Source organism: Neopsephotus bourkii, unplaced genomic scaffold (assembly GCF_033783945.1).
Source record: "Neopsephotus bourkii isolate Nb327-2 ecotype Australia unplaced genomic scaffold, CSIRO-AGI_Nbou_v1 NB_919, whole genome shotgun sequence".
Classification (NCBI taxonomy): Eukaryota; Metazoa; Chordata; class Aves; order Psittaciformes; family Psittacidae; genus Neopsephotus; species Neopsephotus bourkii.
Window position 1 is genome coordinate 321,140 of NW_026901413.1, and position 72,089 is coordinate 393,228.

The following is a 72,089-nucleotide window of genomic DNA, read 5'->3' on the forward strand; positions in this document are numbered from 1 at the left end:
TTGTTTGAGGAGCAAGAAGGTGTTAGGAAGCCCAGTTTAAGATATTGGAGAAGACAGAAGAACAAGACTTGTTCTGAGAGGGAAGTGTCTTTGTCCTCAGCCATAGCACAGCAATAGTTAGAGAGCAGGATAAAAGGTGAAATACTAAAGTACTACCCATGTTAAAAATCAGAAATCCATCTGCCTCATTTTTTTTCCTTGTAATAACTCTGCTATGACCTTGAGAAGGAAGTTAACTTTTATAGAATGGAGGCCTTAGTGCTAAGGTAAGTTTTCTCGCTGAAGGGCTGGTGACTTTGTCCAGGCCCTAATGCTATTTCTTTAGCCAAACCTTATCATTATGACTTGAACAGACTCTTAACAACTACAGCTGCAGCTGGAGCTGTGGAAGATATGTTGAGATGGCTTCCACTAATCCTCCTACTGAGACCAGGTTAAGAGAGGAAAGTAAGATACCTTTTACAAGATGAGGAATTGCTTCTATGTGGTCCTCTTTCTTTGAGACATGAAAAGTACTGATAAACATGTAAGAAAGTCTTGGATAGATTGTGTATTTCATTTTCAACCCACAGACCTGTCATCAGTTTATCTTGGAGTCATGAACACCTTCCCACCTCTTATGCTATGGGACATACATTCTATTTTGCATGAACACGTAGTGCTTTATATCTTGGGCAATCATATGAAAACCTGGTCTCTTTTTTAGAGAAGAGTCCATAGAACAAAGAATAAACAATTTTCTTACAGCTGAGGCCAAGAGTGACATGTTTTGCAGAAACCATAGACTCAAGTACTTGGTAAGTTTTGTGTTGAATGTGAGTCAAATACTATGCAGTAGTGCTTATTACTTGTTCTAATTATTACTGAGATAAATACTTCCAACAAGCATCAGGTAAGATAACTTTGAGAGAATGTACAAAAAAGGCTTGTGAGGTGAGACTGAGATAATTGTCCTGTTTGATTTTATTAAAAATTGCTGTCTAGATACTTATTCTGCTGCCACAGTGCTTGATTTTCTTTATCCTGTGCATTATGCCCAAGAGTAAATGAACGTCAAAGTCCTCTGTGAGTGATTATCCCCATAACAGTTATTTTTGGATCTCACTTCTTGACCTTAGTGATTTTCTCACCTGCATTTAACCTTCCCACTTTCTGAATATGAGAGGGAAATCCAGATTGGTTAAGTCAAGTGCATGTGACAGTACAGAGTTTCGCCTGTCTCAGCTTGGGGATGACAAAGGCATTTTTCCATGGTTGTATTGTCTGCTTAGTTTTTCTGTCTTGCACTGAAGTGCGGAGAGGTTGGGAGGAATACTATCTGTGAGAAAAAGAGATATTCCAAATGTGAAAAAAGTGTCTATTATAAACGGACAATAAGCAGTGATGCAATTTTGAGTTTAAAGATCAGAGATAGTAAGGATCTCACAATAACTTGCATTGGACTAATAATTTTTGCTCCATTCACCAATCCATGTGGTCACAGTTCAGCCAACAATTTAAGGAGTTGCTTAATTTCAAGTTTCTGAAAGGTTTCTCAGATTCTTCGCTTTAAATTATTTTTTATCCCGCAAGCATCGTAGGCTGGAAGTTTCACTAGAAAAGCTAAGTGATATTTTTCACTTTCTTACAGGTGCAAATTATTGGCTGACAACTGAAAGACTGTTTTATTTTTCCCTTCCCCATTGTTCCAGTTAGGTAACTGGGATGAAAAGTTGCACACGAAGGAAGTGAATGGGTACTAGGCCTGAACCAGTGTCCCTTGGATACTGGCAGGGGAAAGATCTACAAAATAGTACACTTCTCTGGGGGAAAAAATCCTAATAATCTCACATTCTGTAAGTAACTGTCTGTGAAACTGTATACCACAGGCCTGGTCTGTTCATGTCTTAAGAGTATGTAGTGCCTTAGCTGTTTCTCTGCATAAGGCAGCTCCATCCTGCCTTTAAAGGTAACAGCAGAGAGAGAGGCTTCATACTATGTCCTATGGGTGCTACCAGTAAAGGGCTAAAATTGCTGGCTCTTCAAACTCTTTATCAAATGCACTAATGGCTCACATATGCCCTATTCCAGTCTCCAGTCACAAGTGACTTAAAAGTCTTAAAAATGCTTCATAAGTTAATGGTGGTTGGAATGATCCCATGCTGCTGAAAAGTCATGAGATAATACTTTAACCTACAGGACATTGATTTCTAGCAGACACACCCATTATGAAGTTAGGCTGCAGAAAAACCTGTTGTTATCTCTCTTGTGTTAGTGTTCTTGACAGCGATGAAGCACGAGAAAGGTCATTTCAAGAGTATAGGAAAGTTTAGAGCACTTGCTGTTGAATTTTGGAAGACATGATCATCCAGCTTTGCTCCTGTGCAGCTGTAATCCTCTCTGTTGATAGTGGTATCAGCAGAGTACTAATAAGTGAGGCTGCTGGATCCTGTAGCACAGCATATAAATGTTTGCATGCTGTCTGGATGGGAGAGGACTCTTTACCTATCAGAAATTAAATCCTTGGAGATGTGGTGTGTTTTCCATGCTGTAGGTATCAGTATGTTTGAGCTGGTTTAGCAGTCAGAAGGAGAAAAGTCTACAGAAAAGTCTTTGTAATTTGTATCAGCAATATCCTAGAGTTAAAAGCTTTCAGATCTGTCATTTGATTCCTCATCAGGGTAACATTCCTGGAATTTGAAAATGTGACATGCTGGCTAATTGCAGACTCAAAAGGCTGAAGTCAAATCAGATGAATTTTTTTTTTCTTCATAAAAGACCTCAGTGGAAGCTGTATTTAATTGAAACTGCTTATTCTGTTGCTTAGGGACAGTAGGGGAATTTGTAGCAAGTGCATAACCAGAATTTAGAATGAACTTTGGTCTATAAAACATTTATATGATTTTCTAGGAAAAGGATTTGATTTTAAGCTAACTTTCTCTAAATGCATTAAATATTGAATCTCCTATAAGGAGCAGCTAAGTTATCTGAGTTTGCCTAGTTTGGAGAAAAGGAGGCTGAAAGGTGACCTTACTGCTTTCTACAGCTTCCCGAGGAGGGGAAATGGAAAGCAAGGTGCTGGGAACTTTTCCCTGTTACCCAGTAACAAGACACGTAGGAATGGTTCAAAACTGTGCCAAGGGAGGTTAAGACTGGACATAAGGAAGCATTTTTCTACAGAGAGGGTGGTCAAACACTGGAACAGGCTTTCTAGGCAGGTGGTCAATGTCTCAATCCTGTCAAGGTTCAAGAGGCATTTGGAAAATACCCTTAATAACATGTTTTAACTTTTGGTCAGCCCTGAGTTGATCAGGCGTTTGGACTCAATGGTAGTTCCAGCTGGAACTATTTTGTCCTGTTCTGTCTTGTTCTGTTCTAGTATTTTCCTAAAAATAATGTAATTGCTTTTTTATATATATCTATTGCTTGCTTTTTGATGCAGTGTTACCTTCAGGGTTTCTTATCCCTTGGGGATGATGGTCAATTTACTAGAGATTAACTGTAGAATAATAACACTTGTAGTCTGGTTTGTGTACTACAGTAAACAGTTCTCAGAAATTATCAATATGAAGCCTGTCAAGGCTCAAGAGGCATTTAGAAGACATTGTCAATAACATGTTTTGGTCAGCCCTGAGGTGATAAGGCATTTGGACTGGATGATAGTTCCAACTGCAATGATTCTGTTTGGTTCTATTCTTTTCTAGCATTTTGCTTAAAATAACGTAATTGCTTTTTTTGTATATCTATCACTTGCTTTTTGATATGGTGTGACTTTTAGAGTTTCTTATCCCTTGAGGGTGATGATCAATATCCTAGTGATTCACTGTGGAATAATAACATCTGTACTCTAACCTAACTATACCCTAACCATAGGGTACTGCAGTAAACAATTCTCAGAAATTATCAATATGAAAAGGAAAACCAGATTTTTTTTTATGTTTTTTTTTTAATGGAGTTACTTTCTCTCCAATAAGTTCGTTGTGATCATTGTAGTGATTTGCTTATTTCCAGAAGCTGGCATTTCCAAAGTCCTCTTCATTTTATGTAATTATTGCATATGCATTATTAGAATTCTGAATTTTCTCCCTAGTGTAAATATTCTAATACTTTTTGAAAGTTAGGCTTGCAAAGCTTCAGACTGATCCTTTTGGAGTTCTCAGTGGCTGCTAGCTTAAAATTGTTTTGGTTGTTGTGGAAGTATAATCCAATTAATAAGAGGTTTTTTTCAAGTCTACTCTGGATAATGGAATACAGTGATTTTTGTATTGAACTTTTTGCTGTCACTCCAACAAAGATCCTCTTTGAGAGCAAATGCTTAAAAATACCAGCAAACACTGCTGTCCTTGTCTTACTCAATTTTAAATGGATTATACAATGAGATCTTACTCAATTTTAAATGGATTTTTTTCCCTTGTGTGGAAGGAAACACCAATTTTGCTGTTTACGGAAAAATTAATTTTTAGTTAAGGGTTAAACATGAAGAACAGGCACATTCTACTGAAACTTGGCTCTAATAAAATGGATAAAACTCTCGTTGGCTTAGTATGACCAAGGTTTTCTTCTTAGCGAAGATATTCTGAGAAGGAGGCATGTTTTCTCACCTGATGGAGTAATTCTTAATCAGAGGCAACTGAAGACTTTTCAGCCTTGTCAACAAAGCTTTGCTAGACAAAGATGAGAAACAGAACTGGTTTTGTTGCCTTAGGGAGAAAACAGGAGGATGCAAAAAATCAGGACATAAACATAAAGAAGGGTAAATGTCTGGAGGGTACAGCTTACCACTTTTTTAGGGTTTAAGGGCTGCAATAGATGTCAGAAAACAAAAATGATCCATAAGCTCTATTGTCTTACAAAGCCATGACCTCTTTGAATATTCCAGCAGTCTTAACCTGAACTGTGTTTAAAACTACCATTGTTTGGATCAGTTCAATGGAAAAGAGCAATGGGAATAAATCAACATTGATGAAAAGTGGGGATAACTTTTTAACTGCTGAAAATCATGTTCACTTGGTAATTAGCTTTATTTCCACTTCCTTTAAAATTGTTCATTCTATACAAGAATGACGTAAAAAGCTTTATAATCCAGAAAGCAGAGAAGGATAATACAATCCTTATTAAGTACGTGACTTACTTAATGCTGACTTCAAGCTACAAAACCAGACCACCACCACCCCCAAAATCCTGGCAATCCAAAATGAGAGGACAGTGTAGCCAGTAACCTGTAGGATTGAAAGCACGCAGGTGAAAACGATTGTTCCTATTCTTCATTTCGTGTTCAAGTACTTACCTACATGCAGCTTTAAGTGAATATTCTGTTGCTGTTAAGTTTCCTAGATTAATTATGAAGATCCAAGATTACACTTTCTAGTGTATCAGACAAAGTATGTCATCTGGGACAAAGAAACATCGGCGCAGTATAGAATGTCATGGAATTCTGATCCTTCAAGTAACTTGATCACGAAAGTCCATTAAAGACATTAAACTCTGTTTTGCTTTGTTATTTAATCTTACTGCTTTAATCATGTGCTCTTGATTAATCAGTGCTTATTGCCATTCAGGAGGATATTTGCCTCTAGAAATATCATTCCAATGTTGAGGAAAACCCAATTTTGTTGTGTTTTCATGCTGCAGTATTTGGGAGACACTATGTACTCTTAAAAATCCAATTTCTCTACCATAACTTGGTTCCCGTGTACATACCAACGTTCTCTGTTCCATCCAAGGGCTGTGGCTATTTTAACTATTTCCCTGGACATGGTTAGAAAGACCTGATGTCAAGTGATGTAAAACAAAATCACTTTACCACATTATTCAGAGAGTGGATCCACAGTGTTTCAAATCCTTTTCTTTTCCCTCATTTCCAGGAACAGACTTTCTTTGCTCTTTGCAAGTGTCTTTACTATTGTGTGTGAGCATTTTGCTTACACTACTCTCAGTTGCATAGGTGTCCAGTACAGCTAGCTCATGTACAAGGCAACATCTTGCCAAACTGTAAGTCCTGTGAGCCTTTATAACCATTTATTTATTGAAATCAGCTTTGAGACAAGCTTCCAAGAGAAGAATGATACTGAGGAGAGAGTCGGTCAGTTTCTTGATCAGACAGACACTCCTCCCAAATGCTGATTTACAAGGAATAAAAAAAACCAGGGTCTTTATTTCTCTGTTTTCTTTGTTTCACTGTTTAGCAAGTCAATTTTCTTGTGATGTTTGTAGATTTTTAACCTTTTCAGACAAAATATGACATGGTGTTTGCACGGCAGTTATGGTTTGGAAAAACCTGGTTTTCATTTGGAAATTACATGAGAACCTCTGATTCTGTGTCTAATTTCAAATTAAATCAGTGTGGCAGTAATGCAGAGCAGCACTGTGCTGGGCCCTGGTTAGAGTATGCACCTCTAATTGAACTGACGAAAACACTCCCTTTTCTTCCCTTCCCCTTCACCTCCCCCAGGTTCGAAGTAATAATATGAATAAAGAGTTGGCATGAAATTAGGGCAAAACACCCTTCCAAATGGCATGTTCCAGAGCTCCTGGGACCTTATACCTTTAACTGATGCTATGATACAGGTCAAGCAGCAATCGATTTCACTGCAGAGGAAAAAAAAAGGCAAAAAAGTGGGGAGATGGCACTAGAAAGAACAGAAAAGGGAATGTCAATGTAAAATAAAGCGATCATCAGCTGCTGAAGCAATCACAGAATCACAGAGTGGTTTGTGTTGGAAGAGACCTTAAAGATAATCCAGTTCCAACTCGCCTGCCATAGGCAGGTACAACTTCCACTAGACCAGATTGCTTAAAGCCGTGTCCAGCCTGGCCTTGAACACTGCCAGGGATGGGGCAGACACAGCTTCTCTGGGCAACTGTCTCTTCATTTTGAAGATACTGCAGGCTCTGGATATTGCCCTTGAGATTCCTTCCAAACACATGGAAAACTGCCTTTTCTCTAGGTGCTACTCTCAGGCAGAGTTAGCCAGCTTCTTGCGGATTTAGGGTAAAGCCAAGCTGTCTCTGATGGGAACTTGGCCATCTAGAAGTAGGTAAAATCATCTAAATTCTGACTTCTCTAGTATCTTTCCACAGTTTCCCATTACTGGCAATATGGCAGCCATGTTGTTCCTGGGAAGGAATAGTAATACAGCTTACTTTTTGCAAGTGAGTATTCACAGTATACACTCCCAGAAGCAACTCAGTGGGAACCTCTTGAAGCTGTTGAGTGAGTTCTGGCCCATGTGAGACATCTGTAATGTGGTCTTGTTGAAGTTGCCAAACTTGTTTCTACTGACAAAAGCAATGCTGTCATTGTCCTTTCCTTAGACATGACTGAAAGAAAAGCTGAGAGAAATTCTGTTGTGTCCAACCCCTTAGACAAAGTCCGGACAAAAGCATTCCCTGAAACTCTTGGTGTTAAATCTCTCAGATACAAAAGCATTAGCTGCATGTTGACCTATCCCGCACTATTTCACACTACATAAGGTGACCTCCAAGTGAGCTCCACCTTTGGGTCTTTTTTCAGCATAGGCCTTATGTCCTAAGGTCAGCCACAGCCCTTGTACTGCTGGTTGGCAAAGCTGTGCACTGTGCAGATAATAAAACAATTCTCCAATGCCAACACTCATCTGATGACAGTTTTCTTCTAACTTGTCTGCATGCTTGGCATTGTGCTGCACAGCAGCTATGTAACTGTTGGTGTTATATCTATGTATTCTGATGTGACTCACAGAACAATCCCATTGTCTGGTCATCTAAAACTGGATTGGGCACAGCTCTAAAAATATACTGTCAGGATGAGCTCTGGTCTTGCTGAGATAGCCTAGATGGTCTCTTCCATCTTTCAACTTCTGTGATTTATTAAAAGTCCTTTCGCTTTAATAATTAACCTCTCACTTTGCTTAAGTTGTCTTTATTAGTGGCTTTTAGACAGTGGATGGAAGTATCAAATACTTCTAATGTGAAACTTAACCAAAGCAATAGTGAACAACTGTGTAGCCATCCAAACTTCAAGTCTTTTACCCTTGCAGTTTTGATCAGTGGGAAATGACAGTTCCCCCTCCTGAGATTTTCTCTTTCTTTCTGGTTCCCCAAATCTATTCATCTCCGTGTGAGTACAGTGAGCACTGCTGTTTAGCACATAAAACAATTTCAGGCAAGGCTGCCCTCTTGTAACTTTCCCTGAGGTTACAGGAGATGCTTAGAAAGCAAATTAGTCTGGAAGTGAGCTCAACAGAAAACTCTTGTCTATGTTGCCTTTCTTGTTACTCTTTTACTTTCTTATGTCAGGGAACAGGCCATTTGCATTCAAGCGCTCCTGACTTTTTGCCATAAAAAAAAATAACGAAATTGATAGACCTTTAGTCACTATAACTAAAAATAAGTATATTTGTACTTAAATGCCTGCTTTACTGGCTTTAAATGATCTGCTTTTGGGGGGGCAGGAAGTAAAATTTTAGTATTTGAGACAGTATTTTATTAGCTGGATATAGAAATTCCCTGTCTAATTAATCTGTCAGAAGAAAGTGGCTTCAATATTTTAGATGTAATTTGTTTCTGTAATGTAACCAAGCTGTTAAAGTTGTTAGCAATCACATGGCAGATGGATCGGTGTCTTGTGAATTTAAGCAAATGTTATCTGCTTAGAAGGCATAAAAAATAATTGCAAATTCTAGCTCCTAGCTTCATAGGCAAGCAAGAATTTTAGTATATAGAAATACTGTAAAGCTTCCTGTGCACACATAAACCCTCCCTTTTAGCACTGGGGCTGGGTGTCAGAGGCCTTCTGAGGAAAACCAGATTTCATAAAGGCAAGAGGTGAGCAAAAATGTGGTTTTATAGACATTCCCAAATCATATAATAAGAAGTGGTTTGTTTTTCTGGAAGTAGCCCCGTTATTTTCGTTTTGTGCTAAGAAGTTCCAGTTATATGCAACGAGATGACTTTTTCCTTCCCCTAGCCTCCATTTCTAATTGTATATGAAACGTACTCTAAACTCTTCAGAGCTGAAATAGATTTAGCCCCAGTTTCAAGCCTTTTACTTTGACACCAGACAACCTGATCAGCCCTCCAGCCTAAGGCTGAATACAGCAATGACTGATGCATGGGTAGAGCCAAAAAGTATTCCGCAGACTCCCTGAATATGTACTAGACCACCCAGAAGGAGATTACTGCAGGAGCAAGGCTTCAGATTGCAAGAGAGCTCCTTGTAGGACTTTCCAGTGCTGCTACACAAAGACATGCAAACATCTGAAGGGCAAAACAGATGGCTTGCACCCCACAAGACACACAGATGCACACACTGAAACAGCTGCACATGAAACCCCCTCCTCAATAGCTTCAGCTATTGACACAAGTACATGTGACAAAGGGTTGTCTGGTGGATGTCCGTGCAGAATGGCCACAAACCATGCATGCAAATACAGCATGCAGTGGGGGTCACTTAAGCAGGGATGAGCTGTCAGATTACAGGCCCTATCCATGCGTACATGTTGATAATTTTTAAAATAGTCTAGTTTGGAGGGGATGTCTTCCTTTTGCTTCATATCTTTTCTGATTTTCTTTTTTCTTGTTTAATTTTAACTAATGCCTGTTCCAAATAGACAGCTGGGCATGAGCTTCACTGGAAAAGGTTTGATCCAATGGTGGTTCTGTGCATAAATTGGGTAATGTTCTGTGCTGGTTCTTTTAACCCCTAGCACCATTTGCTTCCTAACCTACCTCAACTGACTCTCTCCAGGCTGCTCCAGCTCCCTCTTTGTACATGCCTACGGTTCCCGACAGCTTGGTCTGACTGAAAGAGGGACAAAGGTCTCTAAAACGTAAAAGTATTGTGCCAGTGCTGACAGGGTACAGGTTGGGAAATTCTAAATACTATAAAAATGACAGCAGAAGGTTGGTGCTCTCATTTTTAAGTTCTCATTTATGTTTTAATCAGGTTCTCTAATAAGCATTACATCAAAAACGTAATGCAAAGTCCATCAGTTACCTTCAAGTGCACTTCAAGTCCTGGAAAACGTGAAGGTGTCTGTAGCATTCATTAGCTATTGCTGGAGTGTAACCTGGAGATACACATGAAGTCTGTGTCCTGGCCCAGTCCCATCTCCCTTTAAGCTGGCAACATTGCCATATCAGAGACACTAAGTCTTTGTAGCATTACTTTTGATGTAGCTCTGCTTTCCATCATTGACCCAGGTGTTTCCGTAATGCATCCGAAGATGCTTCAAATATCCAATTTCCCATCGTTTGAAGGATGTCATCATGCCATTAATCTGATGTTGGAAGCATTGTGTATGTGTTTGTGACTCCAGCTGAACCTACAGCCTTAAAGGAGAAATCAGCAAGAGTCAAGTAGGTTTAGTATGTGAAATAACAGTATAAAGGCCTGTCCTTTTGCCTTGGCGACAGACAGGAGAAACATTCCATCCTCTGCTTGCCAATGTACTTACTAGGGTTAGTCAAAGAAGGCGTATAAGCAACCTTGTATCTAAATGCAACTTCTTGGAAGTCAGAGCAATCTGGGCAAGTCTGGCTGCGCTGCACTAGGGAATACACAATGCAGCCAGTGTATTTTTCCAGGAATGCTGGAAACTAGCTCTCAATGCCCTGCTGTTTTGTCTCCATTTCTTTTGGTGACCCTGTGCTAATACTTGCAGCACTGCATGGCCTTGAGCTTGGCATTGCTGTGTGTTTCAGGTGCGATGCTTCAGGAAATCTGGAAGGCATGGAGAAGGAAGAAAGGATATTAATAGTTGCCTGCTCAGTTTACCCAAATCATGGTGAGGATGGGAATTTTAACTGTAGGTATAATGAGGTGCATCCTGACTCCTCCACATTATGGTGTCTTGTTAACATCAGTTACCTTCAAGTGCAGTTAACATTTTTGTTGTTTTCATAGCTATTTTTTAGTCATAAATAAATGCTGGGACAGGCAGATGAGGTGCTTTGAGTTTAGACTTCTTTCTCCCTCAAGAGGCTGACCCTGAGCAAGCTGTGTAACCTGAACACCCAGAATCACAGAGGTTTGCATGGCATCTGGCTCCTGTTGGTCTCAGAATGCCAGCAGCAGCTCAGTGTCTCCCCTCTAAAAATGTACAGTCCTATACTTTGGGCTGTGTTTTGAATGCTTTCTGGATTCTTTCTGAAGATTGAGCTGAGTAGGAGAAAAGAATCTTCCTGAGTTCCTGTAAAGATGTTTTTGGTTTTGAGCTAATTCCAATAAATATTAAACCAGACAGTCCTCATGGATGGGGTTTAAAATTAAGTAATATAAACAGTGTGTGATGGGATTTTCTTTTTGGACAGATGATCCTTCAGAAAACCCAATTATCCTTTGGTTCATATCAAACTAATATATACCATTAGTATTAATGTGCAATGCTACCTAAGAAAAGAATTGAATGAAAGTCTCATTTAGTCTCTAGACCAGAGAAATACTTACATATGTGCTTAGTTATCAGTGATTATGGTGCTTGAAACATTTCTTTCAAAAATGTCTTGCCAGAAAATGATAGCTTTGATAAATGGAAGTCATGACTGTTGTATGAGGAAAGCTCTCTCTTTCAGTATTTCATTTTACAAATGCTGTTGTGCTTCACCAACACTGTTTCGGAACCACACTATTCCCAGCCAGCTTGCAGTTGCTATTGCTCACACCTAGATATCCCTTATTCTCTTTTTGTGCTATGACCCATACTTTCCTCCCACTTCTCCAGTCCTTGATATAGATGGTTCTGGTGTTATAATTATTTTGGTGATATAATTTATTTGTTAAATCGGTCTTTACTCTTAGTAACTCATGCATAAAATCAAGATTTGATACTAAATAATTCAAAACCAGAGGTCAAGCCTCACTCCAGTGAAAGAATAGTAATAACTGTGTATCAAAGAAATCTGGAATATGAAAAGAGAAGAGATCTAGATATCTTTCTGCAGGTGTTTAGAGGACTGTTCTATACCAGATGGGTGTGTTTCCTCCCCATCTGCCTTTCTCTATTTCTTTTGATGTATGTTACCAAAAATCTCCTGTACCGATTATAATGATAAACTTGTGGAAAGGAACAAAAAAAAATAAAAAATAATAAAAAGAATAGAAAGGGAGACAGAATGAGTTCTAGGTGTCTGAAACACATAAAATATTAAGTGACTTTTTAGCTTGCCTGTATATAGACTTAGAAGCTTGAAGTGATGGTCACTTGAAATATATTTAGCATCATATTTAGCTCACAAGTTGAGAGTACCACAGATTAATTACTCCTTAACAAAATTCATTCCTCTACAAAGAGGATTGTGAGGGGACATCAGGAAGAGCCTGTTGCTCAGAATTTAATTTTATGATTGAATCACAGTTTATCAGCCTGTTGCTGGTCAGAGGCAGTCTCTCTTCCATTGGTGTTGCCACACAGGTGGTGCAGTGGGTCCTAAAGCTAATAGGAGAGCTTTTGTCTGGTTAATGCAAGATAAAGAGAATCTTATGAGGATCTGGAACTGTCAGATGACCTCTCCGTGCAACCAGTGTAGGGGTCTGGGTGAAGTAAATAGGCTATTGTGTGTATTACTGACCTATCCCAAGAAAGTGAGACTAGAAAAGTGCTCGGCCACCCTTCTGCACTTCTTTGGCCAAGGCTCATAAAAGCCCTCTTGACTTTAATCAAAATAAGGAAGAAAAACAATGTCACATGAAAAGATCGGCTTCCTTCTCCTCATCTCTGAGATTATGTGAAAATAAATGAGCAAGGAAGAGAAAAGCAGAAATGCCCAGTCCCAGATTTTTCAGCCAAACTACAAGAGGAAAAAGCCTTTTTTCCAAAATCCTGTTGTGCCCAGGCTCATCGCTGGGAGAGCTGATCTCATATTGGGAAGCAAACCAGGTTATAATGTCTGGCACCAGCCGTATGTACCCAGGCTCTTAATTCTGCATGCAAAACAGAATAGTAGCACAACTTGACAATAGTCTGTCCTTCAGGACAGAAAAGACATGACATCTCTGCTGCCTAGACATCTTCACTGGAAGACACTGAACAAGATCTATCTAGCAAAATTTTGTATTTGTTTCCTCTCTTGGAGGCTGCCATGAGTTTTCACACATTCATCTGCAAAAAAAGCTGTCATGGAGTTTATAATGTGTTCTATTTTGCATATGTACTATGTTAGTCATGTTGTATATTTTGTCTAGATGCACACATGTATATTATGTCTAAATGCATACATTTGTCTAGAGTCTGTCACTTAAGTTGTGTCAGCTTTTAATTTTTTAGCACTGTAAAGCACAGGTTATGGTAAAGTGGTTTTGTTTGATGAGTCAATGGTTGAAGGCAGAAGTTGCCAGTCCCTGCAGTGCTTGGTAGCCCCTATGAAAGACACCCAGTTTTTCATTCTGGGAGGAAGCTACATCAGTCAGTAAAGGGCTGCAACTGTTTGTCATCTTTAGACCATTTGACTGTTTTGTGCAGTAGTACACTGTGCTGGATCAGATGCCTGACAGAGACATTGACACAATATGCATTTATACCTCATGGGACACTGGTACCTTGTAAGGTGTGCTACTGCTTCTGCTGATCCTAAGTTGCTCAGGCAGATGAATAGTCTAATTCCATATGGCTTTACTCCATTTGTCAGGTTTAATCAGAAAAGAATATTACTCAAAGTCAAATAGAATCATAGAATAACTAGGGTTGGAAAGGACCTTAACGTAATTTTCTTCCAACCCCACTGCCTTGGGCAAGGACACCTCCTACTAAACCATGTCACCCAATGAGCTGTCCAACCTGGCCTTGAACACCACCAGGGATGGAGCATTCATGGCTTCCCTGGGCAGCCCATTCCAGTGCCTCACCACCCTTACAGTAAAGAACTTCTTCCTTATATCCAATCTAAACTACCCATGTTTAAGTTTTAATGCATTACCCCTTGTCCTACCACTAAAGTCCCTATCTAAGAGTCCCTCTCCAGCATCCTTACAGGCCCCCTTCAGATAGTGGAAGGCTGCTATGAGGTCTCCACGCAGCCTTCTCTTCTCCAGGTTGAAAAGCCCCAACTTTCTCAGTCTGTCTTCGTACAGGAGGTGCTCCAGTCCCCTGATCATCCCTGTGGCCCTCCTCTGGACTTGTTCCAACAGTTCCATGACCTTTTTATGTTGAGGACACCAGAACTGCACACAGTACGCCAAGTAAGCTCTCAGGAGAGCAGAGCAGAGGGGCAGGATCTCCTCCTTCGACGTGCTGGTCACACTCCTTTTGATGCAGCCCAGGATACGGTTGGCTTTCTGGGCTGCACGCGTACACTTGAAGCCGGCTCATGTTCATTTTCTCAACAACCAACACCGCCATGCCCTTCTCTGCAGGGCTGCTCTGAATCTCTTCTCTGCCCAACCTGTAGCTGTGCCTGGGATTGCTCTGACCCAGGTGTAGGACCTTGCACTTGGCATGGTTAAACTTCTTAAGGTTGGCATCAGCCCACCTCACAAGTGTGTCAAGGTTCCTCAGGATGGCATTCCTTCCCTCCAGCGTACCAACCGAACCATACATCTTGGTGTCATCAGCAAACTTGCTGAGGGCGCACTCAATCCCACTGTCCATGTCACCAACAAAGATGTTGAACAAGACCGGTCCCAACACGGATTCCTGAGGGACATCACTCGTTACTGGTCTCCAGCTGGACATTGAGCCATTGACCACAACTCTTTGCATGTGGCCATCCAGCCAGTTCTTTATCCACTGAGTGTTCCACCTATCAAATTGATGTCTCTCCAATTTAGAGACAAGGATGTTGTGTGGGACAGTGTCCTGGGTTTAGCAGTAGCAGTTATTTTTTTTTTCTCCTTCTTAGGAGCTGGTGCCATGCTGTGTTTTCGACTTTCAGCCTGGGAACAGAGCTGATAACACCGTGTTTAGTCTGACCAAGGATTTTGTGAGCCTCATGCTCTGCAGGGGAGGAGGGGAAGCCGGGAAGAAGCAGAGACAGGACACGTGACCGAAACTGACCAAAGAAGTATTCCATACCACAGCATGTCATGCCTGGGGAGGTAACTGGGAGTTACCAGGAAGGGCACTCTCTGCTTGGTCAGGTCCGTTTTGGCGGTGGTATTGTATTCTCTTCCCTTGTTATTTCCCTTATCATTATTTTTGGTGGCAGCAGCAGTGATTTGTGTTATACCTTAGTTACTGGACTGTTCTTACCTCATTCTTTCGATTCCCCTCCTCATCCCTTTGGGAGCGACAAAGGGGGGGGGGAGAGGGAAGGAAAGAAACAGGGGGCAAGGGAGTAAAAAATGTGCAGCTGACTGGGTTTAAACCACGACAGACAGTGTCAAACACTTTGCACAAGTCTAGGTAGATGACATCAACTGCTCTACTCCCATCCATCGGATCCGTAGCCCCATCGTAGGTCACCAAATTGGCCAGGCAGGATTCCCCCTTAGTGAAGCCATGCTGGCTGTCACCAAGCACCTTGTTGTTTTTCATGTGCCTTAGCATGCCTTCCAGGAGAATCTGCTCCAAGATTTTGCCAGGGGCAGAGGTGAGACTGACTGGTCTGTAATTCCCTGGCTCATCCATTTTCCCCTTCTTGAAAATGGGGGTTATATTACCATTTTCCAGTCATTGGGAACTTCACCTGACTGCCATAATTTTTCAAATATGATGGCCAGTGGCTTAGCAACTTCATTTGCCAGCTCCTTCAGGACCCGTGGATGGATTTCATCAGGTCCCATGGACTTGTGCACATTTAGGTTCTTAAGATGGCCTTGAACCAGATCCTCTCCTACTGTGGGCCCAAGGTCTTCATTCTCACAGTCCTGCATCTGCCTTCCAAGACTTGGGTGGTGTGGTCAGAGACTTTGCCAGTGAAGGCTGAGGCAAAGAAGTCATTCAGAACCTGAGCCTCAGGGAAGTCGTTCTCCTGATAGCTTCCGTAAGGGGCCCATGTTGTCCCTAGTATGACATTTATTTGCTACATACCTACAGAATCCCTTCCTGTTATCTTTCACATCCCTAGCCAAGGGAGTAATTCTAACTGGGCCTTAGCTTTCCTAATCACGTTCCTAGATTCCTGGACAACATCCCTGTATTCTTTGCAGGCCGCCTGTCCTTGCTTTCACCTGTTATAAGCCTCTTTTTTTCCTTTGAAGTTTCCTCAGCAGCTCCTTATGCAGCCAAGGAGGTCTCCTGGCACTCCTGCTGCACTTGCTTCGAGTTGGGACACAACACTTCCAAGGTTGTAGTAGGTGATCCTTGAATATCAACCAACAGTCTTGGGCCCCCCTGCCCTCTAGGGTTATATCCCTTACTAAGCAGGTTCCTGAAGAGGCCAAAGTCTTCTCTCTTGAAGTCCAGGGCATGAGCTTGCTGCATGCTCTTCTCACGGTCCTGAGGATCAAGAACTCGACCATCTCATGATCGCTGCAACCAAGGCTGCCCTGGAGTGTCACATTTCCAATGAACTCTTCCCTGTTGGTGAGCACAAGGTCAAGCATGGCCCCTCTCCTTGTTGGATCCTCTATTATTTGCAGAAGGAAGTTGTTTTCTACACAACCAAGGAACCTCCTGGATTGCTTGTGCCGGGCTGTATCATCCCTCCAACAGATATGAGGGTGTTTGAAGTCCCCCATGAGGACAAGGGTCTGAAAGTGTGAGGCTGTTCCTGTCTGTCTATAAAGCACTTTATCCCCAGAGTCCTCTTGATCTGGCGATCTGTAACAGATCCCCAGAGTAATGTCCCCCATCGCTGTTCTCCCTTTAACCCCGACCCACAAACTCTATTGACTGATGACCTGTTCCCAGACAGAGTTCCATGCTCTCCAGCCTATCCCTAACATAAGGGGCGACTGCCCCTCCTCGTCTGTCAGGCCTGTCTTTTCTGAAGAGCCTGTAACCTTCCATTCTAACATTCCAGTCATAGGAGCCATCCACCATGTTTCTGTGATACCTTTTATATCATATCCCTATAGACGTGCACACATCTCTAATTCCTCTTGTTTGTTCCACATACTACAGGCATTTGTATAGAAGTAACTATGTGTGTTTGTATAGAGGCACTCATCAGGGACAATTGTTTCAGAGGTAAGGGAGAAGAGCAACTGCCTTCCACTGAGATGTGTTCCAGCAGATCAGTTTCTAGGCATGTTCACCTTACTAATTATGTGTTCTTGCAGGGTTCCAGGATTTTGGTCTTGTTCCAGTCGTTTTATGAGATTGCTGTATGGTTTGATGCTACTGGTTCTCTATTACTATCTTCCACCTATTTTTGGAAGGATGTAATTTGTGACTTGTTAGTATGAAGGCAGTATGGGGAGGTTCTCTTGTGACTCTTTCCCGAAAGAACATGTGGCACACAGTTCCTTGGTGGTTGCTTAAAATGAAACTCGTCAAAGCTGGCAAGTCCTTTCATGCCTATATATCTGTACTGCTGACTGTATCTATCAATAGAAAACTCCTCCTGATATATATTCTGAAATTCTTGTGATACCTAAACAATGGTTTATTTCTCTCCTCACAACTTCTGCAGGTCATTCTGATGAAAACAAAGAGTTTGAGAAGGTGGTTCTACCTACAAGGTTGTGTAATTACAAATGGCACGTCCTGTGTATAGACTCTTGTGGGAGTAAAAACAACCTGGAAAAGGTGTCAGTTCTGTTCCAGAGGCCTATAAAATAACCAGTGATAATGAATTCAGATTATTCGTTAGGCTGGAACAGAAAGTGTTAGAGTGATGCCTCCTTCCCCTCTCCTTTCCCCCACCTTTGAAACCCAATTAATTTGGTTTCATAATTGTCCACCAGAATAATTATTTGTCATGCTAGTTATGAAGCTCAATTAAGGTTATAAGTGAGGTGCTGTAGTATTCTAGCACTGAGTCAGAAAGAAAAATACACAAATTTGGGTGAGGGGAAAGGGTTTCTTTGAAGTAAGGGAAGCTCATTAAACCCCTGTGCTCTTTAACTGCCAATTCATTATTGTATATGACCAGCCTCCCAGGAAGGTCCAGTGTGTAATGTTCCTTCAATCCATCAGTTTTACATCTCCTCCTGTGAAAATATAGTTGAACAGTAGTCTGCTCCATATGACCTCTCAGATACGCTTCCTGTGTGACAGTGATGTGGTAGAGCCCAGCACAAGTGAGCTATTGTCCTTGCTTGCTGGATGAGTCCTTCCCATCAGAGCATGGCATGGTGCTTTGCGAACTGCCAAAATCTCCTTCCCCCCACGCTGCCTTTCCCCTACTTAAAAGTAAAACTTCAATGATTTTCTAACTTGTGAGACTTCTTGCTTGCAGAGGAAGGGGGAAAGTGGGAGATGCAGAGCAGCCACAGTAAGGGGTCTCGATGTGCCCCTTAGACCACCTTCTACTGAACAGACCTGAACAAGCCAGAACTGCCGTGCAAGCTTTTTCTTGGTAGAATAAGTGTCTCCTCTGCTCCATATAGCAGACATTAAAGTAACTGGGGTCAGGGTGAGTAGGTAAGGTTGCCCAAAGACTGCTGGGGTCACAGACTGTCTGGGAAGCAAGCAGCAAGTCTGATGCTCACTTTTTTATGTTTCTGTGTTCAAAGACCAAAAACCCAGGGGATCCCAAACTTCCTAGTCCTTTGAACTTGCACATTGCTGGGGATACTGAGTGAAATCTTAGCTCCTCTCGAATTTCAACTGAATCAGAGTTTTCATTTGTTAACAGTGAGTAAAACCAAGGAAATAGTTCTGGCTTTGTGACTATTAAAGGAGCATTCATTTCTTGAATAACATAATTCCTAAATTTGTAAGAGTACTATAGCCTTGTCTCTTACCCATAGGCCAGCTAGCTCACATCAGACTGCAGTGATCTACATCCATAGCTAACAAATGGTATGCATCTGAGATATATTTCATGTCCCAGTGAATTGCCGTTTCTTTTTTAAGGTTTATTTCATTTTCCACACTGCACACTCTTCTCCAGGTACTTTACAAAATCAAGTAAATATTCTCTTTCCAATACCATAGCAAACATGTTCTACCTGATTTCCCACCACACATGTAAAGATACAGCATATTTAAAATACCCAGTGCTATTAAGAAAAAAACCCACAACAACCCAGCAGGGCAAGTATACATTGTATAATTTGAAACCTCATTTATTTAAATATTAATAGATTTCTTTTCAGGCTAACAATGAATTACTTTTGTCATCTGTAATTAGTTTCTCTAAATAACAGTTTATTTTTCTCTGAAATGTTGAAATATGTTTAAGAATAAATAACCAAAGTATGCTACTTTATGTAATATATATCAAAATGGCACTCTATTTTTTTATCGGTTTTGTTCTTGTTCAAATGGATGAAATCAGCTTCAAGCTCTTCAGAGAAGAAATTGTAACTGCATTTTGTTCAAAGTTGATATAGCACACGACTCTATGGCTGAGATCTGGAATTCCTTAACTTCTGCACCTCATGTTGAAATATAAATGGGTATTTTAAAAAAACCCTATGTATTTCTGTGAAAACACTGGACAAGCACAGTTACAGTGTGATTATCTACTATGGCTATCATACTGAAAATATACCACAGCTTTCATCCAGTCCCATCCAAAGGATGAAGACCCAGTATTCTGTCATCCTGGAAAAGAACACATCAAGGTTTTGCCAGCATTGCCTTGAGTTTGAAGAAACACTATACAAAGTGATTTATAATAGTACACTTTGAGAGCAAGTTTGGAGCTGTTGATGTTTTGTCTTTCATTCATTGCACAGTAACTGCTTGGTATAAGTAAACATATAATGTAATGACATCATAAGGCAACCCTGAGATTATAAACCTAACCCTGAGATTATGAGCCTAATTCATTCTGGAACTACTGTAGGAAAACAACAAAACATCAAAATGTGACTGTATTTTCTTTTCTTTAGCATTGTAAGACTTGCATGTCTAATTCAGGCCTGTTTTTACTGAAGATGAAATCTGTGAAATGGGTAAGGGCAGCTCTGGTATATTAGGTGCGTCTGATTTCAAAAGTAACACAGTGTAGCAGTTTGCTGGTTCATTCATGTAGTAAGTATTAATTAACAGGTGAGAATGCATTGACCTAGTGGAGTTGTCCATTTTGTAGAAAGCCAACAACTTCATATAAAGGGATTAGGTGTATTAATAGTCCATCTGTTGTGCACCAAACAGCCTTTAGTAAAACACAAGCTATATTATTAATCCTATGATTTCCTTTTCTCTCAAATCATTGCTGGACAGTGTCCTTAATTTTATGTGGTCCCAAGAAATAGGAAACATTTTCCATTGAAAAAGTTTCTCCTTTTTCTATTGTTGAAAATACAGAATCCAACTGTAGGGTTGAAGTAAACACAGCAGCATACCAACTGTGATGAATGCGCTCATTCTTTGTTAATGAATATAACTGTTTTCTTTATGGTGCAAGAGCAGTGAGCAGTGTTTAGCTAGCTGTGGCAGTAATGGATATATTTATTGCCTGCATTGCAGGCTGTGTTACATCAGGTGTTTGTAGGGAAAAAAAACTTTCATTTTTTAAAATGGAAACTACAACTAAAAATGGCAGGTGCTGCCATAATGTAAGAAGATAAAAAGACAACTTTTTGCCATGGTATTTTACAGCTCAGGAAAGATCATTTTGTAAGTTTGTTCTGCAACTAGAGTTTTAACTAAAACCTTTAAAATCCACAAATCCTGTTCTTGGACTTCTTAGTGCAAATCCAGAATGATCATTTATTGTTGAAGGAGCCACTGTGACATTTGCACTGAAATAAATTATTTGTAGTCACCAGTGTCCTGGCACGCACATGACATTTCAAGCGACCCACACAGTTACAGTGGGATCACAAGTGGGTTGCGTCAAAGTCTGTGCCCATCTTTGTTTGTGGTATCCAAGGCTTAGGACACTTTCCTCCCCTCCTGCCAATGGTCATTAGGGTTATACAGAGCAGTGTCAGGCAGGATGCTAATTCCAGACCAGTGGTGAGTCAACCACACATGAGGCTGTGCTCTCCACCAGGTCTGGGACAGGCAGCTATCTGCAGGGACATTTTGAGGTTTGGTCATGAACCTGCTCTTCAGGGTTCACTTCCCTAAGTCCTAAGGAGTCCTTTGCTACTGTCTGAGCAACACAGGTATGTAGAGATTATTTTAAGTGAGCAAAGATGGAAAATTAGAAAAGGCTTTTTTCAACTTGGGTGGCCTACAAGGTTATCCAGATGTGCTAGCCTCTGGGTTTACAGGCTAATTGGTTGCCTTGAAATTATTTTATGCCATAGGTTAAAATCTCTTGCCAAGGAGGTTTCCTGGTGACTTTTCTGCTTTCATGTCTGTGGGGAACAGCTCTAGGTATGTGAAAGAAATATAAGATTTGCACAGATGATCATTCTAACACACCAGCAAAAGAGTCCTATCCTACACTGTGGAATTATCTACCTTCCCTGTGTTTCAAGACAAAAATTTTACACTCAAAAGTGATGCAGTCTTTATATGGCACTTGAGCAAACACAACCATAACCTTTTCCATGTTGTCAGAAATTGAAAGCTATGATGAAAATATCTGCTCAATGCATCAGTAAATCATAGAATCAGCTAGGTTGGAAACGACCTTTAAGATCATCAAGTCCAACCATTACCCCAGGACTGCCACCACCACTAAACCATATCACTGAGGGCCTCATCTACACAGTTTTTGAACACTTCCAGGGACAGTCATTCCACTGCTGCCCTGGGAAGCCTGTTCCAATGCCCAAGCACCCTCTCTGTGAACCAGTTTTTCCTAATATCCAATCTAAACCTCCATTGGTGCAGCTTGAGGCCATTACCTCTTATCCTGTCACTTGTTACTTGGGACAGGAGACTGACTCCCACCTCACTACAATCTCCTTTCAAATAATTGTAGATAGCAATAAGATCTCCCCCTGAGCCTGCCAGGGAATAATCACTGCCCTGGCCGTGCTGTCCACACTATTGCAGATACAGGCCAGGACGCCGTTGGCCTTCTTCCTACCTAGATGGAGGTGAAAGTAATTGTGATCATATCATTCAGGCTTGCAGAATATTCACCATGTCCCTCCATCTTCCCATGTTGATGGTCAATGGTTTATTTTTGAAGATAACAAGCTGTTCTTTATGAAAAGATGAAAAAGAACAAGCCTGAACATGACAAAGCAGGTAATTCTGGTGTCATATCTGAATAATCTTGTAACATTGGGGCCACTTAAATTGAAGGATAGAAAAAACATTAAAGTGACAAACTGAAAGTTTGAAAGAGTATCACAAAGTTGGCCTTTGAATCTTGCTGCTGCAAATGTCACTGTATACAAGCATGGCAGACTTGAGAAGAGCCTGGTATTACCATGGAGAAAGGAAGCATCCATCATCATACAAAATGGGATAAACCCTCCATGATGGCATTCTTCTTGCCTGAGAGTGCAAATTCCTAGGTATGCCATGGGTAAAGAAAACTGACAGCGGGCAAGGTATCTCACAATGTTACAAGAACTGTGTCCCTTTGGAATGTCTATTACAGTTGGTGCAATGTCCCAGACCAAAGGAATACTGGCCTGACAAGGCCTCCAGTATCCTACACTTAATAAGATCATTTCTGTCTTTCCCCAAAAAGCCTGATTTTAATGCTTACCCAGTCTTACAGGCTCTTGATATTGTATGTATGAGCTGGAGAAGTGACTTAGTCTGTGGTCAACCACGCTTTCAGAGCTGCTCAAGGATCTCTAGGACTAATCTCTGCAGCCACATCTCTACTTTCAAAGAGCAAATCTTACCTGAATGCAAGCCTTTTTACTTTTTCTTTTTCCTTGAAGTTTTAGGTTCGGACTGTGTTCATCAGTTAAGTCAGCCATGGCAGGTCTCACTCAGTGGTTGTGACAGCATGGCATTTATTCCTCATGAATATCGCATCCAAGTCTGTGTTGAAATGCAGATTTGCTTTTTGCTCTCTCCTTCCCCTTCCCTCCTCCCCTCCCCCCCGGCCCACGATGTTTTAGGACTTCCAGCTGCTCAACTTTTCTTTAAAAAAGTGCATTTGCCAACACTGTAATGAGTCTTGGCCCATCCAATCTGAAGGCACTGGGATGTTGAGGGCAGGAAAGAAAAAGTGCTTAAGAGCATAATTTCAAATGCTTTGTGCATGTTCCACATTTGCTTATTCCATTTTCCCCTCCTCTTTCCCCTCCCCAGTGCAGACTCACATCTGTCCACCCTCTGGTTCATCTCACCTGCCTGTCTCCCATCCAGGATGAGACGTGGTGATCTCATTTGGAGTACAGCTTTCAGTGTGCTGCACAGACTCCGCTCACAAGGCTTCAGTATATGTGCCTTCAGGGCCTGAAAGTTCAACTTTCTTTTCTGCCCTTTTTCTTTTTTTATTTTATTACGGGCTTACTCTGTCAGGTGAATTCCTGACACAAAGGAAGTTGCTCAAATCATGAAGAATAAATCTGTGCAGTTAAAATAGAACCTGACTGTAAGCAATACAATATTCGATAAATCATCCATATCTGTAAAATGTCAGCTTCGTGGTGGACAGGAGAACCTGTTTCTGATGTTCAGGCATAATAGCTGACTCTTCTCTCCAGCTGTTGCTTTAATGAGTTATGCATGATACTGTGCAAGCAGAATAAGGTTTGTATATGTTGCTTTGCCTCTTTGGAATTATTTTCTTCTGTCTACTTCCTAGTACAAAGTGGAAAATTCTGTTCAGTATTTTTATAGATTCATGCAGAGAATACCACAGTTACCCACCTTGTTCTCATCAGTGGCAGACTAGTGGCTGCCTCCTCATATTTGAAGGTACTGGTCATACATGAGAGTACTCCATGGTAGCTAGCTTTTGTGGCTTGTAGAATCAGAATCCAAACTAAGAAGCAGTGAGATACCTAGGGTAAGTGTTAGGATTAGCATTATCAATGTCACTTGTCAATGGCAAAATGATTGATTTTATGTTGGCTGTCTCTCTGGGGATGAGTCTTACTCCTGTTCATTTTTTAATATTACCTTCTAAGGACCTTTCTTCCCTATGGCATAAGAAGAGTCTATAGCCTGTGTTTTACAGCATGCACAGTGATTGCTTCTGGCCCCAAACTTTGGAACATAGAAGCTGAGTACTGGCTCATCAAGGCGGAATAAAATCTACAGATTTGTTTCTAAGATGTACTTCAGATAATGTATTTCTGAAAGATAATACATTCCTAGAAACAGGGCTTTCTATACTGAGAAGTACTGCAGCTGTTTCATTCTGGCTTTGCTCTATGAATTTGTCAATGGTCAGAGATACGCCTAAATATAATTGTGACAGCCTTGGCATTTCTTGTTGTTGTTGGCTTGCAGCAGTAGAATAAAAGCGATGTAGGAACAAGAAGCAATCGTAAAGCTATAATAAAGACCCAGTCACTGAGTCACTTTTTCCAGGTATCTAGTTTATCTAATTTTTTTTCTCTTAGCAGATGACTCTGATCAAGTGCTTCCAGACTTGCAACCATTGGTGTGGTTCTATCAGTTCACTGGGCAAAACCTCGAGTCTTTGTGTGGTGGCACCGGAGAGCCAGACAGCACTGTTCAGAGTCCATGTTGTCCTGAAAGCACATCCTCTGGGGGTCATGCTGAAATACAGGCCTGACTTCATCAAGTAGGTGAAGTGGATATATGGCTGTTCACCTTTTCTGGAAGCCTGGCTGCTAACAGCAGATTCAGTACCTTCCTGAGGTGCTCACTGAGGTGGAAGCTCTGTGGCAGTCAGCCCCTGTCCTAAGTAGTCTATACTGAACATGTGTATTTGACATATAAGGGACAGAGATACAGAGACTGCATCCCAAAGGTTTTGTTAATTTGATATGACCCTGCCAAAGCAGAATTCAGTGTACTATCAGGATCTGGGGAATAAACAGGAAAATCTTGGATGCTCTGAAATTTTAGTCCAGTGCCACCTTTTCCAAATGACTATGCCAAATTTGATGGAAAACAACCCCTCTCTTCTCTTCTTAGCCCACACCCCAGTAAGAACATTTCCCTAAAAACCGAGCCTCTGAGTATCTTAAAACCACATGCTGGCTCTTTAATGTGGCATATTTGTCTGAAAGCTACTTTCCTCTCTGTGATATGGTGAGGTACAAGAAGCAGGAATGATTAGAAACGGCTGTTTTCCCCAAGCAGTTTTGCTGTGTTGTTTTAATTTAGTGTTCTTTTAATAAAGAATGAAAAAACAGTGACATTGATAAGACTGCATAAGAATAAAAATTTCTTCTATGTATGGAAATTACTGCAACAGAATGGAATTTCAACAGTCTTAGGAAAAAACAACTATTAAGCCAATCTAAAATATTCCCTTTAGTAGCCTTTTATTAAATTAGCCTGTTGAATTCTGTCAGAATTTTCATCCTTTCACAACGTCACAGGATTTCGTGATAGAGGGCTGGGCCTGTTTTTGCCTTCTCCCCTCCCTGTCCCAAATTGTGTTTAGAGCTCAAGTGAAGTCTAAAGCACTGTGATGATTACTTTCCCTGTAGACTTTATAAAGGGAAAAAAAAGAAGAAAGGCTCTTTATTGATATAAGAGCCTGATTATTACCCCCTGCCATGGTTGAAAATTTTCTGAAACAAACCTTTTACGAAAGAAAACAAGTCTGATCAAAAAAATTTGAAGAGGATATTTTAGGTGAGTGTGATGACTGCGAATACCTTTTTGATTCCTTGATCTTTTGACAAAATGATGTTTTCTTCCTCTGTGTTAGTCTTGGAGGATTTGGCTTTTGTGTCAGCAACTGGGGTCTCAGTGCTGGAGTGTGCCTCTATGGAAGGGAGCTGTCTACTGCACCTGGGTCACAGTCATCCCAGTCTCCCTTTTCTTCTCAAACCATAAGTGAACTTCCATGAACCTTTTAATGTCTTTATTGCTCAAGTGGTCTTTCACTCATGCCCTGTGTGTGTCCCACTGCAAGCTGCTTGTAACAGCAGGCACTCAGCCACATCCTGAAAATACAAGAAGGTCAAGGGATGCTAATGTGACATTTAACAGTGCACATTACTGACAAGTGACATTTTATTGGTGGGGGTCTCATAAAAAGAACAGTTTAACAAGAATCAGGAAGTGAACATACAGCTATAATTTTAAAAAATGTGTATGCTTCCATTTTCTGATAGTTTTTGTCAGTAACTCATTTCTGCAGAGACTTCAGTACTAGTTAATTTGTGTCAGTCACATAAATTAAAGGAAAAATAAGTAAAAAAGGCTTCAGCTTTTATTGAAGACCACTGCAGTTCTAAAATTTAGGACTATTTTTATCTAGCAAGACAAGTATTTTATCTTCTGCTTTCAGTCATTGTGCAAAATCAGTTTGAAAGTGGTCAAGTAATGATGTTTAACTTTTGAGCAGTAGGCTGCTAGATTTGGAAGGTATTTATGTTCTCAGGATGGAAACTAACACAATGCTAATGAAATTATCCCAGTCCCAGGTCTGATTTGAGTGATTATTAAAATGACCTGAAATCTCACTGTAGTTATTCCCATTTTTTTTGTCATTTACCTATTCTGAGATATAAGTGGAAGACGTCTATGAATAAGTGATTGTTCATACCTCATTTTAAAGTCAAGATGACCTACATGAGGCAAAAAAAGAGTGGCTTTGTTAAATACCTGCATAAACAGACTGATGTCTTTGCCTCTGCATTTAAGCCCCTCACTGAGGAAGGTTGACTTGCTGACATGTGTTTGAAGCATGGCATTCATCAAACCACACCATCCTAGCAGGCAGAACAGCTGCACTTCAGGCAAACATAGAGATGGAGGATGGTAACAGGAGGAAAAAGCATGGCTGGTACATTGTCAAAGGAGAAATCATCTTCTCCATCCTTTTAAAAGAACTGTACGTGTGTAAAATCCTAGCATGGACAAAAACACCAGGAAGATGCCAATTAAAAACACTGGATTCAATTTATTCAGCAAGCACATGTTTTCAGGAAGGATTAGGAGGCAAAAAGTGGAGAGGAAATGAGAAACACCCTTGTCAAGGTCAGATGAAAAGCAGAAGGGCTTTGCTTATTTCATATCAGAGCGTGGGGGAGAATGGCAGGCCCTAGAAAATTGTATCACTTTCTAATCATGCTTGTGGCCCCCCAAACCACAGCCTACAATCACGGACGGAAAGTAGCTGTCAGACAAATCTGCCTCATTAAAAAAAGTCAGCATGTGACAGCAAGACACCCACAGATGGTAGGTTATTAGAGGTTTTTTTGTTTGCTTTAGGGCTAGGAATTATTTTTTTCTCTTGAAAGTTAGCAGCTGTGGGCATCTTTCAGCAGGTGACAGGAAATGTAGCCTGTCTGTTCAATACAAGACACCATTTTCACTTGGTACATGTGCTGTCACTCCAAAGCGTCTGCTTAATCATGCATGTTCCAGCACTGAAATGAAGTGTGATAGAAATTGCCTTCTGCTTTCAGTGTTTCTCCTTGCACCGCCTATGCCATCTCAACAATTGATCCTGAAGATGCCCCAAAGTCACGACCCCATGTTCACTTCCTTAATAATCTCAGTCAAATGCTAAGAACATGTAGGAAGACATAGAGAGCTATTATTAACTCCAAAAATTTGGTTGTTGTAAAAGACTCATCCCACCAGCATGCAGTGCATATTAAAGGGTGCAGAGATAGAGGAACATGCAGTAGTTAGTGGAGTCCTTTGATAGCTGTGGAAGAAAAGGACAAGGAGCCTTCTCTTTTCACAGAAAATACAGGAGGAGAAAACAGAAAGCTGAAGAAACATCCTGCTGATTACAGACTGTTTTAGAAAGAAACTTCTCTACAGACCTGCCAGAAGCAGACTTGGGTCTGATTGTGCTGATGAAGTTTTGGAGACTGGGCATCGTTGGAAAGACAGACAGGAGTTGCTCACAACTGTATCAGAGTTTCTCTCTGTCCAGTTCATACCTCTATGCAATGGGCATAGAGAGTGGTTAACAGTACCTGTTTGCTGGGTTTAGCGATATACTGCCCAAGCACAGTTTCAGCCACCCCTCCAAGGCTTTAGTGATTCCTAGGCCTTTCACTGGCTTTCCTGAATAGAGTCAGCTTCACAGTCTGTGAGCTGAAATTCTTTGTGGGAATTTACATATGTATACATATACCAGCCAAATAACTACTCATTCCACGTAATGTCAAATAAGCCCGTTTGTCTTGAGACCCTTCCTTTTCTTTACATTTTTCTGAGATGAGAGGTCTGAAAAAGATTTTGACATATCAAAACTGGCATTTATCAAAAATAAAAGCTTAAAAACTTTGTTTAGACAATACTCCTATAAAATTGTCTTTATTATTTTTAAAATGCTTACTAAACAAGCCCCCAGTTTTCAAGAAAAAAATATAGTTGTCCTTAAATAGTGCTAAATCCTGTTCAGTAAAATACTGTGTAAGTAGAAGGCACACGGTAAAGTTTAAGGAATAGAATATAACAAATAGGAAAAATGAGACAGCATGGGCTTAAAATATTCATATTAGAAGTTGATTGAATGGGTTTTTTCAGCTTTTTGCTTCAGGGCCATGTACTGGTCCTAGTTTTATAAAGGGTCTTGCACATATACATGCAAGAACATTGCTGTGGAACCTCTAAATGCAGTTTCTGAGTATGATACTCCAGATTACTGCTTAGCATCCAAACATGACAACTAATGACTTTCATACTAACACCCCTTCAGTGGACCACGTCACCTGCCCACAAGCTGATGGAACAAGGCAATAGCTCCACAATATAGACCCCATTTCCAGCTTGGTTAACTAATCCCAAGCTAAATCTCCATATCTAACAGAGTGCTCTGATTGTAAGAACTGAAGAAGCCAGGTCAAGTTAAAAAAAGCAGTGTTGTCTAATCCCTGTCTTGTTTGCAGGTATTGTGGAGGACTAAGCTCATTTCACCACTGGCTACTTCTATCACACAAAGTTAAGTAAGATTCATTGTCAGAAATGACAGTTTATTTAAAAACTTCTATTGACATTACCTGGCGCAGTTCTACTGCAACACAAAGTTAAAGGACATGAGTACAGAGCATTTTCTAGGGCACATTTCACTGACTCGGTCATATGGCACAGGGAAAATAACGCAGTCTAAACAAGGTAAAATCTACTGGGCTGTAGCTTGGCTTTATACTTTTTCTTAGACAGGAAAAGGCTCTGAAAACTGAGTTGACACTGCTTTATGATTTGATCTTTAACAGCTTGCCTTCCATATGGAAAAACTTTAGAATTTGACTGGAAAATTTAACCCTTTTTAAAGACATTTAAGGATTTATCAGAAAACTTGCCTTGGTCAGTATTTTTACACAGGAAATTTTTAAAATAAAGGAAAAGGGTTGTTGCTACATTCTAATATTATTTTAATAATCAAATTCTAGTATTATTTGGACCAGCAGTTACTGTAAATAGCACAGCTACATTAAAATTAACAGAGCTCTCTGGATTTATACCATATAAGTATATGACCTGAAAAAATTTGAAAGTGGAAAATATATACAGGATTCCATTAGTTTAATCCCTGTCAAATGCTAATAGTTTTGTCCCAAATGCTGGCTTGCTGATTTCCCATTATGGTTATTTATCCACAAGCCACTCTCCACAGTGCTTCTTTGTAGTTTTCCTTCCAAAAGAAATAAGACTTATGCAATTGCATTGTCTGTCTCTTTTGGAAAGGCGATGAAAGGGGAAAGGGGAAAAGCAGACAAATAGCATGTGAGCTGGGAGGCCAATTTCAGCCAAACCTATGAGAGGAGGTAGAGCAGACTTTAGAGAAACTGATACTGACTGAAGAGATGCCCCACTGAGATGGGCTAGCAGGTAAAAAGTATTCAGGAGCAGCTGGGGTTGGCACACCTGCAGAGGACAGCCGTGCAGTACGCACAGTGCTCCAGTTCAGCCACAATGCAAGCTGTCCCCCATGCCACAAAAGACATTAAGTAGGATGCCAGGGGTGGAGGGACTTCAGATGAATGTAAGAAACAGAAAATTTAGAAGATTTACAGTTTGTGCTGCCAGTTGAACACCTTGCTCTCTTTTTTCTTTTTTTTTTTTTTTTTTTTTTTTAAATTTGCATTGCAGGGGAAGGAAGGGATTGTATTTTTAGAAGGACTAAGAACTTCTGATAAGTACTGAATAGGGCTTCCTCCTGTCCCACATGGACGCCATACTCTCATACTGTTTCTTTTGAAAACCAAGGCAGGCACAAGCTCAAAAAAATGATTCAAATATTCTTCCATTTTTCAACCTTCTATTGAACCTTTTATTTTTTTCAACAAGCCACAGATTTCTTACTTTGGTCCACCATAAACAAATGGGAAAAAAAATAGTAAAATGGAACAAAACTGAACCTTTGCTGTATTTCAGATCAGAATGAAATCCATGCCTGGATGGCCTCTCAGACTTTCCAGCTTTTGTTAGTTTATACTAGTTTCAAATGCTTTATTTTGTTAAATGTTTTCAAGCCATGATATTATTTTTTATATTCACTTTACTCAATTCTAAATCTGTTCCAATTAAGCTAAGTATATATGTCCAAAGAAAACACATCTTTAAGACAGAATATGGCAGTGATCCTATTTAGATACATACTTCAATTCAACTACACATAAGTAGTCCCACTGAGTCTGGAGCTTTTGCAAAATTAAGTGTCTTGAATAAATCTTTGTACAATTACATCCATGAAAAGAGGGACCTCTGGACTGAAAGCTCTGTCCAATGCTCTGTATGTGGCTTTCAGCAAGTCACTTTACCTCTGTTGTCTTCAATTTCCAGATATTAAAATAGCAGCTACTATTCTGATCATGCCTGATAGTAGCAACATGAAAATTGTTAGTATTATTCTAATGCTTGGAAATGGAGCATTCAGCTCTGCACTGAGGAAAGCACAGGCTTGTTCTAACTGAGAAAACCAAGGGAAAGAGAACAGCCCAAAGTAAGAAAGTAAAACCAGGGGAACAGTAAAACTGAGTAGAATTTGTTGAAAATAAAAGAGCAAGTAATGTCTTATGTGTTAAAAAAATAGGCAAATAAAAGGGAAGATGACCAGAAGGTCTGTTCACCTTGCAAGACAGATTTCTGAAAACCTAAATCAGTGTGATTTCAGGCAGGAATATAACTCCTTATTTACCTTCACTTGTGAATTTTACTAATATGTAATCATTTCTTAACCATGTAAGATAATGTAGGAAACACCAAAAACTCTTTGCGCAATGACTAACAGCAGAAGTATTGTTGTTCTTGGATATTTATCCTAGTTTTGGCAAAAAAAAACAACAAAAACCAGAGCAAACCAAAACAGAATTTGGGGGAGTTGAAATAGTTTCTCATTGCAATTGAATATTAACCAAGTCCAGTCATACTCATGCTTTGGCGAGTGACTGATGCATAAACCAGAAAATATTAATGTATTTATATGAAATGGCAGTCCCAGTCCCAGGTTTTTAATGCCACCCTCACTATGTATCTCCAATGGAGTTCCACCTTCACTTTTAGGTTTTCTTCTATTATTTTTCCCTCCTAATGACTCAAGTCAAGACTCCTCGCCTAATGTTGTCTTACTTCCATTTCCCACCCTGATTTTGAAGTATGAAGTCCTGTGAAGCCCATTGAAATAAATTGGAACAGCTATTCTACTTTTTCATGAGAAAACACTTATTTTCGATTGAAACCTACTCTGTTCTTTTTTTTTTTACATTTGAGGAAAACCCACAGGTCTTCAGCACCATTAGTGTGTTGTCTGAACATTGTGGGTAATACTCACTGGTTGGTTTAAAAGTAATCGCAAAACCAAAATGGTTATTTTTACTGCTGTTCTTGGTATTGTATCAATACAAAAGGCTTAGTTTGGTCTTCTTTCTTAAGTCAATCTTCCTTTCTAAAGGTTGATTCAAAACCTGATGGGAAACTTCTCATTATCTTCCAGACTTCAAATCATTTCTTATACTGAAAGATGTCAGTTAGCTTTTAAACTAGGCTGAAATTCTTCTTGATCTCTATTATTATGTTGAATAGAGACACTCTGCTAAATGAGAGAATCCACAGAAGCTGCCCAATTTTATACTGGGGGCCTCCCAGCACTAAGATAGATGACAGCTCTGAAAGCCAGTTTTCTTACAGACACTTTCTAGTTAGCCTTCCCAGAAAAGAATCCCAAACTCACCATTAATTAGATATATATAGCAATAAATATTGAACTTTTCAAAGAAATAATGAATATCTACAGATGAAGTTTTAGACCAATTTCCAAATATCCTTAAGTGTCCTTAAGCAACCCGAGGTCTGTTTTACGTGTGACATCTACAGAAAGGAAAGAGGAAAACAAACATCTTCCTTACTCAAATGCCCTTGGGACCACACAGACCAAATTACCAGGTTAGCTGGGACACCTCAGAAATAATATTTGTGGTTACTCACCAGTAAAACATGCACTTGAGTTTCACTTACTTCTTTTGCAATTTAAAGAATTCACAAGCATGAGATAACTGAAGTGCCAGAGACTATTTACAGTAATGAAGAGGGCACTACATCTTAACCTGTGCTTTCATTTTATCATGGAGGGAGAGCCCACATCAGTGTAACATGCACCAAGAAAGAAGAACTGCAGGTAAGCGTCTTTTAAACTGGAGTGGATATTGCTGTAACCATCCTTACACAGAGAGATCCTTGCATCCAGCCCACTGTTAAAGTCTGATGAATGAATTTGAGACTTCCCATTTTTATTGGGTCAAAGCCAATCTGCTGTGCCTGACAACGTAAGTGGATAAGGAGCTATTAATGTGACTAATCCGTAGAAATGGATTGATATTTTGTGATGATCTCTCAAAGTTTCAGTGAGATAAAGTGTAAAGATACAGGTCAGTACAGAGGAAAGAAAGTACTGGAATCTGTCCTGTTTTTGAAGTCTGGACTATGGCAAGGGTGTAATCCACAGCACGGGATAAAGGTCAGCAAAACTACTTCAATAGTGTGATCCCCTTAACAGTGCTTACTTGCAGGCAGTCAGATGGGTAGTAGTATTTGGTACTTGTCGTTTGGACCTATTAAGAAGAAACGTTTGAATAAGAAGAAGTGGTTAGGTTTCTCCTTCCCTGAGATTCATGATGCCAGAGGAGCAGACAAAAATGACAAAGCTATGTGGGTGTGGACCAAATATCTCCAGTGCTTCCATGTTGAGGAAATCATTTTCTAAGCTGTAACGTACATCATTCTTTTTTGCTTGTGATGCCTGTTTCATGGAAGACTACACCTCCTGACACTTTCCAGCTGTAGATTCTGGAAAATGTGTGGCATTACAGGACCTTCCAAAAGCTGTGATTTTTAGGAAAAAGTTAAAATGGAGAGAGAAAGTAATGAGTCATCTTTGCTAAATGAGTAACACTCTCAAAAAGATGCTTGTGTGTGCGTGTGTGTGTGTGTGAGTAGAAGGGAGCCCAGAGAGCAGACTGTGATTTATTAAGAAGACATACTGAAAAATCTTCACCTTATATTTGAATTGCTGTAATATATTTTCCTTTGTGTCATCTTGTCCATATTATGGTTTAAGGGTATAATAACTCAGTCTCTTGGATTTCCTCCTAGGTTAAATTCACATTTTCAGGTGAGTTCAAAAATCCTTTGCAGAGGGCTTGGATAATGTCTGTACTTTGCTTCAACATTTCCTGGTTTGGGGGTTTGAGCTGCATATGAAACTGCTTTGTGTCTCCGCTGACTGTGTGCACAAAGCTGTGTTTTGGACTACATTAAAAAAGGGGAGCACACTTTAAAAACAGGTCTCTGTGATCAAGTGCCTGTACAGTAAATTAATAATGTAGGTTTAGAATTAATGAAAACCCATCCAGCTACTTATTTCCCTGCTTAGGGAAAAAAAAAAATGTAAAAAGGAAGAAAAAATGCCAGCTGTATTAGATTTCCAATCTATATCTTTTGCAAAAAGGTGATGGTAAAGCTGTCAGAGATGGTCCTCAAAATCTTGGCATGTTTTCTCTGTATATGTGTGCATAAATGCATGTTTTTAATAGTGGAAAGAAAGAAAAGTCAACAGAGAAGAAATAGGATTTAAAAAATGCCCAGATCTGACATGACAATGCAGATGTAACTGATAACTGTTCCTCCTATTCAAACAAGCATTACAAGAGAGCTGCCTAAAATTCCAGATGTTCCAGTCCTTCCCTTACCAGCTTCAATGAAACATAACTTGTAAACAGTACCGTACACTCTCTGCAGAGATAAATTAGATGAGGAATGTCCAACTGTGTGGCTGAAGAGCTTTGTCAGGACACGAGAGGGATGGATAGGAACACCCTCGCCAAAGTTTCCTTTTTTTTTTTTTTTTCCTTTCCTCCTTTTCTCCCTCTCCATCTGCCAATTTGTATTTCATAACATGATGAGTTACAGAAGGTTGTGAACCAGCACAGCGTGGCCTTACCTCATACCCCTGTGAGAAGGCTGAATGCAAAGGCTGTGTGCCTAATTCCCCAAGTACAGCGTGGGTCATAACCTGTTATTGGTGTTTGGTTGTAGTGGTGCCAGAACAGACATTTTTCTTGTCTGGATTCCAGAAATATATCTCACAGCTTGCTCTTTTTTTTTTATTTTTTTTTTTTTTTCATTACTTGGCTAGTCTGTTTTCTCAGCTTACATTTTCCCCAGCACTGTCAGTTGCTCCATTGGCTATTAGACTGTTGAAATCTATTGCAGTCATTCCCCTCATGATGATGTGGGAGAATATAACCCTGTGGCAGGGGAATTACTGGATGTGAATAGTAGAGGGAAAGAATTACACATGCTTTGTGCGAAGCTGACCGTTGGCTCACACACTTTTGCTGTTTCTCTAGAACTTTCCCCTTGCTGTCCCCGCACAATCCTCAAAAGAAAAAGAAAGAAAAAATAAAAGACAGAGTTTTCCAGGATTCTTTCCTGGTGAAATCACCCTGACTGTAAATGGAAAAGTGAGAGGGTGGGAGAGCAGCTCCATGTGTGGACTGATCAGATGTGACGGATCATCCCTGCTTTGTTGCTATGGCAGACTAAGACCCGTTTGGTCCTTCTCACTGTCCTTATTTGTTTCTGCAGAGAAGCTGAAAAAGAGTGAATTGTAGTGAATTGTAGGAATATTTTTCCAGGTGGTTACATGTCTATAAACCCACCTTGTATGATATTCAGTGCATGTTGCTAGGCAGAGATGTGGTGAAAAGATGTGAAACCTTACAAGAAAACAGATGTCTTATACACAAATAGTTATTTCTTTTAATATTTAGGTATACCCCTGTTTTTGTGCTAAGTGTTAGGACCACTAGGTGTTTGCGTATGATGCCAAACCATAGTTATCTGGAAGAAAATGAGGAAAAGACTGAATCGCTTTTAAAAAAAGCTGTTCTTTAGTGATGTTACTGACTCTCAGAGGAGCAGATTTCAGTTGCAGAGTGTAAGAAAAATTTGCAACGTCTGAGTTTGGTCAAGCCTTACCAGATGCATGGATCTAATTCCAGTCCTTTGTGGATCCCAATTTTAGGTATGGCATGAAGCACAAGAGATTTTTCTGTTCTGTGTCTTTTCAATGGGACAAAAGTAAAGTCATGTCTTGAAATTCAGCTTGATTTCGTTTTAAACACTTTTTGGGATAACCAATGAAGTTTCCAGTAGTTAATCACAGATCTATAATTTTTTATTTGGTTTTTTTTTTTTTTTTTTCATCTCCTGCGCTGGATTCAACAGAATGAAAGAAAAACTCAGCTTCACTGACTTAACACTCCCCACAAATACTTCAAATGTTTTACCTGTGGATAAAATATTGAACAATGACACAGATATACAACAGGGATTCAGCATCAAGACTTTTTTTTTTTATTTAAGTATTCGTGATCATTTCAGACAAATTCTTCGTATCCTGGAGTCTTAAGTGATGACCTATCAGGATGGAAGTGCAACAGGACCTGAATGCAGTGCTGGCCATATCAGCTCTCAGGGATAAGGGAGGAGAAGGTCTAAATGAAAGTAGCTGTTCTGTAGCAGCCCTCAGGAGCTCTGATGGAGACAGGAGCAGTGGATTTATCAATGCAGAGGCGAGAATTGTGTCACTGGGATTCCTGAAAGAAGCAGGAAAAGGAAGGAGAAAAGAGGCTGTGGGGAGAGTGACACTCTTGCTTATCCCCCCTCAGAGCAGCATCATGTTTGTAGATAACATGTTTGTGCAGTAGCCCATCCATGCACTCAAGTCTATAGGAGACAAGTGTAATTCAAATTCTCAAAGGAAAACAAAAATTTATTGAAATTATTACAAACTGAAAGGCTAATGGAACATCTTAGGACTGCCTCCCTGCATATTTCCTTCTGTCTTAATTTGAAGATAGAGATCTCAGTTAAGAAAACAAAAGTTTAGAGATTTTACCAGAACCTGAAAATAACATTATTTATGGATAAGAATGATTTATATTGATGTGAGAGGCAGTGTTGAAGATTCTGGCCTAGATATGAGTTTCTGGGAAAGCTGGAAAAATAAAGAGGCCAACCAGTATCACGTCCAATTCTTTTTAGAAATGATTTTTGAGATGCTTAAGCCAAAATCTGAAAGGCACTTTGCAGACACAAAGCTCCTCTCCAGGAAAGTTAAAAGTCTAGATAAACAAGACATACAGTCAGCTATAGATGTCCGATGGAGAAGTAATTTACCTAAGAATAAAATAGATCAGCAGCGAAGCTCAGAGGAGAAAATCAGGTGTTTTGGCTGCCTGAGGTAAAAAATAACACTGACTCCCCAGATATATTCATCTTGTCTTTGTCACATTGTTTGAAGAGTCTAGAAAAGGATGGTCGTTTGGAAACAGCTTGGAGGAAGCCAATGAGAACAAACTGAAAAATACAATTGATGAGAGAGAGCTACACAAACAGAAGCTATTTAATCTGCAAAAAGGATAGTAAAGGGGGAATAGAGCAATACTCTAATGTATGAAAACCTGCTGCAAAGAGAAGGGGAGTTATCTGCAGTGCCTTCTAGTACAGATGCTGAAGAGAAGTAGAAGGAAAGAAGACTCAGGTTCAACATGAGGAAGGACATCCTCATGGTAAGAAAGGAGAGCAAATCCAAGAACTGACTGGACTAAGAGTCACACTTTTTCCACCCATGAAAAATATTTTAAAATCGTCCCTTCAGATGTCAGGAATAATAGGAATCATTTCCCTGAGGCAGCTGTATACATTAGGTGACTCCTTAAGGTCCCTTCCATCTCATCCTCTGTGTCCTGAAACCCTTAGTAAGAGCAGTGTTGTCTGTTGCATTTTAAAACCCTTTGAGATTCCTAGGTAGAATGTGCTCTAGAGAAAAAGCATGGTAATGGTTATTACTGTGCACCTGTGCATAAATCATATTATATATATTTATGCCTAGAGATGAGAAAGTGAACTCTTCTAGTGACAATTCAACAACTAAGGAGCTGATATCCTCCTCTTCTGCTATTGCCTGTTTGTGAAAGCCACTTGGTGTCACACTTCACAGAATTTAGAGAGGAATAAAAAGGAGGGGAGTGCAGCATTATTCCTAGGCACACAGGCAGGGGCTACTTCATGCACAGCAGCCAGTGTGTTTCTCTATTTCATGAACTAGGGGAGATCCATGTTAGCAGGGCACAGCTAGCAGTCCTGGAACTGTCTTGTAGCACCTTCACATTTCTTTGCAGTATGTAAAACTTTGGTACTTGATACTAGTGCGTTTTCCCCATTGAGTAATTCTTTCTTCCTGTGTAGGATGTCAGTAGCCAGGGTTTCCTCCCATCTTCCTCTTGATGCTGCTGTGTTGTCACCCACTGCAAAGGCATTCTGTAACTTCAGCTTTATTTCTGCATGTGTTTCTGGCTTCAAGTGTCAATAAATGCTAACCAGGAGTTGAAACCTGCTGTTTCAGTTGGTTGGCTGTGTTGGTGCCCATTCATAACAACTAGTCTGCCTAGATTATGTCTTTTGGTCCCTGATCACCCCATTTTATACAGGAAAGCTTTCTGCTCTACGCTGAAGAGGTGGAATTGCAAGGGTTTCTCTCCTTTCTCTGAGAGTGAAAATCAGAGGACTTAGATCATCCATCTAGTCAGTGCTCCTTAATTCCTCATTTGTGTGGCTGTGTGACAGCTTTTATCTTCAACTTCTTAAGTTGCATAGGACTGAAGAGTTAAAGCTTCATCTCAGTTTCTATGACTTCTTTTACTAAGTGATCAGGGGCCTGGGAGAAATCAAAGGCTAATGGCAGGAACATTTTCAAAGCATCACACACATTACGGACAGCTGGTAGAATAAGAGAGACAAACAGGGGAAGGCAATGTTTAGTGAGGGATCCTATCTCATTATTGAAAACCAAATATGGTTTATTCTTCCACTATGGAACACACTCATTAAAGTAGATTTATTATTCCTCATGGATAGATACTCTGCGTTACTCCATTCACTTTGAAGGATTTACACTGAACTATGCTTGAAAGAGCCTGACAAATTATAAGAATGATCAGGTAATGTCATCTTATTGTACTCCTTGCATTCCTAGAGCATAACATTGCAGCCAAATGTCCAGACACAGAAGACTTTATGATGCAAAAGGAGTTTCAATGTGTAGATGAACTGAACTTCAGCTTCACAAGAGGTATTGTACTAAATAAGGGGAAAGTCGCTGCAGCTATCTAGAGCAAATAATAGATTAAAATTTGCATTCTATGTTGTGTGCACTAAAGTGTGTGAAATATTACACCAACAGGGAGAGATTTGCCTTGCTTTGATTCATTAATTTCCCTTTAAGGCGCTTCATTTCCCCTTCCAATCATCTGTCATTTTTTTTCCTACAATTCCCCTTGAAGTGTGGAAGTGCTTCAGCTCCAGGTCTGGCTCTTGCCCTCTCTTCTCCTCTGTCTGTGACCTTAGGACTTCAACACTATTTTCTTTCCTGAGTCAGGAAGAAGGGGGCAGCTGGCTAGGACCTTGCACTCATCACTGGTTTTCCACCTACAATATGTTTGCTTTTCTTTTCCAGCTGCAATTTTATCTTGCCCCTTTCATTCACTCCTTCTTTGGCATGTATATTGTGGCTTCAGTTCTCCACTTACTTAGCATGCACACATCACTGGCTTCAGAGCAGTTTATGGTTTTAATGGAGGACTGCTTGATTCAGTTCTCGTACTATCAGCTTCAGTGGGAGCGAGTTGCCACAGGTCATGAAAATCCTGTAGAAATGTAAGAAGTTTGCTGATGTCATATTAAAATGATTAAAAAAGAAAGAGAAAAAAACCCAACCCACAAACAAACAAAAAGACAGACTGGACAAATCTGTCAGCGTGGGTGCTGGAAGGGAGAAGGGAGGGGTGAACAGCTGCAATCCCCTTCCTTTGCATCATAAGCAGGCTGTGGCAGTATAATTCTTTTATCACCTTTCTTTTATCCTCATCTTCCTGAAGCTGAATTTAGATTCCTGTCAGGGAAGACAACAATTAGGCCAGATGAAATCTAGGAGTGTCACACACAAAATGACAAGGCCTTTCAAAATTAGAAAGATCCTGATGTGTGTTGTATTCAGTTTCTTTATTCAGTATTCCAGTTCAGGGGCAGAATAGGGTAGGTGAAAACTGCCATTCATCAGTTTCCATCTGCAGATATGGAGTTATAGTTCTGCAAATTTAGAAGAATTTCTTCATCAAATGAAACACAGGAAGGTAGCTTAAGATGTCTAGGATCATACTGCAATTTGAGATAGGTCTCTATTGTGGACTGTTATTTTCAGAACCAAGCACTAAAATTCCCATAGAAGTCCATCCTGCAAGTTGCTATGCACTCTGACCCTAGTCCAGTAAAGCACTTAAACACATGCTTAGCTCAGATATGTTGATCTTACTGTGTTTCCTCACATGCTTAATATGAAGCACATGCTTAATAGCTTTGCTGGAGCTGGCTCAGGATGCTTTGCAGCTTGCACAAAGGGACCCATCACTCACACAGATAATCATAGGGGTCTGAAAGCCTTCATAAATTAGCAATTAGTGATTTACTATAAGAGCTAATAGCTATTGTTCCTCTTAAAACCAAGGAAAAGAAATCCATTTTGAACAGAATCCTCTTTGTAAGGTCACTTCTTGGCTCCAGCTTGTCAGTGTTCACTGTTAGCCTCTGTCTAAAAAAGATAACATTAGTCTGTGGCATAGCAGGGTCATGAAACAGACCACTGCATGAACAGCAAACACAGTCATTTTTACTGTGGGTTGTACAGGTTGACTTGTCTTTAATCTGCTTTTTGGAATTGTCCCGGAACTGCTTTGTGGTTTACAATCCAGTATCCAGATGATATTCCCAGACATTAAAAAGTTATTAACATAAAAAATGTACAGTAAGCAGGGGTGCTATTGAAGTAAATCTGCAGAAGAACCTCACTGAGTCTAACTGAGCTGTGTTCCCAAACCTGCCGCTCTCCTGCCTGTGTCCACAAGCATGCACATATGCACACATGCATAATTAGGCATCTCATTACTTGAGACCCTTTTTGCTTAATTACTGGAAAGGGGATGTGTGCATCTAGCTGGGATCAACACATGTGAACATGTTGGCCCTCAAGCACGTGTTGTGTGACAGAATCTGCTGCAGCCATTGTGGTTGCTCTGCTTCCTCATCAGATGCATTGCTAAATGAAGAAAAACATATCACTGAAATTTCTGAGTAGTTTTAGATTAAAATGAGAGCAAGCACTCTTATTAATATTGAACTGGAGCCCTGGCTTTAATCTTCCACTGTCCTTTTTCCATATAACCTAGATTACTTAAATCTGCATTTTGTAATACAGATATGGCTTTGCCATATTATTTTTTTTTTTGTGATTAAACTGCTTCTGCCATCACACCATACCTGCTTACTGCTCAGATCTTGCATTATCTGGAGTTTTCCAAACCTTATTTGGGTCTTTTTCACATGATCTACAAAGTTCTTGGCTCACCCCCAGGAACTGACATTAACTAGACATGGATTAGTTCAACAGAAATTCTGATGGCTATGGCAGCTGGAACACATGTGTATTCAACTTTTCATGTACTTATATTAAGCACATGAATATAATTTATATATATATAAATTAGTAGAGAACACATAGAAGTCATTCTGGGTCAGAAGCCTTCAAGTGAGAAACTGCAATGGCACCTATGTAAGAATCCATTGTTTCATTTTTTTATTATTTTGTTACCTCATTAGCCATTATTGGAAAGACACTGTGTCAGCTCTGTATACTTTTTCTTAAATTTGCAGTGGGCATGCAATGCTTTCTGAGGGATGATGCAGAAGCTAGCAGTTGCAGACGTGCTAGAGATTTTCCCTTCACTCAGAAGTGCTCCATCATCAGAATACAGGGAGGATATAAACCTGCTTGAAGGCAAGCTATAAGCACCCCAACCAGGTTTGGAGATTCATCCAGTGCTTCAGACCTGTCTGTCAGACTTGCTGTATAACTCAGGAGAAAGGGTTTTACACAGTGGCAGTAGCACTGTCTGACTGAGTTTGTTTGCCTTTCACAGAAGCCTTTAGCCTTGACAGAAAGCTTCGAGAAAAGTGACCTGCTGTTTCTTTCCCTGAAGCAATTTCTGTGAGCAGATAACCTTGCCCACTGGCAAAACAATTTGTCTCCATGGAGACTATTGCATTAAACATGCTGTTGAAGTACTTTTAACTGCTGGGAGAGTATAGTGGAGAAGCTGAAAGTAGCTCTGGGAGTATCAACAGACAAAGCATGTAAAACAATATGAAATTAACATCAGAGACTCAGAAGTTATCCGCAGAGATGTCTTCTTGTTAGCATTTGTAGGATTACATGTGATGATGTTTTTCTTTTACCAGCGTTTGACTTTGATTGCTGCATAATGCCTTTGAGTCCAGCTTTCAGGGTCTCACACACTCAGAGCAGAGCGAGGAACAGGCAGAAAGTCTGCTTGCCCCAGTCAGATAGAAAAGTTAGAGATGGTCTGAGCAAAAGACCATGTGTGCTTAATGTCTTTGCCTCCGGTGCCCTGGAGCCGCCCTTTATTTCCAGCAGCAGCAGGAAGGTGGATGAGAAGGATAAAGTCCCCCTGCAAAAAGTATGTCTTCCTAGCTATAGGGCTTTAAGGCATGATGGGCATGCCTAGCCCACCATATTCTGGCACCAGATGCCAAAAGGCAGCAATCTGGGGGTGGAAACCCAGATGACACCCCAGAGCATAAAGCCCACCAGTGTCCAAACTGCTGTGAATGCAGCTGAAGTCCTCATGTACCAGCTGGCAAGCAGCCAAGCGGAGGCAAAGGGATGCCAGTTCACAATCCAGTTGCAAAGTGCCCTTTTAGGGACTAGGAGAGAAATCCTGCAAGGGCACATGTCAGCTGTAGCGTAGTGAGTATGGGGTCTCCGTTTTGGCCAGCTGCCTGACATTACTCTGACAGGAAAACTCTGTAAATAGGAGGTTCAATCTGACTGCACTGTGAAGATTTAATGTTGAAAAAATCCCTAGGTGGCCCACAAAGTCAGTGTGTGTGAGGATGCTAAACTATATACACAGACTAAGCATGACGCATCTAGCCCGTGGATGTCAGAAAGCTGTTCTGAAATCTTATTAAGCTGAAACTTCTTCGCAAAAGTACTCTTTCAAGCCTGCTCTAACTTAATTGTTAAACAACCTCTATCACCAAGGAAAATAAGTAGTGGAAGTAAGATGCTGAACTAACATTTTATGGTTTTAATTTTCTGCACATAAATAACATGTTTTAAAGCTTTTCCTTTTGGGTGGCGTAATTACAGGTGTTGGTTAATACAGCTTTTAAAAAAAATTGTTCTCTGCTTTTGAGCTCACAGGAGGCAACTATTGTTTGGTTTTCTTTTATTAATCTGTTTTGGCCTGGCTTAGTTAGGAGGCTAGCATGCCTTCAAAGACTCTTGACAGGTATCTGATATAAGGTGCTGTCATTCATGCTTTTAAGTTGTCCTAGTCCACAGAAATAATTAACATTACCTCATCACCCTTTGCTGCTCAAGACACGGTATATTAATACTGCAATGCAGCAAACCATTAGGCCCCATGAGTTTTTTTCTTGATTTATATGTTAGTATAGGTGGGGATTGCAGACACAGCACTAGTGCCAGCTTGTTAGAAAGACCCAGGAGAGTGCTGGTCCCAGACACCTAATCAGTGGAAGAACAGGAATGAGCTGGTAGTTCACTGCATTAAGCAAGGGGATGCAGAAGTGTTTCTGTCTGGGAAAGAGTAGATTTTAGAGGGATTCAGTGAGTGAAGGAGGGTGGGCTCGTGGGGGAAATCATGTGTGCCTCCCTCTATTTGTCCATTTGAGCTGTCAGGAAGCTGTTATGGGGCACTTGGAGCTTGCATCTGGAAACAACATGTTTCAAAGGGTTTATAAACTTGTGCTCAGCAACATTAAAAAAAACAAGGGGTTGGAGGGGTGGGCTGGTGTGTGTGTGTAAAGCGGGAGGGAGTGACCACAGGGGGCTGTGGTGGGAAAGACAAGAAGTGCCTTGTCTGTGGGATGCTCTGCAGGCCATTGTGCTGAAGAGGAAAGCTGTATGATGTAAGATACCAGTGAGTGCTTCCATCTCCCTTTATGCAGCTGGTTTTGAAGTTCATATATAGGTGCACTGCCAGCAAGGATCCTCCACTCAACAGGTAACCCTGACAGCTTTCAGCCACTTGCTTTCCCTTAGGCTCAGCACTTGTTCTTCTCTTTGAAGCTCCTGATGTAGAGGTTTCTGCCTCCTGTGCAGAAGACCTTACATTTATACTTGGTTCATAGCCTGTGACCAGAAGCTGTAACACAAATGAAGGGATGGCAGTGTAGTACTGAATATTTTCTGCACTGCAGAACTTAGTGAAGTTACCCAGCACCTTGTGGTGATGTTGAATTCATACATCCAAGCAGGAAGCCATCACTGAATGTACATTATTAATGGGAAGAATTTTGTGGTGTTTCTGGTTAGCAAATACACTTTGTTCAAGCAATATTTAATATTAATGTTCACATCCTGAGATATTTTTCATCACGTGGCTTCCCTGGTCTTTGTTTCCCTCATTAGCAATATGTTGTCAATGAAATGCTAGAATGGCTAAAGGAAAAGGGGAATTCCTATACCTGCTGTACTCATAAGCAGTATTAATTATCTTGGTTTATGAATAAGAAGCAGGCTCTCTATCTCCAATGGCAATCATAGCTGTGCAGACACTACAAAGAGAGAGACATGGCCAACTGCATGCCCCATTTTTGTTTTATGGAAAAATCTCACATTATGAAGTGAATGAACTTATGAAGTGAGTAGATTATTATTTGTATCTGGATATAGCTGTGTAACGGTAACTATAAGGGAAAACTAGACATATGCTTGTGATTGAAAATAATCATTTATACTAATTAATAGATATCGATAGATTTAGAGCAATTCTGTAAAATTCAGTGTCATTCTAATAATGATGTTGCTTAATGTCTTCTGAAATTATTATCCTGTTTTAGGGAAAGCATTACCAGTTTTTCTGTCACATTTTGCTTTTCTAGCTAAAAGTATTGCTAAAGAATCAGTAAAGAGTAGAGCTGGCACAAATGCAAATACCAAGTGTGAACTTAATTTCTGAGACTTGTAAGGAAATCAGTGAAATGGGTGTGATTTCCATCATTTTAAAGAAAACTACAATTAAAAAAAATATTTAAGAAAAAAGTCAGGTTCTCCTTCTCTATGTATAAGAGCAAGGATTCTTATTTGCATTAGGGTTATCTTAAACCACTGAATAGAAAGTGGTTTAATACACACAAAAGGCTTTTTTACCAGTTTGTTTACCCGTTTGATCAATGCCAGTTGATGGCTTAACATACTCTTTAGTTGAATCTTAAGATCTTTGTTTAAGATAGGTTCTCCTGTTTTGCCACCAAAATTTCATTTTATACGTTTTCATTCTCATTATTTTTTCCTTCTCTAGGCACCACTCTATATCCCACTGATCATTTAATACTGTCTAACAGGGGAAAAAAAAAAAAAACAATTAAAAATGTAGATACTCTCTAAGCTAGAACTTAAATTTCAATGAATTTTTCTTTATTTGCTACAAAATAATAATTTCTGAAAGGGTTATTTATGCATATAATGTACGTTAATAGCACCTTACATTAATGATAACATCTCTGTTTGTTGTGGAAATGTCATTATTTCACTTTGCATTCATCATATTGGGCTGAAATAAAAAATCAAATAAGAAGACCTTAGCATTGGAAAATTGTAGCTGTAATACCTTTAAATACCCTAAGGAGGGCACATTGTTTTAAAGTTCCTCAGTTAATCATGAAGTGCATCACTTCTGGAAACTTTCCTGGCTCCAGCTCCAAAACATCATGGTCTACAACCAAAACCATTAACATTCGCTTCTCATTTTCATAGCCTTTTGTCACTTATCACTTCATTAAACCCAGCCTCATGAAATTTCAAGCATATAATTTCTAAAAATGAAAACTCCTAAGTGAAACCAAAAATTTTCCTGAACATAGTTTCCTGAGGTACACTGCTCTCCCTCAGTCAGAGGTAACACTTGTAGTGTTCATGTCTCTCTTTGCTTTTCCAGCAGTGCCAAACTCTGGCACTCCTAAACCATCAGCAGTGAGTTTTCCATGGCAGTTGCAAGCCGTGGACAGCACACCCTTCATTTCTTTGCTGATGTCTTATCTTTGTCTCTGTTTGAAAGTAAGCATTTGTGACAAAGCATGAATTCTTCCAGTACAGGGGGAAATCAGAAAGTCCTGCATACATACAATGCTCCTGCAGTGATAGCTGTCTCTGTTCTATGACTTCCATGTTTTTGCCTGAGTTCCACTTCTGTGGCCATTAAACATTTTGAGGACACTGATTCCTTGTCACCTTCACCTATCAGGTTGATTATTGATTCTTCTCTGTCTCTTTCTGTGTATCCCAGTAATCAAGGCAGGTTTGCAATGTCTGAAGATGAATTCTCTGTGCTGCTTTATCACTTCATCCATCCCATGGGTGTATGCACTCTGAAGAGATTCTCAGTTCTCTGGGTCTTCCAATCCCTTTTCCATTAAGGCAGTGGTGAACCATTTCCTCAGCCAACTTTCCTGCTGTTGAGGACGGGACAATCTTTCCACCTCTCCAAAATTCACATGCTATCTTCCGCTGGCTGCAATCCCAAATCCAAGGGGTTACCACGCCACAGTCTTTTCCCACCTTTCATTTAGGCTTCTGGATATAAACAGTGAATATCCACATTTTCTTACCCACATCCTCATCTCCTCTATGCATTACTTGGAGCTGGGTAGAGATACAGAGCTCTCCTTCCTACAAGCTGGAGAGAGGAGGTGTTGTTTTCACTGCTCATCTTGGGAAATAAACACTCAGGAATCAGCAAAGTATTGACTCCATACAGGAAGTACCCAAAAAATGAGGCCGAGCCTGGAGCAGTGCCCAGTCCTGAAGCGCTTTAAGACAGCAGGCGAGTTCAGGAAAAGATTTCTCAGGGTGTTTCTGTGTCCATCTCTGCATGAACAGGGCAGTGCCATACCTTCCCTTCCAGTTCCTAATGTGGCATATTGCCACTGACAGGTTTAATCTCCACATAGAATCATAGCAGCACAGAGTAGTCAGGGTTGGAAAGGACCTTAAGATCATCTAGTTGCAACCCCCCTGCCATAGGCAGGGATACCTCACACTAAAAACATCTATCTACTAACATCTATCAAGTTAAGGCACTATCTCCATAGAGATCAAACCAACATTGCTATCTAAACAGAAGGAGCTGAATAAAAAGAAGATATATGTGTTAGGGCTGTCTTTAACCCTTTTTATTACATCACCAGGGATTTAGAGAAAGAATTAATCACCCCAAACCACCTCAGACAAAGCGGAGAAGAGCTGAAATTGGTGATCCTGCTTTGGCAGATTCATCTTTTCGGAAGGACTCAATGCCAGATGGGGTAGGATTCAGTATCTATGTTTTAGTATTGGGCCAGGAAACTCAATAAGTGCTTGAGATCTGCAGAGTAGAGGCAGACTTGCATGCCTAGGGCAGATCAGGAAGAGAGGTCACAACTGGCTCCAGGCCAATGGCTCAGGCCACTGTTGAGGGACTTTGTTGAGGACAGTCATAGCCGGTGAGAGTTCTTGGCCAGTTTTGGAGTGTTAGTCCTAAGATGATGGTGATGACTGTGTCTACTAGCATGTGCCCACTTAAACACATATGTATTTATCTAAAAGTCTTTTTTTTGTGTGTAAACGAAATATCTTCAGATCTATTATTTTAAAAGTAAGCTGTGCACAAGAACAGAAAAGGAAACCCCTGTTACTAAAACAGAAAACAGCACATAACTTGTTCTGAACATGTGTCACCACTCTTCAGCCTGTTAAGGATTTAAGACTTTATGGGGCCTTGCCAGACAATACAATGACATAAACCCTTGCCACCCTTTCCAAATAGAATGCTACTCCTCATTAGTTGAGGACAATAGGATCAAAGATTAAAAGCAAAGCCATTGCCCAGTGTAAGAATGAATGATTGTATATCTCCTAATGAAAAACTTCTGAGGAGGCTTTCTTCCGTATAGAAACGGTTTTGAACAGGGCATTTTTCACTGGGGTAGCCATGGTGCCTCGATTTATTTTTGCAGTAAGTTAACGAAGTGGATGGAAAACCAAAACTATACTGGTAGCTGTTGTTTATCTTTGTTAATTCCTGTTATCAGTCTGTTATTCACCTTGAATACCTAGAGATGCATATGACAAAGCATGGGCTGTAGGCATTCAGAACTGGGTAGAAAGCTAGCAGTTAAGAAGAAATATTCTATTTTCTTTTTAATGCAAACAAAAGCAAGAAAAAAAAAGTGGGAATTTTTTTCTTGCATGCCTGAATCCTGAAATTTGCAGTGTCGATTTACACTGAGATGGTTGCAGAAGTTCCTGCCCCAGCTGTTCATCCACATATACCACCCCACCTGAGGGTGGTATGAACTGAGGGAGCTCAGATGCTTCTGCAAGCAGCCTTTGGGCCACTTCACCTTTTAGCGTCTTGTATTTTCAGAAATTAGAAACTTTCACCACACTGGGAAATAATGGATTTTAGGCCTGTGTGGCTCCATGAAAAACGTTTACAAGTACCTAAGTTAGACTGAATATCACTTTAGTGGAGACCTTCAGATGCTGGTTTTTAAAATGGGGCTTAGCTTCCTGTATTTTGGCAGATCATGGATCCAGCTGTAATATGATAATTCAATTGTCTGGGAACTGGCTTTAAAATTTATTTCTGGCTTTAAAATAAAAATGAAGATTCAGATTAAGGGTTTTTTTTTTCAACCATTTATCTTCTTCTATATGTCAGAAAAAAAATCTCAACATTTTACTTTTTTCGGAAAATATGTTTTTGAGGATATTCATAAACTCTATCTGCAGTATGAGACAGTGGTTCTTTTTTTTTTTAATTTTTATTTTTAAATTGGGTAGACTTCAGCTTAATTTTGACCAGCGAGAAGCAAGCAGATCTGCCGAAGAAAATTCTACTCTCGGCACCATAATAACACTTGAGTGAAACAATGCTATTAAAAAATACTCGCAACTTCAGAATAATTTGTAAATGAATATTTTTCTCTGAGTTTTATTTCAGTACTGTGATTCATAGAGTTATCTGTACTGTGTAAAAGCCCGCATCAAAATGTCAGGCACCTAGGAACAACTGGTGTCAAGCTTCCTTTAAACTGTCTTTCATCAAAAAATTGAACTGACATTTAAAAATCCCTGAAATGAATGGTGGAATTGGATCAAATATTCTTTCCTTTTTGCTGATTTCAACATTAGTTCCTACCTTGTCATTACATATGTTGCTTATTATTTCTTTCTTTACAAATCCTTTCAGAAGCTTTAGTTTATTTTACTTGAATATATGGTTTCATGGAATCATCTCCAAATGGGTTCCACTGACCTTTAAAGTCCCAAATTTTAAAAGTGAGCATGGCTGTTTAGCAGCTAATATTCCCTTCACTCACAAAAGAACATTTCCAAGAAGTTCTAAATCATGTTGGCATATTTAAATATTTGAACATATAAGAAAGCTATATGCCACCCACCTAAGAAAACAGGGGGAAAAAAAACCCCAAACAACAGGCAACTGTGAGAACTAAAGCACTAAAAAGAAGATCAGAAGAATTCTGGGTCTGAAGTCATCTCCCTTCCTCTGCTGGGAGCTACTGCATTTAGTGCCCACTCAGCAAAAAAGAATTCATGTCTCAGCCAATTAAAAGCCCTTAAAAATGGATTTTTGCTACTATGCCAGATTTTGTTCTAAAGAGGCTCAGGGTGTGACTTGAATTCCCTGGTGGGGTGGCAAAGGAGGAAAGAAGACTGAGAGCTGTACTGAAAAGTACAGGGGTCTTGGTTAAAGTGGTCATCTCTTAAAGACTCAATCATGATTTGCTCCGTTGTGCCAGAGCTCATCTCGGGCCATGCTGTGACACTCTCAGCAGTTTCTAGATAAAGCTCTGGCAGTCTCAAACCTTTTTTTGCTGACTGGCAGGATTCATTATCCTTTTTGCAGGGTTTCTGCTGCTGGTCAGATGAGTATGTTCCCAGAAATGTACCGTGGTTATTGAATTTAGAAGAGTGATGGTGCAGCTCCAGCAAGATCAGTGCTAGGGTTCATGGAGATGCATACACAAACAGTGCTGAACATGGTGTTGTCTTCTGGCAGTGAACTTCCATCAGAGGAAGCGTAGAAGGGTCACTATGATGAAAATTAAGTTTCTGGGTGTCCTTCTTACTGAATGATATTTTGACCACGTGGGGTAAGTGAGTCAAGGGCTCTGGGAAGGCCTGATGGCCATTCATTATAACCATCCAGACAGCTTCCAGAATTTGCCGTCAATGTCCAAGGACGGAATTTCCCCTTTCATTTGCTAACAGGAAGTGAAAAAGGTCTCTTCCCACCCCACAAAAACCCCTTTGATCTTTAAAAGGCAACACATTTGGTGTAAGCACAAATGACTTCTCAGCTGGTGTAGGTCAGTAGCTCACAAGCTTCAGCTAGTCAACGCGCATTTCTCTTGGGCAGTTGTTTTGGCCAGAGGCTGAGATTAGGAGTGCACATGGGCCAGGAAGGTTCTCTATCTCTGGTGTATCACTTTCCTTTTTTCACATGGGGTGGTGCCTGGGAGTGCCCTGCACCCTGCGTCTATGCATGTGTCTGCTGTTCATGTCTAGATTGACAGTAATCACGTTGCACATCTGCAGGTAATGATGAAGTTTTGGCCAGACATCAGGTGCTACTGGTCTTTTTCAATCATCACTGTGCTATGCAAATCTCCCAAGGTTTATAAGAGCACCAAAGAAAGTGATTAATAACACACACCACCAATCCCGTATAAAAAAGAGAACCAGCTATAACCTTTGCCCCAAAATTAAGGGGAAAGTTCTAACCTCTTCTAAGCTGGAAAGTAGTCAATAAAATAAATCCTTAAGAACTTTACTCCTTCCCTTCTTAATTCCGCTGTCTAGATTTGCTGAACGATAGCCTAATAATTTACTGCTTACCCACGCTCTTTCTTTTTCCTAACACTCAGTAGTGAAGTATTTATGATCTCAAGACTCTCCTCCCCCCAACACCCCTATTAAGTTTTACATGAGTAAAAGTTACTAAACCTTTCTCATCATGTCTAACTAGTTGGAAAGAACAGTCAAACCTGTAGGGCTGGTCCCTGCAGAAGTAGCTCCCCTTGAATGAGTTATTCCTTTGCATGGAATGCAAGGTTCATTTTTCAGAAAACAAAGTGAGTTTACATGGGTCAGCACTGTCAGTTATAGCCTTAAGTTTGGGGGGTTATGCAGTGTGGAGACACAGGCTAAGATTTCTAGGGGAAAGATGAACGCATGGTGAATAGGCCTGCTTGCCAGGAAGCATTTAGCTTGTCACTTGAGCAAGGAGACATTGATTGTGAACCCTGAAGAGACTGCAGAAGTTCATTCAGTTGAATCAAGCCCAGAATATTGTTGCTCCATTAAAGTATTTTTATTTCAAGAAAATGTGTTTTGCCAGTGCTCCTACAGAAGCTAGAAAATGTCAAAACTTGGTAAAACCCGCTTTTCTTGTCTATGTTGTGCAGCTGACATTTACATTTAATAACTGTTGAACAGATTCATCTCACTTTCCTTATATAAAATGTATAGGGAAAGTATTATTTTAAATCCATTTGTTATCAGTAGTTGCCCATCACGTGACTTCTCCAAATAAGTAATATTTTGCAGATCATATCAGATAAGTTATGAACTACTGCAAAGCATCTTTATGTGCACTACTGCTTACCTAAGTGACAAGAAGCTGTTTCCCAGGTGATTGACAAACTTTGCATACATGGGAATGACAAATAGCAAGTAGTTAATAACTGTAACTTGTTAGATCACAAGTGTTAATCCTGGACACTCTTAGAAGCAGAAATCACAATATTTCTGTATGTGTAAAGAAAAGCAAAAATGGCTGCATGGTCTATGAGCTTTGTATCTTACCAATGTATTTGGAAGTACAGTTGTAGAGATGAAAAAATACCCAGCAATGAAGGCAACAGCTTGTGCTGTGAGCAAAGCTGCTACAATCACTGTTCCCCCTCTAGCTTTCTGCATTTCTTCAAGGAACTTGGCGACTTCTCCTTGGGTCAAAACTGTCCTTTAACTTCAGTGTACACAGGATTCTTTTGTGCCTTCTACATAGTGTTGATGAATAAAATGATGCAAATACCAGTGTTAACCTCACAGGAAGGTGAAATACTTCAAATATTCAATATGTGCTTTCATATGCCATGTAAATACCTACTTAACTTGTTCAACAAACCCTATTCAGTACAACAAAATAAGAAATCTTCTTTGATTACCTTCAAGTAATTTTGAACAAAACCTACTGAAAGTAGTCTGAACAGATATTTTGGTCTCAGTTGTCACTGAACAACTCCTTTTATTCTACAGTGTATGTAAGCATAGGCTTTCTTCAGTCAATAAGATACTTTTTCTCTCATGCTTATTGAAAGGTAAGAGCATCTTCACAAAAGACTTTGTGAACTTGCAGACACAGTGTAAGTTTGTGTATTATCTTATTTTGCAACAATCATCTGTAAATCTAACTCCAATGCTCCACTTCTAGATTAGTAGAGCTTCAGTATCTAGTCTTAAACAACAGAGGTCTATGGTCTCTAAAATTCACATAGCTTGGGAAGCTTCTCCTGTGCTCTCCACCACAGTGCATTTCCGTTGTTGGACTTTTGGAGACCTGGGCTGTGATGAATGTTACTGACAAAAAGTTATTTGCTAGTTTCTATGTGACATCTGCCTGCATGACTTAAAAAAATAAAACCCTCAGGACCGTGTGACTAAGAAGAAATCATGTTTGAGGAAGTTTGCACAGCACGGCTCGCATTGCTACCAAGCATGTTACCTGTATTTGGGGGGGGATGGCACCGTTCAATTCTTTGAATGAAGCAAGCAAGCACTGTTCAAGCCAACAGCTATAAATTTGCATTTGTTGACTGGGCACCCGTAGCAGGACAGCTTTGTCTCCTGGACATCTCATTTTCTTTTTCTTCATCTCTTCCACTTGCCTGCCCTGCCTCCTGTGCTCCCTCATCCTGGTTTATTTGATTTACTGCAAAGTCACTGGGGAAGCTCAAGTTACAGCTTTGAAGTAAGCAGTGACTTCAGGGTCCTTGGCATGCACACACTTCCCCTGTCTAAGCCACATCAGGCGCTGCCCAGTCTCAGAGAGGCCCTTCTTCTGAGTAAGGGAACAGACTTCTGTAGCTCTTGATACTTACAAATTAACTGTGGGCCATACATCAGGCTTTGGGTTTTCTTCTATTTGTGGTTTTGTATCTTCTGGTGCAAGGCATGCATACCCATATTAGTTTAACCTAAAGTTTGCAAATTAACAGTAATAAAAGTAAAAAAAACCAACCAACAAACAAAACCAAAACCTACCCCCCCGAGCTTATTTCTATGCATCTACACAAATTTATGTAATTTACACCCTAAGCAATAATAAAAAGAATTATACTATGCAAAGCAGTTAACAAGATCCAACTTTGAACATTTTCCTTCTGCATTGACAAGCACATTTGTTTTCCAGTTTGCAAGTGTGACTTTCCATTAACAGTTTTATAGTTCAGCTTTCATGTGAGTGTCTTATCAGACTCTGCTGTCAGAAAACTGAAAGAAGTTAAATCTTTGCAAAGCATTTAGGTGCATAAATCATCAGAGTGACATTGCAAGAGCTTTGCAAAAGACTGGAGAACAAATTGGACATAGAATCACCATCATAACACATTTTTCATGTGGTGAAGTGTTTGTTTTGGTAATTATGGGGTGTTTTTTTCTATTCACATGCATAAGCAAACCTTTCACCAATGATGGTCAAATCTCAATGAACTTACTCATTATAAGTCACATAGAAGATTGTTTTTTTGGCACTCCAGGTCCTATATATGGATACTTGTTTCAGCCATATAAATATCTATAGGTTATATTTACAAATATGAATTCTATCTTGCCCTGATAAAAAGGTGTTGCAGGTTGATTTTATCTGTTTGTTTCTAGGAGTTTGAGATACATAAATTTGCTTCATAACCTTTCTAACTCACTGAAACTGAACCTGACACTATTCTCTTGAGACCTCCTCTTGGATGCATGAAAACTTAATCCAGAGTTTTCAACTTTTTTTGTTATAGCAATCAAGATGGTTTAGATGACAAAATTATCTCTGCTGATGCTCTTCACAAAAGCAGAAGCACAATTAGTACCACTTTGCTCCAGTTAGTCCAGGCATCGTGTGATGCATGAAGCAGCTGTGCTGGATCAGAGTCTGTGTTGAAGAGAGGTGGAAACAATAGAAGAACATTAGGTTGCAAGAAACCCACTCTGCTTTCCAAGTATAAATCCTGAACCTTAGTGTAGTTTAACAACTTTTCTTAATTAAATTGGCAGCGATATACTACTGAATTGCCTGCCTGAATGCAGGTTTATATCTATAAATTTTAAGCGTTTCTCCTTTGAAAAATATGAAAATTTTGGAAAATAATTACAAACATGTGGGCTAAGCTTTGCCACTTCTCACCAAATCATCAATGATGCCTTGAGTATTTGTTTCTTGTGGGGTACAAACTGTTTAAGGAGTGCCAGAAATAATGACGTCTGACAAGAGCTCTTGAAGTGCAGAATCTGAAGGATGCTTTCCTACCATTCAGAGTGCTTGAACTTGATGTAAGATCTTAGAAAATTCAGCAGGCAACTTGTTTTGAGTCTCAACAATTGTGTTTGGCAGGAGCAAGCCCACTGTCCAGATTGTATGCTGTAAATCTTCTGTGCCTGTAGGATACCTTGCCTGAACTGTGCTTTTTTAAAAATGCCTACCTTTATAGTTAGTTGAATCACCAGGAAATACATAGCATTCAGGAAGTTTGCCGCTGAGAACTTGACATAATGCTGGAGCAAGCATTTTGCTGTGCAGGGTATGATGCTTCCTTTAGGTTAACATTAGCTAAATAGCAATAAGCCTGTATGAAAAATTCCAGGTAGTTTAGGTTTAGAGAAAAAGGGTGGGGTTTTGTGCCTAAAATCCTTTTTATTTTACAATAGACGTGACAATGCAGAGACAAACGTGGCATTGACTTCAGGAGAACTTTTCTTACAGATACCCACTGAGCATCTGGCCTGCAGGACAAAATCCGAGTCAACACACACATACCTTCACACCCATGGCACTATGGTGTGCAGAGCTGTTGTTTTCAGAGGCAAGAAACGGACACCTCTGGGAATCAGGTTCTAAGCCAGTAAAGGTTAATCATGCCTTACTCCTTTAATTATTGAAATACAGCCCAGCTGTGTGTCTGCAGGACCCATTCCAAAGTAGTGCAGGAAATTATGAAATGGACCATGTAAATCCTCTGCGCTGAAGTTTGAATGCCCCTGCTAATTTCAGTGTCCATGAAACCTCTAGCATTTCCTCTGCTTTTTTAAGGATCTGTGCAGGCGCTGGTGAATTATAGATGGAGACTAGCTAGTATGGCAAGCTAGAATGTAATAAAACTAGAATTAATGCACTTGGTTACAAGGGTATAGTGAAGGCTGGTTTGACATCTTTTGTATGTCTTCATGATAGGTTGAATCCTGGAAAATATATTTTTCTCAAAAGTGAGTTGTTAGTCTCCTGCTAGTGTCCCTTCAGCTCTATGGCTGACATTATGTTGAAAGCCAATAAAGATGATCATGTGGTCCTCTTTGGCCTTTGTAATCTGAATTTCTAAAGTGTCTTTTGTAGCAAGTGGTTCTAGTATTAAACCACTACTGACTATTTATAATGATCTTCTCAGGTGGGCAACATTTGTTTATGTGTGACCTATGAAACAAAACTATTCCCTGATGGGTCCAGCCTGATGCTGCAATATCGCTCTCTCAGTGCCTTTCAGGGTTGCTATCGAAGGCAGACAGAAGGAAACCTGTGGGCTGTTTTTCCTACAGCTGCCCAGCTTGGATCCCTGTGCCAAAAGGCTTGTAGGACAGAAGCTCTTTTTACTGAGGGAAAGCACGTGGTATTAATGAGATGTGCAGTAATGCATTTTCAATTCCAGTGCTATCCCAGAGGGAAGTGCTTCAAGGATTAATGGAAAGCAAAACACTGGCTATCTTGTTAAAATTTCATTTACAGTATTTCTTATCAGGAATTACGAATATGAAAGTTATTTATGTCTCTAAGATGTGTGATATTTCATTCTGTGGAGTGGTTGTACTTGTAACATTTGCCTGTTAAGGTAAAAAAAAAAGACTAACAAAGAGAAGAAAACTTGATTTAATGCTTGGGACTTCATCCTCAAGGAGTGGGAAAGGCTGAAAGGCAAGAAAGAGTGTTCCTTTAGTTGAAAGGAAAGCAGTAGTTAGTTTGTTTGGGGTAACCCTGCACTTCTTGAGTACTTCAGAATGGTTCCACAAGTTAAATAGGTCAGCCAGAAGGACAATAAAAGAAGCCAAATGCTGAGCTGCCTCTCATTTTCCATGTTGTTTTCATGCCCAGTCTCATATGCCCCGTAATACCAGTTAAGAGAACGTCTCAAAGTATGCCCCAAAGCCTTAACAAATCAGCAGAGGACTGTTGTCCACTGAACCTTGCTGCTGGCCTCAGTATGAAGTTAATCAGAGGAAAGTATATGAAATGAGGTTTTTTGTAATTGAATTTTACTAAGACTTTTCAACTTGACTCTTTTTGAAGTATGCTACTACTAGATAAGGATTGCAGGATGCTCTAAGTATTCACCAGTTTTCTTTAAACTATGTCCAAAGAAGAAATCAGTCAAAAATCAACATTTTCATACACATGGAAACAGTTTTATTCTATGAGAAGACGCAGAGGCCCAAGGGCAGTCTCAGTAACAGGAAAATTATTTGCAGTCGGTCAGACAAGCTGTCTGACTCAGGTAATCTAAAGTTCATCGGGTCATTTGGTTGAACCTGAAGTCCAAGATGAGACACTCTGATCAGATGAAATGAATTGTAATGATATTGTGTGCATGGGACTATGTGTGGTTTTTTTGTGTATGTGGGAATCTGAGATTATTTACTGTACGTGTATTAAGGTGTCTGCAAAGCTTTTGGACAGCAGCAAAGCAAACTGAAGCACAAAGCAGACATTTCCTTCATCAATATACTTTAGGGAAAAAAAAAGACAAACTGTTTCAGGAAAGAAGGCACAGATGTTCTACATTAAAAACCAAGGGAATTGGAAGAAATGTTCTTTTAGCCGACGGACCAGTATCAAAATACCTAGCAGACTGGTATCCAAGTACCTGCTGTTAACAAAGTCGCCAAATACCTTTCCTGAAAGAGGATGGGAGATGTATTTAGTATTTGCACTAGTGGTGACCAGGGGCTATCCAAATGTTTTCTCATTAGCAGGGCTGAGAGAAGAATGACTTGTCTTGCTTTGGCTTCATTCTGGTAGTAAAAGGAGGAGAATTTTTCAATTATTTTAATACAGTACATGTAAACTGCATTTCCGAAGTAGAATCCCACTGGAATCCAAGCTGTTTCTGAGCACAGGGTGGTAGATAATCCCTGTCTAAAGATTTTGTTTCTAAATAAGAATTAAAAACAAATGGGGGGAAGGATCTCTGTCCTGGTTGCTGTTCTCTGGCTAACTCTCTTGAGCTCTCACAGATTAGCTGGTGCCTTCACCCACTTGGTGCATGTGGTAAGGCAAAGTATAAATCCAGTCTAAATAGTGTATTATTCTGGGTAAGAAACTACTCTGCAAGACTGTTGCAAAGCAATCAGCTGAGCTGGCTTCTTCACTAAAAACAAATGATACAGCATTCCTTCAGCAACACCCTGTGCCAAGCCACACACCAGGGCTAATGCCCTGCTAGCAAAGCGCACCACACTGTGTGGGAAGATGGCAAGTCCTTAAGTGTCAGTGATGCTGAGCTATTTTTCTCACCTCTGTCCCCTAGTCAGGCAGTCTCCCTGAGCCACTGCCTAGAAAAAGGTTCAGCAAATCTGTAGTTAAAACCTACATGTGCTTCTGATTATCTCTTCCTCCTCCTCCACTGCAAACTGTGGTTTGTGTGCAGCCCAGAGGGAGAAGTCAGAGGAAGTAAAGGGCTGTTTTAGGGAGCCGCTGATTTCTCTACTTGTCCCTGACTGTAACCAGTGAACAATCCTTCTAAGTACATAACTTTACTGGGCATTTTTTCCTGGACGAGTGAGCAACAGCAGCAGGAAAAAAAAAGTATGATGATAGCAACAGTGGCATCTCTTTAATCCTCATCTCCTATCCCATAGTCCAAGAGCCCTAAAAGTTTAAGCCCCTGCCTGCACATCACTAACGTGGGCATCATTTTGGATCTCAGCCCCAAAATGCATCCTCTTCTCACTCAGGGAATGAGAATTTTGTGTCATCACAGCGTCACGACACTCCACTTTCATCATGTCCTCAAAAATTCTTTACTCTCTCCCAATTTTGCTTTTTTTTCCCTCATGTGAACTTGTGAGGTCTCCAGTTAGCAGTTTGCCAGAGGCAGCCTGCTGTCCCTAACATGTTTGCAGGAGTCACCACTACCTGCAAAGACCTGCAAGACATCTAAATTATAGAATCATAGAGTGGTTTAGATTAGAAGGGACCCTAAAGATCGTCTGGTTCCAATCCCCCTGCCATGGGCAGGGACACCTTCCATTAGACCAGGTTACTCAAAGTTCCATCCAGCCTGGCCTTAGCTACATTTAAATACAGCAGTGGCATGGTTCTCATGCATAGGTTTTGTGCTGGCTCTTCAGGAAGGGGTTTCTTCTCCCCAAGAAGGGTAACAATCGGATTTGAGAATAAGGCAATATTTCCCAATAAAGCAAGATTTATGGGAAATTATTCTGTTCTTAAAATAAACATTTTGAGAGCTGGAACAACAGCCAGAGGACTAATGGTAGTGTGCTTGTATGCCCTGACAAAAAACAAGTTAAAGATCACAAATGCCAAAACACCATTTCCAGTCCTCCCCCTCTGCTGGACTGGGTCCATGAGCTTACGTTCAGGGAAATCAGTAACTGGTCCTCATGTTGCAAGACCAGGGCCTGGGAAACATCCCTCATGAGCAGTCATACCTCAACAGATGGGACTTCTTGGAGATAGACAGCCTCCAGCTGGAGCAGCACACCTCCTTCCAGCTGGATGGAAGCTTTCCCCATTTCGAAAAGCCCTCCTTTATATTATAACATTTTATAATATATTATAACAATGCTTGGAGTCTCAGCCAATGCAAGATCCTCACCATATTGTTCTGCATGGGTGGGAAGAGACTACCCTATGGTGTTTAAAGCCTGCATGCAAACAAGACAAAATGCATTGGTCAGAGATCAGCAAACTTTTCTCATAATATGCTGATAGCAATGGTTTTGCCTGATATTTTGGGTGAAATTATACAGAATTGTATCTGTAAGGATTCCTAATCTGTATCAATAGTTTTCTAAATAGAATCATCCACCAACACCACAAGCTGACTGGAAACTTCTGATAATTTTCCTTGAGAGAAAACAGCTGTTGAACAAAATGGAACCATTTCTGGTTTTGCTTCTAAACCAAACAAATAAAAAAAAAAAATGGCTGAAATTTTCAGTATACAACTGAAATAACCAAGTAAAAATTTACTGGTTTACACTGAAAATAAGGTTTACTAAGAGTTTCATTCTTCTCATTTGTGAAAGCAGAGGAGGAAGTCATTGCATATAATTTTTTAAAAAGTAAGAATTTTTTAAAAGCTTTGTCTCTGTTCAGACTTATACATGTCCTCATCTGTGTTATTTTATGGAAAAAGATCCACCTGCATGCAATGTATTCTCTGTGGTGCTTATGGCCTTTCTGTAGGGAAGAGCTGGTGCAAACAGGAGCAATACAAGAGTGGACAGACCCTCCTCCACCGTTCACCTCTGTGTTTGCAGTCCTAGCATACAGCACTCAGCCCTGCCTTTCTCAAACCTTGCTGTGCGCTGGAGCAGAGCTTCCAGACAGCCTCACAAAGGGCCCGCTGCAGTGTGTCCCCATCTGCTGTCAATTACTGCACGGGATGTGCCAGCCTCATGTTGTCAGGGGCCAGCACCCTGGTGCTTCTGCTGCTCAACAATAATACTGACAGATCTCCAAAGCTGCCGAGCATCCTGCCTCCAAAAGTGCTCAGAGGAGTATTTGCTCTTTGAAGATACCATAGGTCTGATGATGGATCCTTGAGAATGGCACTGGAAGACTTGCTGGTTTCTGATTGAGAGTCATTGCCCAGAAGAAGATCCCAGAGTTCATGGCATTATCAAACCGTGTCACAACATTACAAGAATAAAGGCAGAAGGTGAGTTGGCACATGCACCTGAAATCTACCTGCAGTGTGGCAATGTATTTTAAAGAGCCCACATACACCACGTGGCCCTAGGGAGTGCTATCAACCAGGAACACTGCAAACAGGGTGTGCAAACAGGGGTCAAGAGGGCACAGCAGCTTTTATGTAGAGCTCATGAGAAGGGCCATGCACCCTGACTGTAGGTCCACAGCTCAGAGAAGTGCCCTAGGTCTCTGCCAGGATGGTGGGCACTCACATAGGACTTAAAACCATCTTTTCTACATAGAAAGCCCCTGAGATGTCTGATGTTTCCACCCACATTGAACTGGTAAGGAAGGAGACTTCATTACAGATGGGAGGTTGCAACAAGTGCCCATACCCTTCTCTTCAGAAAAGGTAAGTCCCTGCAAAAGACATGCACGGGTTGATGATCTGTTGCATTAGGAAGCCAAGTTGCAGTAAACAGTCGAAAGGCTGTGCAGTATTAGAGAGTCCAAGACAGAGAGAGGAAAGTGGTTTCAGAACCATGCTGTTGTGGCACACCACAGAGAATGAGGCATCTTAGACCCTGGTGACCCACAAAAGCAGGACTTTTCTTCGGTCCCCACCCTCCAGCATTAGAACCAAAATCAGATATGAAGCTTCAATGGCTGTGGACACCCATGAGCAAAGTCTGCAAGGGGTAACTGTCCCAGCAGCACACAGTGGATACAGCAAAAAGAAACAAATGCTTGTAATGGTAACTCTTTGTTAAGGGACACTGGGGCACTCACCTGCTGCCTGGCAGGGAGGCATGAGAGGCATGCTGCTTCCCAGAACTAAGGTCCAAGGTGTTGCTGAGAGGGTGCCACAACTTGTCAAGATCACAGACTACCATCCATTGCTATCTTTCCTGGTGACTCAAATGACACTGCAAGCCAGAACCTGGGCAGTTTCAAGAGACTACAAAGCCTAATGTGTACAAGCGAAAAACATTGGTGCCCAGCTTACCTCTTCTTCCATTTTACCAGTTCAAAGAAAGGGTGCAGCCAGAGATAACCACGTAATGCAAAACAACTTCTGGCCTAGTGGCTGGTGCTGTCAAGACGGTTTTGGCTTTTATGATAGTGTGACATCCTTCCATGAGTATAGCCTGCTAAGTAGGGATTGGATCTGCCTATCTAGAAGATGCAAAGGAATCTTTGGCAGCAGGCTGTCCAACTTGATGAGGTGGGTTTTAAACTGAAGGACTTGGGGGGCAGGGTCCAAAATGGCAACACTTAACACTATTGCAACCAACTGGGGAATACGCCAGGCTAAGCAGGGCAGTGATGTTTCTTAGCTGCCTCACAAGGTGAGAACTGGAAGAAAAACCACCTCAAGTGTATGTATACCAATGTACACAGCCTGGGAACCAACAGGAAAAAATGGAGCTCTGAACCCAGTCAGAAAGAATAGGAATAACCAAGAGATTGTGGGACAGCTCGCGACTGGAAGATTGTGGTGGATGACTATGCGATATTTTGTAAAGACAAGCAGAGAAACAGTAGAGTAGAATGAGCCACTTCGTATGTTAAGGAGAAGACTGAATGTACAGAAGTCAGCTACAGCAATTGTGGAAGTCCTTTTGAATGCCTCTGGATCACGATTAGAGGGGTCATCTGCAGGAAGAATTTTACAGTAGGCATCTGTTATATCCAAACCAAAGCATTAAGGCAAACGAAGTGATGTTTGGGTCACTTAAGCAACCTTCAGGTCAACAAAACCTGCTTCTTATGGATGACTTCAAGTACCCAGATATTTGTTGGAATAGCAACACAGCAGCTCACATGTCAACTATAAAGGTCCTGGAATTCATAGAGGACTGCTTCCTCACACAAACGTTAGATGTGCCAACCATGAGATGGAATTGCTACTCACAAACCAAGAAAAGTTTTGTAAGATCTCAGTTAATGATAACCTTGGCTGCAGTGATCACAGTTTTGTGGAGTTTGGGATTCTGCTGAGTACCCTGAAGGTTAGTACTGGGACAAAGGTTTTAGCTTTTAGAAGACCAAATTTGAGCTTGTTCACATCTGATGGCAGGTGGGAGGGCGAGTTTGTAGGAAATTGCTGTGGAGGATAAAACAGCTAGTGAGTGCTGGGAGTTTTCCAAGAATGCTCTCCTGGAAGCACAAAACCAGTTCATCCTCTTTAAAGATAGGGGAAGTAGACAGAACAAGAGATCTCCTTGGCTTAACTATGAGTTTTTAAGTTTGCTCAAAAACAAAAACAAAAGCTCAACAGAGATGGAAAATTGGACAAATAACTGTTGAGCACTGCAAAGCCATTGTCAGTGTGTGTAGAGATGCAGTTAAAAAAGCAAAAGATGATCACCTACTCAGTGACCAGATGGGCACCCTGCTCAGTGCTTGTCAGGCCACACCGGGAATAACTGCATACAGGTTTTGGTTCCCAGCATAGAAAAAAGATGTGGACAGTCTGGAGAGAGTTCAGAAAAGGACCACAAAGATGATCAAAGCAGTGGGAAGCCTGCCATAAGAGGAAAGGCTGAGAGAACTGGTTTTGCTCAGCCTGGAGAAGGGGAGGGTCAGGGGAGACCTTATCACCATGTTCCCGAATTTAAAGGGTGACTACAAAAGAAATGGAGACTCCTTTTTAGAAGGAATCACAAGGAAAAGGTGAGGGGTGGTGGACACAAGTTACTCCTGGGGAGTTTCCAGTTGGACATAAAATTTTCACCATGAGAACAATCAGCTATTGGAATAATCTCCACAGGGATGTGGTTGATTCCCCACATTTGACACTTCAGAGATTCAGCTGGTTGTGGTGCTGGGTGCTGAGACATCTTGTCTAGACTGCTTTTCTCAAGAAAGGTTGGATCAGATGGTCCTTGAGTGTAATCCTTTATGTGCAAGCCATTTAACATCACTGGGGATGGAATGAGAGGGCCTTTGAAGGTCCCTTCCAACCCAAACTATTCTATGATTCTGTGATTGATCATCTGGAGTTATTTGGCAACAAGGAATGTAAAGAAGAGGAAAAGGAGTATTCCCAGCTTCAGAAAAATTATCTCTAATTACCTGTTTTAAGCCAACTGACCAAGGATAGGAAACATTAATATGGGTGAAAAAGTCTTAGAGAATTGCTTAAACAGTTACATTTACTTGATGAGGATGGGCAGTCATTTAAAGTCCGAGAAAATGAGTAGAGGTGGCTAATCCTGTTATCAATTGAGTGAGAACCTGAAGCATGACTGATAATGGGCTCAACCCTTCTTACTTAGAACACTGTCCATCTTTTTGGGGACACTGACCTGCCTGTGCCTCTTAGTCCTGTTTTTATAGTTGATGAATTGCAAACAATGTCTGGCTTTGCTTAAAGCAACTGGAAATTGCACGGAGCCAGATTCAAGCAGATTACATCGGCTTTGCTCCTTGAATTCGTGGCTCCCCACAGTGACCACGGTAGTGCTTGTCAGCAGCACAATTCTGAGGTTCTCCCTAACTTTGCAGAACTGAGAGAAAATTAATACTGGAGAGGTCAGGTTACAACAACAAATGAACATTCAAATTCTGTTCGAAAGAATAAGCCAGATCATTAAGAAATACATGCTGCTGTATGTAGTCTGAGGATGACATCAGTCGTCAGTGCTGCATCTCATTTGTCGAAAACTGCCTTCATTTACATTTCTGCTAGAATTTCCTGCTTTCAGCAATAGGTGCTGTAGTTTTGGTGGTGTTACTGTTGGCAGAGATTTGACAAATTTAAATACAGAAGCCTCTTGTCATCCTAATTATTAGAGTTGCCACAATTTAGCTGATTATGGATAACAAAGCAAGATGGGGGCATCTCACATGTAAATTTTCAATGGCCTTTGAGTCCAGGGAGCTGGGAAGGATTTGCCTTTTTCTACTGTATCAGCAGAGAACTCCCAAATAAGACCAGCTTCAAAACCTTGAGCACTGTAAAGATAGCCCAGTTGGCAAAGAAACACACTTAGTGTGGCATGATCTCCAGCAACTCGTGCTGACCTCGTTTTTAATATTTGTATTTCCAGTTATGTCCAACTTGTCTCAAGTTTTAACTGCTGCTATCAGGTGCAGAATCTACATTTTGAGGCAACATTAAGTAAGTAGCTCATGAGCACTGGAGCTAATCTATAGTAGCCTCCCTTTCAGGTGATTTTTTTTTTCTTTTTTTTTTGTACATTTTGACTTTTTGCCTAAATCCTGTCAAAACCACTGTACAGCTTATGCTGTGTGAAATACTAACACCTACATGGAAGACAGGTATTTTGCATGACTTGTCTTCAGAGAAGCCCAAATCTAAGCATAAACCTCATTAGATACACAAGACTCCACATGACAAAGAACCTATGATGAATAAAATATTTTTCTGCCCATGTGGCTCAGAACAACTGTTTGCTGATAACTCCCCTCTGTCTGAGGAGTGTGGGAAAGAGGGCAACTGAATTGCTGCTTCTTATGTTTAAGAGGGAACTGAGTAGTGCTTTTTTTGCTTCTACATGCTGCCTCTCTTCATCAAACCTGCAGGAATGGAGACAGGCTTTCAAGTCATCTAACTGTTCCCATCATGCACAGAGGGAAAGTATGTGATTGCATACACTCAAACAACCAGTCAAACAAACGAGTTACCGGTTGCTGACAATGACTTTTATTTACGCCAGGATTGACATGTTGGAAGACGGAACTGGGGTTACCTCTGCCAGTGAGGCCTGTACACTGTGGAAACGATATTGTTCCTGACCCTTTTTAGATATCAAGTGTACGCCAGGAATATTTCTTATGATACTTAATAATACAACACTTAGATCTTGGTGTCCATTATTCATGCCTGACAATGGTTTTAGGCAGCAGTAAGAGCTGAGGACACAGTATAACAAAAGCTCCTCAAGCATTCAGATTTTAAAACAAATTCACTTTGACTGTCTTCAGCTCCCCATTGTACTAGGAAATATTTTAAGCCCAGATCTGGCAAAGGACTCAGGAACAAGCCTAAAGCAAAGAGTATGTTTACTGCCTACTATCCTCAGTCTTTTTAAACTTAACATATTTACCATAAAGTATAGGCATGAACTGTTCATGAATGAGGGGCTTAGAACTTGCTGCAAAGCCCTGTGAGTTAACAGGAAGAGTTACACTGACATCCTTGGTTTGAAACCAGACTTTTAAAGAGCGAGCCTTGCTATTCATTGTGGAAGTTCGCCAGGAGACTTCAAACAGCATAACAAGCAAATTGCAAGTGTCAAACAAATATTTTAGTATGAGTGATTTGCCTGGGTCTGATCGGGTATGTTTCAATGAGCATGGTGGACCAGATCCTCATCTGTTTTTTATCAGACAGACTGCATAAACATGAGAGGAGCTATTCATAACCAAGATAGATGAAGAACTAGTCTATTATGTGTAATATTTCTGCTAGAATTAATTATATTCTTGAGCCTCCTTAGCCGAGTAATCAATGGAAAACTATTTTTGTGTGCAAATATGGACAGCTATGCCTTATCTTTCCCAGTGAACAGCCGGGGACACTAGAGCAACCAAAATCTCTGAGGTTCTCTGGAGAACGTAGGATTGAGGTGGGGATAAGCCTTTATAAAGCACATGTCTTCTTGACTTTGCTGCCCTCACAGTCCTCAAGAGGTGGATCTGGACTAGCCCAGTATTTTTTGAACTCTAGTTCCCACAAATCAATAAATAGATTATTTTCCTATAGAGACAATCCACTAGAGTGCAGGCTTTATCCACAACTTGAAGGAACAATCAGGACCTATTCCTGCCCCTCTGTTGCATGTAGAGCAGCTAAAATTTATGGAATGATCCTCCCTCCACAGAAGAGAGCAGAGGACAGAGGCACAGTGCACTTCTAGTTTCAGAAAGATGCTGCTGCTGGCAGGTCTTGGGGCTGTGCACATGGCTGCATGGTACCAGTCCACAGTTTAGCATCCTTCTCCTGTGTGTCGTCTCTGATTCAAGCATTTTGTACATTGTGCAGTGGGATGCAACTTTTGCAAGGGAATCATTTCTGAGTCCAGCTCATTCATAATTCCCCTGCTCTTGTCACCCTTGACACACCTCATCGGAGAGACTGTTAGCTATAGATGCTGAAAGTTTGGATCACTATTAAGGCTTATCAATATTTTAATTTTTTTTGTCTCTGAGAAATGCTGCTTTGCCAAAACTCTTTTTTTTTTTTTAATGAAGGAATTTCCAATTCAGGAAAACATTCCTTTTTCCCATTTTAGTGTAACCTTTCATTTCTCTTAGCTTTTCAAAATAAGAGAAAAAAAAAAATCTGCTTTTCATCTTTGTTCATATTTCCCTTCCCCCTTTTTAATATACCCTTCTCAGAAATTGAGGAAAGAGCGTTGAAAACCAAGGAGAGGGGCAGAGGTTAATAGAGAAAACTTCTCCTCCCCTCCTTTCACTTTTCACTCCCCCCTGTTTTTTTCTGACCTGTGTCCTCGTAGTGGAAAAGTAGCAGAGCATCCTACATGTTTTTAATTTATGTCGGCTTCAAAATGTGAGCTCTCATCTACTTGCCCAGATGTGTGGGAGCAGGCAGTGCAGCTGTGCAGCCCTGACAACTCCTTCTGCCCCCAGGACCAGGGACATGGGAGTGCCAACACCCCTGCTGTCCCATCTACCTCCCAGGCACATCAGGGTGCTGCTTCCTCAAACTGGTCCTCAGCCAAAGCTCATTTGCTGCCCTGTTCTTACTCTTCCTCATCCAGGCAGCAGAAGGCTCCTGAACTAAGCACATCAAGCTTTATGTAATCCTATCAGGCACGTTCTTACTCTTCCTCATCCAGGCAGCAGAAGGCTCCTGAACTAAGCACATCAAGCTTTATGTAATCCTATCAGGCACGTATATAGGGTAGTTTGCTTCTGCTCCCACTGTCACTGAAAGAAGGATAAATGGTTTTGGACTCACAGGTATGTCAGGCTTTTGTGTCTGGTAATTAGTAACCCCAGAAAGAATATAATGTTCTGTGGAGCAAAACACCACATCTCATCTGCAATAGTTTACTGCAACACTGAAGTTCAAGGTGACCAGATTTAACAGAAATTCCCAAGCTCATGGGATTGAAATCTCATTTTTCATTTGACAATGAACTAAGTACAAATGTGGGTGAAGTACTTAAACAGAGCTCAGTGACATGGTAAAATTACCTGTCTGCTTAGAAAAGCAATGGTTAATAGACTATCTTTATGGACAGCTTGTAAGCCTGATATTACAAAGTAATTTCATTGGGTGGTGTGGTTTAATCCAACCTGGTAACTAAGTACCATGCAACTGCTCACTTGCTAACCAATCCCTGGTGAGACTGGAAGGAGAACAGGGAAAAAGGGAGAACCCAGGAGCAAGAACAGTTAAATAATTGAGACAAAATATAAAATTATAATAATATAATACTAATATTTGTAATGAAAAGGGGGAAAACAAAAGAGAGAGAGAAATGAAACTCAAGAAAGACAAGTGACAAAAATGGCTCACCACCTGCTGACAAATGCCCAGACAGTCTCCAAGCAGTGATCAGCCCCTCTGTCTAAATCCCCCCCAGTTTATGTACGAAGCATCATGTGCTGTGGTATGGAATACCCCTTTGGCTAGCGTGGGTCTGGTGTCCTGTCTATGCTCCCCCCAGACTTCTTGTGCCCCTCCTCACCAGCAGAGCATGAGAGACTGAAAAGTCTTTGATCAGGGAAAGTGTTACTGAACAACAGCTAAACCACCGGTGTGTTTCAGCATTGTTCTCAGACTAAAGCCAAAACACAGTACTGCACCAGGTACTAGGAAGAAAAGTAACAACTTGAAATCCTAGCCTCAAAAAGAGATTGTCTGGGAGAAGCCTATACACACCAGTTTGTGTGTGGGGAGGGGGTGTTTCTTCTTTATTTCCATGTACAGAATGCAAACATGTACTAGCCATCCATCAAGTTCTTGGATTTTCTGTATTTTCTTTTGGGTTTTTTTTACATCCAAAGCACTTGCAGACCTCCCAGTATCTGCAAGTGTCCTGGGACCTCTGGATTCAAGAAGCTATTTTGGTGAGGAAGGAGTTTATTTTTAAAAGAGAGACATGTGATTGAAGATAAATGATTAATAAATTACTTGCATCTAGCTTGTTTGTATCATTCATGTCTCAGTTGTTTTGCTTCTGCAACATGTTGCAGACAGTACCACTTACACCTCAGACCCACGTGAGTTTGGATCTAGGTGGATAGTAGCACTGAGGCGTCGCAGGCTGATCTGTGGGTGTGGAGTTGGCAGCTAGATGTGAATTGCTACCATTTGTCAGTCATCTCATGGAAACCCCATTATTAAGAAGCATGACTGCACATCTGTTGTGTTAGGAACCATTCTTGGAGTCCTTTGCTAGTTTCACACCTTGATTCTTTGAAGTGATCAAGGTGGCATTCACATTTTGTAAAGCGTGGTCTCTGTTTGGTGGTGTCACTGCTCATTTCAGTCCTGGTAGATAGATTTAAATAATTTATTGGAAAAGTGCCATTACTTTCAGTTTTGACAAAATCCATTCCCCCGTTAAGGTTCTTTGAACCCACCTGCTCTTTTTATTTCTCAGTTTCCTCCTGCATTTCCCTCATCTGGTTTTCAAGACCATAGTTTTATGTTTGACTGTCAATGAGTCCTTACTGTTGTCATTCCACATAATTACTGAACTCAAACAACTCTTCTTTGCAGTAGTGTTCTAAAATGAAAACAAGAGTGTTTCTCTTTGGACTAATGGCAGTGCACACTGACAGTTTTCCTGAGGTCCTGTTTGGGTTCAACTTCTCTGCTCAAGTCTTCTGGCATTGCAACTCATTGATACAAGGCAGGGAGAAAAGCTGCTTCTGCTGATGGAAAAGAAAATCATAGGAGTGGACTTTGCCAAAATTTAATGATTTTCTGGCTGTCTCCGATATTTAAATTTATAGGTACAAACAGATGTGACTTAGAGCTGTCTTTAGGCTGTTCTAAATAACTTTGTGTCTGGTTCAGATTTCACATACGCATAGTGTTAGGAAGAGGCTACAATGAAAATTGCCTTTGGACACCTTTAACTGTATTTAGTGTTCTGGCATAACTGAGGACTTGAAAAAAAAAAAAAGTATCTTAAAATTTACTTTAGACTTAAAGCCTTCTGAAAACGATAATAATATTTTTGCCTGCTGTTTCTAAAGAAGTACCCATGGCTACAGTATGTATTAAAATACTCATTTCAAGAATCATAGAATCATGGAATGGTTTGATTTGGAAGAAAACTTAAAAATCCTCTGCTCCAACTCTCCCGTCACGGGCAGGGACACCTTCCACTAGACCAGGTTGCTCAAAGCCCTATTCAAACTTGCCTTGAACACTGCCAGGGATGAGGCAGTGACAGATTCTCTGGGCAACCTGTGTCAGTGTTTCTCCATCTTGATGATGAAGAATTTTTTCCTAATATGTAATCTAAATCTGCCTTCTTTCAGCTTAAAGTCATTCCCCAGTCATGGGGAAAAATATTTTAAAAGAATGGTTTTTAAAGACTACCCATTAGCTGGGGGATTTGTGTATTTTTTTAACAGAAATTGTGTTTCTGTTAAAGTCCATCTGGCTAAAAACCCTTTAAACCAGATATTTTTCCTACATCCTGTAACAAGAATTCCACGCAACATCCAGTAGCTGCTTCTCAAATTTGGACTTCCAGTGCTACTTTCTGCTCTACAGATTTATAGTGGGGGTTCATAAAAGTTATCAGTTTCATGTTTGCTGTGAACAGAAAATGGATGAATGGCTCTCCAAACCACTCTAGGTGAGTACTGGTGACCAAGCAGAGGAAGCACCACCACTGAGGATGCACTGGGGAATTTACACTGGGATGTGCTTGGATGTTGGCTGCTACATGAGTATGGACAGGAACAAAGGGGATGCTTGTCTCTCCCTGTTCCTCCTCCCTGCCTGACCTGCTACAAGTGCTAAGGGTCTGTGGTGGCACATGCCAGCCAGCTCCAACACCAAGACCAGAGCTCTCCCACCTGCCAAACCTGTACAAATGCTGCGCATGTGCCTGTGCTGGACTGCTGGGCTGCAAAAAGCTGCGGCAACAGAGGAGACAGATCTTGGGAGAAAAGGACAGGTTGTGGGGGGGGGTGATGGAGAGGGTTGGGGAACAGAGGGAGAGGACAGAGCAGGAAAGCGGCTGGATGTCTTTTTATTTTCCTTCTTCGAATGGAAAACCTTGTTCCTTGCTCCATCCTGCAACGTAAGAGGGGCTGCTGAGGTGCTGAAGGGAAAGAGGGAGGCATAAATAGAAAGGCAAAAGGGGCGTTTGAAAAAGAAAATGCAGACTAAGGAGGGTAAACCTGGAACTAGTTCAAAGCAAACTGCCTCCTAACTATGAGAGGGAGGCCTGTGTATCTAAACATGCTCTGCAATTTGCTGTAGCTCGTATCCTTTAATTTAGCCACTAGGTGTGTTTGTACAGAAATACAGAACTAAAAGTAATTCAGAGCATGTCAGGAAGTGAAGCTGAGTATGTGTTTACTGGGAGTCTTTCCCCAGTTGAAGTACTCTTAACTACCTGTTTGAGAATACAGATTTGGCAAAAAGCGTAGCTAGAAAAAGGAAAAAAAAAGATTTATTTATTTATTTTTTTTCTTCAGAGCTCCTCAGTCATTAGTGAGCTGCGCTGGAAGTGTTAATGTATTGCTATTTCAGAAGCTGTTTCAGGAGCTACCACCACAGTGCAGCAATGGAACTGCTTGAAAAGCTACAGAAAAGAAACTTTTCAATTCAGGCATAGACACAATAATATTGAAATATAACTTGAAATACACCAATACCTATTGAAATGTACCTCTTTCATACTCAAATATGAAAAATTCAAAATCTGTGTTAGATATTTGCATTCATCTATGGGGGGGGGGGTTTGCAGGCTTTAGGGGTTTAAGGGTTTGTGGTTTTTTTTCTCTTCAGTAATTCATAGACAACCTCGTATGATGTGGACATCATCCAGAGACCAGTGAGCCTAAAGGCCTGATTATCCTGCATGAAATGAACCATGGCAGAGATGTGTGTTGGAGTGAGAGCTGAGGGGTCCTCCGGCCTGACACTGGTTCTTCAGGGCCTGGCAGCATTTTTAGTCATCTGAGATGTGAGTCTTCTGCTGATGTCAGGGATTATTTATATAAAATCAGTGCCCTGGAATCTCTTTCATGGGTTAGATACACAATGCTGAATGAAGCACATAGTGAATATCGAGGTCAAGAGATAAAAATGGAAGCAAGACAAAAGCAGCCAGAAATGAGCACAAACAGGGGAAAACTGCAAAACAGCAAGACCCCATTGGTCAGGATAATAAGCTGTGTTTCTGGCACCAATGACCTAACCCCTCTCGATGCCATTTCATCAAGAGGTCAAACTTCTTCACCTCTTTCTCACAGCATTTCACCCACAGGTGCTACTGGTTCTTTCCCTGTAGAATGAAACATGCTGAGCCTTTAAAATGAGGTCACACACACTAGTCATCAGAAGTGTGAATTATTAAGCACTGTCACTATGTTAAGTGTATGTCATTAGAGCTCACATGTGGTTTAAAGAGATGGCACCTGAATCAGATTTTGAAACAGGCTTTGAATTGGCTTATTATCTGGGGACAGTTTGTGCAGGAGTGCTGTACCGGCTTTTCATTTATCTATGCATATAGGCAAGGGATTTCTAGTTTATAACAGATGTGGGGTTTTGGTTCGCTGTGGGTAGAGCTATTCTGCCACCTTTTTTATCATTGTGCTGACAATTGTGAGGGGGCAATGTTAAATGCTGCAGCTTGTGAGAGGTCTTGAAGAATTTAAATACAAAGCTTTTTGAGGCACTATCTGTTCGGTATGTCAGATCAGACAGAAATGGATATCCAATAGATAATTGTAATATAGTTTATATATTAATCCAAATGTAATTGTTAATAGTTATGCTATGGTTTGTAAACTGTAGTCGATACTTTGTATAGTTAATATATTAGTCAATAGTTAATAAATAAATCCCATGGTTACAATACCTCATAGTGCTACAAGAACATTTGCAAATAATAATGCAATTTATAAAATGTAAAAGCTTTCCTTTTTTTGATGTCTGAGCCAAACATAGTCACAAGTCACCTAATAGTCTGGAATGGGGATATCCACAACCTTGTGAACAGGACAGGTGAACAGAAAACTGATGCAGTTTCCTGAGGAACCCATTTCTGGCTGTTGTGCCTAGCTGTCAAAACCTCTCAACACGCTGAAAGGA